At 50.4% G+C, this 70,767-nt stretch overlaps 1 protein-coding gene across 1 annotated transcript; it reads left to right on the top strand.

Moving 5' to 3' along the window:
- Window positions 1-21,165: 21,165 nt before the first annotated feature.
- Window positions 21,166-51,319, top strand: LOC311199515 (heparan sulfate glucosamine 3-O-sulfotransferase 3A1-like; the record flags this gene model as incomplete). Its single annotated transcript, XM_084273625.1, has 2 exons — window positions 21,166-21,752; window positions 50,701-51,319. The coding sequence occupies exons 1-2, from the start codon at window positions 21,175-21,177 to the stop codon at window positions 51,317-51,319; spliced, it is 1,197 nt and encodes a 398-aa protein (XP_084129751.1). The 5' UTR covers window positions 21,166-21,174.
- Between the last annotated feature and the right edge of the window lie 19,448 nt (window positions 51,320-70,767).

The following is a 70,767-nucleotide window of genomic DNA, read 5'->3' as shown; positions in this document are numbered from 1 at the left end:
TTATCTGGGGGGGCATTCCTCACACCTTTTCCCTGCTCCAGCATGGGGTCCCACCCATGGGAGACAATCCTCCACAGGCTTCTCCATGAGCCCTTTCTGTCAGGCTGTCAGCTCCTCACCACTTGCCTCAGTGTGGCTCCTTTCCATGGGGTGCTGACCTTTGGGCCTAGACTGCTCAGGCCTGGACCCCCACAGTCACAAGCCCGCCAGTAAACCTGCTCCAGCATCTTCTCACTCCCATCCCTGGTGGCAAAAAGTGTCTGCTTGAGGGTTTTTTTCTCCTGACTGTGATTCCCAGAGGTGCTGTGTCCATCACCGATTGGCTCAGCCTTGGTCATCAGTGACTCCAGCCTTGAATCATCTGGTGTTTGCTCTGTGGGGCCTGCAGAGAGCTTCTCACTGCTTCTTACTTCTTGCAGAAGCCACCCCTGCATCCCACCTTCCCCGCTCCTTCTCCACCAGAACCCAGCCACTCAAAACTTACAACAGAAAGCCCTGAATTAGCATCAGTCTTAGAGCCCACATGTCCTGGAAGGGTGATCCAGCAACTCTCAGCTCCAAACCCTTAAACCCCCTCTATCCTTAAAGTTAAGCCCCAAACCAAAGGGAGCCAGGTGCTGGTCAGTGAGATGCTGGGCATCCCTGGGAAGGAGGCAGCTCAGGGGTTAAGGCTCTGGGCAGCAGTTGGCTTGTACAATGCAATAAAATATTTTATGACATTTTTACAATCTTGTGCAATGGGATTTCAAGAACTCAAAAGAAAACACTATGTAAAAGTAAGATGCAGGGGAGTGGAGCAAGCCCAGCAGGTACAAGTTTATCTCTTTCCCTCCCCTCTCTTTCCTTCTCCCACTGCCCTCCCTGCAAGCAGGAGCACTTGCTCCTCGTGCCATGGGCTGGCCCAGCTTCCCTGGCCCTTCTCAGCACATCTGTGCTGTTTTTATGTGCGTGCCACATACTTGCAGAGTGAGCACACATTACATGTTGCTACAAACAGCCCCAATAAATATAGGAGCCAAGTGTGCCTAAATATTACGACATATTAAACACCTTTTAGCCTGATCCATAACCTTGTAATTGGTATAAAACCAACAAGATTCGTCTTTAAATAGGATTCCACAGTTGCCATTGTCCATTTGCTATGTGATGTTGTGGCTTGGGACACCAATGGCAGGGCCAGGAGAGGCAAGCTTGCAGTGATGAGCTAAAATCCTGCTGGTCACTACCACAGTTGCCCCCAAAACTAACTGAAGTGATTCTGAATGAAGTTAAAACACACTCATCTCCAAAGGGCAAGGGGTGTTTCTTTTTACAGGGAGACATGGAAAAAGAGCAGATGGCTGAAAGGAAGTGCTGAAGTGAGTTCATCAGAAATAAAGCTTATTCCAATGGTTCAGCATCTTCCTAACTATGTGGAGGTCACCCTCATTGGAGAAAAGCAACGTCACCTCTCAGCAGTCCTTACCCTCCCAGAACAGCCGGGGCAAAGACCCTTCTGCAGATGTGGGACTGTCACCCAGATGTGCTAAGCAGTGACAATTCTATCTGTCACTGCATTGTCAGTCCTTGTAGGAGATGGTCTAAGGTGGAAGAGCAGATTGTCTCCAAGCCAGAGATCACTGAGGCTACGAGAGGCAAACCTGAGCAGCAATGTTTGACTAGATGCTCAGAGATCAGAGATGACTACGTGAAACATGCAGGAGCTTTAAGGCAAATCCCCAGAGTTGGGTGGTGGAAGAGGACTCTCTAGCTCCCCCACCCACCCCAGCATTCCTCTTGCTTCCCCATTTCAACCCTTCTGGTAGCAACATGGGACTGGAATGCACTTTTATAACCAAGGCTGCAACGAGGTTCTTCTGTAATCACTTTATTCCAGGAACTGACGCTCGAAGAAAAATCCCAAATATCACAAGGCCTGGCATAGAATCATACAAATTGGCAACACAGCATTTGGAGTGAGGCAAGAGAAGAAGAACCTAATCCAATCTTACGCTTTAGAGCACCAGCATCACAACAGCAGATTGTCTGGGGTGGTCAGGAACAAAACACTTGTCCCCACATGGGGATGTGTCCAGGCTCTCAGCAGAGCAGGGAGGGGGTCTCAGAAGCCTCCCCAGCATTTGAACTTCTGCAGCCAGACACATCCAATGTCACGGCTTATTTGTCTAATCAAACAGAGCAAATCCCTCGCTCTGATCCTGCTGATGGCTCTAAGTTGCCTTAACCCTTGTTAAATGAACCACACAATGTATTTTCAATGTAAGCAATTTTATTTTTTGCTTTTTAACAGCTCTTTGGCCTGGCTTCAGTAGGTATTTCAGCTCCTTTGGAAGGTACTGCTGAGAAACTGGTGTCTGGGAAGCTCACCTGAACTGGTTTTGCTCTTTTGTTTCCTCCTGTTGACTATTAATGTGGTTTTTTTATGACATGGCTCCAGCCATGCCCAGAGCTCCCTTGCATCAGGTGCTGCACACACTCACATGAAGGCACCTCTGCTTGGAAGGGTGTAATTACAGCTTCATTAGGCAAGAAGAAGACTGACTTCATGGGGTGAGCCACCAAGCAAAGGCTGGACATGAGCCCTGCAGACAGGAAGCTGCTGACCCTTCCCAAAACAGGAGGTGAGGTGGGAAGTGCTTTAGGAAGAGTTGTCACCCATCCCATAAATCCCAGTCATGTCAGCTCCTGCCTCTCTGCAGCACCACTTCTCCTTGGTGGCAAAGAAATTCCAGGGCTAGAAGCAACGAGTAAAGGTGCATTAAAACTCCAGCACATCCTTTTCTTTATTACTCAGAGAGTTCTCTTCATCCCTTCCAGCTCCTCTGCCCCTCAGACTTCACATTTTTTTTGCAGTCCTTTTGGAACTGGGTCAAACCCAGTAAAAATTTAGGTATCAACAGTTTGAGCAGAACTCCCATGTGTCACTGTTTGTCAATCACAGCGAAGCTTTTGCTGCTGGGAAAGGTGTTTATCTGAAAGCCCCAAATTTTCTCAGAGTGTGAATTTTCCAGCCAAATGGTTCCAAATTCAAATTTGTCATGAAATGTCAAAAAAAAAAAAAAGGAAAAAAAAGTCCTAGTCATACCTAGCTTTTAAAATGCTAAATTATTCTGCTTTTCATGTCAAATTTGTAGCATGTATCTCTGATTATGAGGAGCTTGCCTGGGAGGTGGTAAGGAGGGGTTTTTTTGGTACTACAAACTTGCTCCTGGAGTCTGTCTGCAAAATCATGGGGGAATGTTCTTCTGGCAAACACCATCCTGCCTGGCAGAGGTGTTTCCCAAAGTGACACCTCAAACTGTGACTCCTCACAAGCCAAAGTGCCATTTTGTCTGTTGGAGCTTCTGTTGGAGTGATGTCTTACTGGGGAACCTGGGCATTATCCTGCTCACTTTTATTTATCCTGGATGCTTGTGGGTGTCATGGATCACCTAGTGACTGAAGTATCTCCTTGTGTAGGAGAGGGTCCTGGAATTCCAAAGAGCTTTGGATGGAGAGCAGGAGCCCTGTGAAGGGACAGGCTGTGTGCCAAAGCTCAGCTGAATCAGGCTGTGGGACACTGCTGGGCAGTGATGGGAGGTGGCAAATAACCTTATTGAGAAAGGAGCTCTTCCTTGTGCTGCTTCTCCTCTGCCTGCTAAGCCCTGTTAAGCCACAACCCCTTAAAAACCTTAAAGGAAACAAGAAGAAGCTTTCACTTGGAGGAAAGAAAAGGGTTTTGCCAGTGATGACAAGGGGGAAATCCCTATGTCCTCTGCAGCAGCTCTGACTCAGCCACTGGGCATGTCCAAGCTCTCAACAAGGGATGTCCACAACAGGTGTCCACTTCAGCTCATGTTTTTCCACCCCTGCAGATCATCCTGAATGCTTCTTCTTTCAGAGATCCTTGCAGAGCATCTCCTGGGAGAGCTGGGAGCGTGGTTAGACACCTCCCCAGGCGTCCTAGCTCCTGGGCCAGCTGCTATCGATGGCATCAGAACTTGGATTACATCAGTTCTTGTGATATTGCCCAACTGAAACCCTGCTCCCCAAGGGAGGCCCTGCTTAATTGACTGTGGTTATTAATATTGTATTATCAGCAGCCAGATGGTCTAGAGACAGGCAGTTTTCATACATTTTACTGATGTCCTTTAGTGGAAAATTATTTCCACTTATCTTTCATCTTCTTATAGTTCAGGTAGAACAAAGTCTTAATAGCATCACCCTTCAGCATGGGCAAAGTCACCATGAGGAAGTGCATGGCTGGAGAGCAGATATGTAAAGGTGTCAGAGTGGGTTTTACTTCAAATAGCTCTGTGGAATGGCTGGGAGTAGGAGGTAGCAGTGGGTTCCTTCCTGCCAAGCCTGGAAAATGCCCAGAGCAGCTTTGCTGGAAAGGCTCTCCCCTTTGCTCTTGCTTTTTTCCTTTGTTTCCCCCACTTTTCTTGCCTTTTTGACTGATACTCCAAGAGCTTGCAGTGGTGGGAGCTAAAACCACAAAAGCCCCCAGAGGCATTGCCAAAGACTTTCCAGGTAAAGCTTGCACATGCAGAAAGACAGGACCCACACAAGTCCCTCAGCCACTCAAAGCCTAAGACCCATATGTGGGTAAACAGACATCAAGAGCAAGGGGAAGGGCATCTTCAACAGCATGGTCCTGGGTAGAAAGGTGACCATGGAGAGGTGTTTCAGGAAGGTCTTTAACTGAGAAGTTTTCTGGCTCCCAGGGGAGATTCAATCCAAGGAATTAGCCAGATGGGCACCTCTTAACAGGGCATTTCACTTGGTCCCAGTTCCAGCATTGTCCATTTGCTCCTCCCACACTTGAGCCACAAGGGATGGTTGAAATAAACAGAAAGACCCTTGGCTTTACATTGCCAGAGGAAATCACCCTGTTTCACTCCACACACACTGCATGTGTGGGTCTGTCCCCTCCTGGGGTTCCCCAGGACAGAGCCCAGTGTTGGCTCTGACACCAACTCACCTCATGGCCCTTGGCATGTCACTGCAACACCTTGGTGCCCACCTTGATGCCCCAGCACCACCCCTACCTTGTATGCTTGCAGCATCACAGGGTTTGCCTGGGCTTGTCCTACAGGAAGGCATCTCTCCAAGGCATGGTGGTGACAGGGTTATCAGATGACAAGCTAAAACCTCCCTCAAAGTGTCACCACCATGTCAGACTGGGGATGAAGGCCTCTGTTGTTAACTCCTTCCTAATGAGTCTTGCTGCTGACAGCTCCAGCAGGACCTCAAAGAGTATTTTTCAAGGGGTCTGGAGGCTCCAGCAGTGTGGACGGGGCCTCAGCATAAAGTGCTGGTGGTACCAAGAACTCTGGGGAACAAGCTGCACTCAGACTCATGATACAATATAAATATAACAACCCTGCTATTCCTGCACAAATTACAGCTTTGGCCCAGCCTCTGTTTTCTCCTTGCAGCAGGAATGGTATAATTTGGGGGATTTGAAAGGCTTTTACCCAGCCCTGTGCCCAGTCTCCCTGCTGCACAGCCCTTTGGTCCTGTGAGCATGGCTCGTGGGACATAGTATGCATCCACCCTGCCCCCTGGCCAGAGCACCAGTCCTTCCTCACCACCCCCATCCCTTCCCTGCAGCACAGCCAAAGGCCAGAGCTTGCTCTGGTGGCTTGGCTAAAGCACATGGTCCTTGAGGGCTTTGTGGGAGGACAGGAACGGTGGAGTAGAAGGATGTTGGGAAGGCAGGAGCATGGGGGAGATCTTGACTGCACAGCTTGGCCCTCACTGGGCAGCTGCCAGTCACCTGGACAGGCCACCAAAGAGTAGGTAGGAAGACTCTGAACAGTCACAGGATGCCTGACACCAGTGATAGGCGAGCTGTGGAAACGCTGCAGGGTGTTGCTATACCTTAAAGGAGGTGTAGGGAGCACAGCTACCCAAAGGGAAACAGGCATTTCCAGGGTGTAATTCCCACCACAGGCAGAGATTGGGTGCAAGTTGCTCATTGCAGATGAGCAATAATTACCTATTTAAGGGTCTCAGTGAAGTGCTTACAATGAGGTGAGCTGATAGAGCTCAGACAGTCACAATGACATTTTGGGGGGTACTGGATGTTTTGGGATATTTTGTGATTTTCTAGAGACTTTTGTTACTGGGTCAAATGACCAAGCTCCCTGGGGGTACGACATCACCTCCATGGTCACTCCTTGCCCAACCCATGCTGTACCAGTCCCAGTGGCAGGTCCAGTTCCCACGGGTGCAGAGTCCCACCACACATTCCTCTCCCTCGGGCCACCATGGCCACAAATTTGAGGCTGGAAACCTGGTATCCCCAGTGCTGCCTGCAGAGCCTCAAACACATCATCTGGGTGATGCTTCTCCAGCCACACACAGCTGGAACAGCCTGGCATCGTGCTTCAACATGGCAGCAGGTAGCTGCTCCAGGATGCAGTGGCTGAACCCTGCTTTAGTTTATTTTCCCACTGATGACCACGCTTCCAGGACCGGTGTATGCTTCCCAAGCCAGTCTTTGCTGGGAACATCACCAGCAAAATAGCAAACAGATGTTATCCAAGATCATTCATAAATATTTCATAGTGGCCTGCAAGCCACCCGGTGAAAGACAGAGACCTCAGCACGGTCTCTGAGCTTATTACTGAGCACCAGCTAATGCTTCTAACTGGGTCGGTGGCAATGACATTATTGACAGCAACAGAGAGAACAGCCCATTATAGTTTATTTGCTTTGCTGTGGATACCCATGCTAATCATATGGTGATGGATAAGACTTTGTGGAGAGCTTCTTCTCCATCTTATTAGACTACCACAGAAACCTAAGCAAGGAGAGAGATGTTAGGGAACAAGGTGAAGCCTGGAGAGACAAGCACTGCTCTGAGGTGCAGGCAGACGTGCGAAGGCAGTCACTTGGCATTAAGGCAGCCTGTGTTTTCAGCCAGCTGTACCCAAATGGGAGCCATGGAGGGAGGAGGGGAGAGGAATATTTTCCAGACATCCAACACGATTGAACAGCAATCCTGCAAACCTACTGTGCTGCCTGTGGATGCTGTGAATGGACCATTTTCCCAAAGGCCTTCTACTGCAATCAGAACAAAAACCCCATTTTCTCCACTGTCTCCCAGTGGCAGAGACCTCAGAAAAGAGGAGAAATTATATTTACTGGGAGAGAGTGTGGGACTCTGAGACTTTCTGGCTTCTGTTCCCAGTTCTGCCATGCCACACACCACTTATTTCCCAGAGGCAGCAGCGCTGTCCCCGTGTCACCGGGGTTGACATGACACTTGATTTGTTGCTGTTTGCAGAGCATTTTGAGGTCTTTGCTTGAAAGGAGCTTTTATTAAAGTTCCCACATGCTAAGAACTGCCTAGCACTAATAAACACGGTTTAAGGAAAGTAATTTGGGGCCGTGACAGCAGCTTGGTTCTGTGTGCTCTGGGGCGCGTAATCGCGTGTGCGTGCGCGTGCGTGTGTGCGTGTAGTTCCCAAACTCTCCTGAGATCCCCCTTCCGTTGGAAGGCCAAAGACTCCCCTGTGAACGTTAAGTCTGAGTGTGGCAATATTTTTATATGCAAGTATTAATCCTCTTTTTAAAGCCGCCCATTTATTAAAACTCGGCAAGTTTCAATTTTTGAGGCTGGTTTCTCAAGATGTCATTATCCTCCTGCTGCAGCAGATTAGCGGATTGCTAGGAGGATGCAATTTGAGCTCAATTAATTCTGCTTCAAGTCCCAATTCAGCGTTGCTAAATAGCTCTCAAAACCTCTCATCAGCCTATCCAGCACTCTGCTGCCTGGTGAACGCAGCCTTGGGACTGGATTTCTGCTGGGGCGGTCCTGCCTGTCTCTGCCTCCACCAGCCCCCTCCCCATCTCCACATACCATAGGTCATGTTTGTACCATCACTCCCTGCTCTCCAGAGGACTTCTCCAAGCCTTGCTGTTCAGTTACTCTAAAGCATCACGCTGACATGGTCCTGCAAAATAACCACTCGATTTTTCTTCCCTTTTGTATCTCTTTTTTTAGATCAGTTAAACCATCAGCTCCATCATTTTCATGGCTGCTTATATATGGCAATGAGAGGGGATGGCAGAGCAAAGCAGCTCAAATATAAAGCAATGAAATAAAAATAGGCAGTTCATAAGCCAGGGTTGATTTTTTTAGGGTTTTTTTTTTTTCCTTGGGTAAGACTTGCCTTGACTCTCATAAGAGGGATTAAACCAGAGCCTTGACTTAACCTGCTGAGCCCAGAGCTTGCAAATCCTCACTCATGTGGTTAGGTTTATGCGAGGGGAAATTGGGCTCCTGACGTGTGTAAAGTGACGGCTGTGTAAATCACTGCCGGAGCGGAGCCATCGGCTGCTCCTTCCTCCAGGCAGGAATTGCCTTTTCTTTATGTATCTTTGCAAAACCTCTAAAATTGGGCCCAGATCCAAGACTTTTCTAATTTTTATTAATCTTGACCTAGTTTACAAACAGGTATCAAGTCCGTTTCCTTCGTTCCTGTCCTTCCCCTCTCTTCCTTCCTTGCTCTCCCTCTTGTGCTCACAAGTACATACTGCACGTCCTCTTTCCTGCTTCCAGCCAGCATCAATTACCATGAACCTACCTTATTTATTTTTTTAAACAGAAATACAAACCTTATCATGAACTTTGCTTTAGACTTCACTACAAAGACTCCCCCTCGGGGCTCCCGGACCATGGAAGAAATAAAGAGAGTTTGGAAAATGAAGAGCTTTCCTCTGGTTGAGGTGGGGGTGGTCCAGGAGTGTCTCAGAGGGATCAATGTACACAAATCCATGGGCCTGGATGGGATGCATCCACATGTGCTGAGGGAACTGGCAGAGGTGATTGCTGAGGTGCTCTCTTTCATCTTCAACAGGTCTTGGAGAACAGGAGAGGTGTTGAAGACTGGAGGATAGCCAATGCCACTCTGGTCAACGTGACAAAACCAATTCTCAGTTGCCAGGTAGGACCACAGAGTGCAAACAGCAAAAGTTTTTGACACGAGCTCTAAGGTACTAGTGGCAAGGCCTTTGTTTCTGTCTTCTTCATATTGGTCTTCTAGATGTCTCAGGGACCCGCTTTCATGCTGCCATACACCTGGTGATCCTTTCAGCATCACCCCAGGGCAGCTGCACTGAGAAGGTTCAGTCCTCTGTCATTGCTGTGAACACAAAGATGCACGACAGACCAGACACTGGCTGTCCCATGCCCTGAGCATGAGTGTGCACATGAGTCTTGGGAGCTGGAAACATTTTACAAATGAGCTGAGGACAGTCCAAGGCACTGTTGATGCAGATGAGCCTTTCTGAACACGTCTCCAAGCCACAGAAAACACGGCTTGCTGAGAAATGTTGGCTTCAAAGGGATTCCTCAGGTGCACTGCAGACCCTTGGCCCATCAGGTGGTAGCCTGAACAAACACCCTGTCCCTAAAGGTCATCCTGTGACCAGCTGCAGAGTGAAGGGCACAGCTGAGGGACATGCTGGGAAGGTCCTGCTGCTGGCTGCAAGGGCCACACACCAGCAATCCCCTGCCAAAATAGCTCTGCCACTTCTGGTGTACTCTGACTTCACACCCTTTGCAATAGGGTTGGGACAGCAAAGCCTTTCCCCAGACACAGTGCACACCTGCATCAGCCAGCAACATCCAGCCCATGGAACAGAGCAAGCTGCTGGTGCAGGAGTGGTGATGGCAGTGAGACCCTCCTCCCTGTGATGGATGGGGAAGCCTTGGGAGATGACACCCCCTCCTTGGCTGGTGTCTGAGTGCTGTGGATCTGCTCACCTGAACCCTGTGGCCTTCTCCAGAGAGCCATGGGGTGATTCCCATTCATGGGAACAACTGTGACCCACACAGGCAGGACTCTAATGCCAGCACATGGATCAGCTTCCTGTCCCAAGGCAGGACAGCCTTGTGGATGGACCCAAGACCCAGTGGGCTGTATCCAATAAATACCACTGGAATAACCTTCATTTTGGAGCATGATTCCCACCTTGAATCTTTTAGGATATACAAGTGTCCCAACAGAGCTCAAAGCACCAAACCACCCAGCATCCCCCATGCCAAGGCTGAGCTGCCCTTGCTGGAGCTGTCCTGAGCTGCTTGGAGGTCAGAACTACAGCCTTTAGCCCCAGAAGTCCTGCAGACTGCAATGCATATTACATATTAGTTTTCCTGGGAGAATCCCATGGCTTGAAAAGATAATAAAAGCATCAGCTAAACAGGAAGGGAGACTCAGGGCAGCTCATGCAGATGGTGTAGAGGGGCTTCAACAGCTATACATCCCTGCTACAAGTTCCAAGGCGGCTTTGTCAGCTTACATCAACACCAAGTCTTCCATCCACTGCTGCATCAGTCAACCAGCAGCTCATAATGCCTCACTCAGCTGGAAAGAGAGCAAGCAGCTTCCAAAAAATTGTAGCCCTAAGGCTCATGGGTAACCCTAATGCTCAGGGCAGGGGCAGGAGCCAAACTGGCCAGGAGAAGGGGCAGGGCAGGGAATGCAGGGGAGAGCAGGTGGGGAGGAAGATGCTTTTGGCAAGCAGAAAAAGAGCAGGTTAGTGGAGGTTTTGTTACTTCTTTTTCTTTTAAATGGGAACTCCTTGTGAAATATGGGCTGATTTTTCACAGACCTTTCCCAGTGGTGCCATCACACTGGTGATGATCACTAAAATGACCATTGATTAACCAAACACCACACCCACCTTATACCTAGCCAAAGCACCACCTTCCCTTGGTGAAGGTGATGCAGTAAAACAAGACTGGCATCACCAAACCCCTTAAAGGGAATGTTCCAAAGGGGCTGCCCCAAGGGTCAGCCCCACAACAGCATCCAGAAAGAAAAATCACTTGATGTATCTCTGGAGTGATTGGATCCTGGGAGAAGGTGATTTGTTTGGTTGGATCCTGGGAGAAGGTGATTTGTTTGGTTGGGTCCTGGGAGAAGGTGATTTGTTTGGTTGGATCCTGGGAGAAGGTGATTTGTTAACGCCGGCGGGTCCATCTCTTTTGTGCAGAGCCCGGACATCTGGCAGAAGTGTGAGGGGCTGGTGGTGGCCGGCTCCATCCCCATTGCTGGGCCAGTGAGCTGTGCTCATTGAAACACTGACCGTGATTCTCATGCAAATGGCTGGACGGGGGAGAACAGATGTGAAACATTTGGTTCTGTTCTCTTTGGCTTGTAAAGAAATAATGCAACTGGAAGAGGGGGGGAAAAAAGGGGCCAAGCAGGGTGCAGGGGGGGAGAAAGTTTATAACAATAGTTCTCCCTTGGTGGCCCGAAGAGATGGAGTTTATGTCAGGCTGTGCCAAATTCATATCTCTAAGTGAATGGGACTAGCCCTGTCAAGCTTTGAGGTAGGGGCAATACACAAATAATATAAATACAGGGAAGTGTAGAAGCTGTGTCATGTCCAGTGCAGAGCCATCAATCATCTCCTCCCCATCCTGAGTTTATAAAGTGGTTTCTGACGGTACTTAGACAGTTTATGCCGGCCGTGTGGACTGGCTGGAAAAGCTGACTGCATGCTCCAAGTATGTCGCGTTTGCTTGCAGGGAGCTCCGGTGATGAGGTGCCCTGGCAGGTTTTGTTGATATTAGCAGGCAGAAAGAAAGAAAAAAAAATAATCCACCAGCCCAAAGAAACAGGAGAGCTGAAAACATAACCCATGCTCAAGCTGACCCCGGGCTGGAAGGTGTCCGCCAGCTCCCTCCCCACAACCGTGGTCAGGGGATGGGATGGGGAAACAGGGCTGGTGGGAGAAGAAATCATAGAATCATAGAATCACAGAGGTTGGAAGGGACCTTGAGAGCTCATCAGGTCCAACCCCCCTGCCAAAGCAGCTCCCCAGCTCATATTGCACAGGTCGGTGTCCAGACGGGGCTGGAATATCCCCAGAGAAGGAGACTCCACACCCCCTGGGCAGCCTGTCCCAGGGCTCCCTCACCCTCACTGTCTGGTAGTGACACAGATGCATGGTTGCTGTTCTGTGTGACGTTTTCCATCGTGGCTCTGTAACTACCATCCAGACACAGGAGTTGTCTTCAAAAATGTGTTTGAGGCCCTTTCTCTGCGAACATCCGTGCAGAGCATCCTATGTAGACACGCAGCCCTCAGTGGAACATACACATGGCATGCAGATGCATGGAGCTTGCACATTGCAAACCTGCAGATGCCCCCACAGCCTCATGCGTGCCCACACCTCTGCTCTCCTGTGTGTCTGGCTATGCAGGTGCTTATGCACAGGCAAGAGCATCCCTTTTCACTCACACACACTAGATCTGGAGTGTGGCTTCTCTCTAATCTCCCTGGATACCTCTGTGGTAGGACACAAGCTCACAAAGTGAAGGGGAACTTGAAGGCCAAGCTTTCCCTGCCTTTGGTAGTGACTGAGCCCTCCCTGCATGTCGCTGCAGGTGCCTCTGGCAGCCCCCAGGAGGGAGGGAAGGGCCCATGGGTGAACAGAGAGGTCAGGAAGGGAGTAGAGATAGTGGGAACAGGGAGCCTAGGGACTTGGGGATGAGAAATGGCATGTCAGGTTAGTGCATGGCAGGTGTGGAAGCCAAGAAGAGCCACTGCTGGCTATCTATGTGCTCTTGCTAACCTGGCCTCATCTCAGCCACTGTCCCTGCACAGAGGAGGTGGACACATCTGCCTGGGCACATCCCACTGAGGCTGGTTGGGTGGACCTGGCTGACCTCCACCCAGCCCCTCCACTCCTCTTGACCAAGCCTCACATGCAGCTGCACCGAGGGAAAGGTGTCTGCTTATGTTTTGTGAAGCACTGGAGATGATGTTTTGCAACAGCCGAGCTGATGACTGCCTGTGCAGCTCGGTAATTACACACTCACACTGTGCTGCACATGCAAATGAGGCCTAAACCGGCACCAGGATATGTCTCCAGTTGTGAGAAGCGAAAAGCTCACTCCTGGGATTGCCTCCACATCCCTCCAGTGCCTGGAATGCCAACCTGGGGGGCTGGCTCTCTGGAGTCATGAGCCACACCCCACTCCAACCATGCCCAGACCCCATCCCTGCAGGGGGATGGGCATATCATGAGCTGGGTGTGAATCCCAGCAAACACCCAGCTTGCACCCGCTGCTCAAGGCACAAGAGGGCAGGTGCCCCCCACCCCTGGGGAATTTGCAGGTGGCTCTGGTTGGGCACCCATCACCCAGCCCTATCTCCAAGCCTCAGTGAGCTCTCCAGGCGTGACTTCCCTCACCAGTGAAGCAGGGCTGGCTCAGGGCTGGCAGCGCTTTTTGCATTGCCTAGCAGGAGCACAGGCTGTGTGAGGATGGGATGCTAAGAATACAGTATTTATCCCAAACTCCTGGGGTGATGCAAGCAGGCCAAATTTCCCATACAAGGCAGGAATGTGTGTCTCTCATTCCCCCTTCCAGCAGGAACTAAAGCTATGCTGCTGCTTTGCTTCCTTTTAAAGTGCTCTCCTCAGCCCAGCAAAGCCAGTAAGCGGAGCTGTCACCAGCTCCACTCAGCCGGGACGGAGCAGGAGCGGGAGCAGCAGCTCAGGGTATCCCGGGAAGGGGGGCAAAGCCCATCCCTTCCCTCAGCAGCCCCTGGGAGTTAGCTGGCTCTGAGCTGGTGTGCTGGGGGTCCATCATTGCCCGTCTCTGCAGGTGCTGCTGGTTACACCGCAGGACTTGGTGTTTTCTGGGTGTTACAAACACTCTGGGAGTGCTGTGGGGCTCTGGGCTCAGGTCCTGTCACTGGACCAGTTGTTTCCAGCTGTGGTTCCAGCCCCACTGGGGAGGTGATGGTATAATTCAGAGGGATTGCATGGAGAGAGCAAGCCATGAGGCTCAAACTGGGGCTTCTCCTTTCAACCCCCACATATACCACTGCTGTATGAAGGACAAGTTACCCCTTAAAACCTGCTGTGAAGCGGGAAGCTCATGGGCTTTACACCCAGTCTTTTTTGTCAGTGGGTCTCTGGCTCTCCTGTCCAGCACAACTGCCCTGTCCCAAACCTTCAGCAGCCAGATTCAGCCCTAGATGACCTCCAATCTTTCCTTAATACCCAATAAAGTCAATTAAAAGACTGCCTTTAAGCTCAGAGCTGCTCAGTTATACCTTTGCAGAGAGCCAAGGCTTGCACACTCTCATGAGGAGCGAACTGAACTGGGATGTGACCATGCCAGCTCTTATCTCCACTTAGGAGTGAATTTTGTCTCCAGTGTGATCCTTGGGGTCCTTTATTCCAACCATCAGGTCCATTCTGGAGCAGGAAAACCTTACCAAGTGTGTTTTCATTGTGAAACACACTGCTTGCCTCAAAAGCACATTTTTAACAGGGGAAAAAAAAAAGTTGTATCAACAATTTGAACCCATCCTTCCCCGTGTGTTTAATATAGAACCATAATGCAGATTTAGGGCTTAATTTTCCCTGTATTGTTTTCATTGTCTGTCTTGGCTTTTTTTTTTTTTTTGGCTTTTTTTTTTTTTAATGGAGAATAATATTAAAAAGCACAAGAGGCCAGGGAGGTATTTATTGTTGTTCCAACCCGTAGCCAGTCACAACTGTATCAAACCCAGCACAATGAAGCACCCAGCACACAAATAAAACGAGACACAAACAAAGGTAATAAAAGAGACAAGTATCTGTTTCAAAAGCACTGGAAGAGCAGCAGGAGTGTAACTACTTCATGTTCCAGCTAATATAGCTGTCTGGAGTGATCCTCAGAAAGCTATACCAGGGAGCACTTTATGGGTTTCCCTTGGAGAGCTCTTGTAAATATTTGCCTGCAGTGGCTGAGGACCATCGGGAGGGCTGGGGAGATTGTTCATCATCTCAGTTTGCCAGCCCAGCTCCTACACCCGCTGCGTGGGGTGTCTGTACAGCACGCCCTACACCGTGAAGCAGGGGGGGGTGTAGACGTGCGCGATGCTGGGTTACTCTGAGAGTGATGTTTTCATGGATGAGAGCTGCCGATGCGTGAGGGCACTTGGGTGTCACAGCTCACTGGGGTTGTGCAGCTCCCCTGTGTGTGGATTTGTGCTGAGCGTGGCTCATCCTCATCTCTGCTGCCTGCCCTGGCTCTCCCAGGTGGAAATTCATCACTTCCCACAGTCCCTTAGTACCCGGGGAGGAGGGGATGTCATTGAAGCCAACCCAGAATGACATCATGTCTTTCCTCATCTAATAAAAGCCAAGACAAGAGCTGGGCTCAGCACCCAGACCCCTCAGTGTAGCACCCAGATTCCTCAGTGTAGTTCTCAGACCCCTCAGTGTAGTTCTCAGACCCCTCAGTGTTGCTCTTGGAATATCCTTTGTGGCCAAGGAACTCCCACCGTGGCCCCACGGTACTGACCTGCCTGGGATAAAGGGGTCTTTGCCAGTTCTTGTGGTACACCAAGCAGTCTGCAGCCATCATCATGGTGCAAGCAGCCTCCCTTATGTGGACAGGATGGGTGGCTGCTGGTCCATGGCATACATTGCCCATGTTTTAGATGGATGAGGAGTGCCAGATGCAGTGCCAGTCCCCTGAGGTTGCTCACTGCATTAAGTGCCACTTGCTGAGGTCTGTGGGGCTGCTCCTGTACCTGCCCCTGGCTGAGCACTAGAGGTGGGTGCATCAAGAAAGCCCCCAGTCACTTTGTGGGCTGCAGAAGGACATGGGGTGAGGAGACACCCTGCTGAGCATCTTGGCAAAGCACCAAGGCAGCCAAATTTGCCCTGACTCCACTGCCTCCCAGCCTGTCCCCACCACCTTAGCAGCCCGAAGCAGTGGCCACCAAACCACAGCTGGGAGCCATGGCTTCAGTAAACAGAGGAGTGGTGTGATGGGTCCTGCCAGCCCTGGAGGGTCCATCACTCACTCCAGCCTTTGGGACACACTGATGCAGCTGCTTTCATGGGAGGCTGCTTTCACACAGAGGCCCCCCCAGATCCACCATCACCCCATAGATCTCAGAGAAGGACAAACAGGGGACATTTAAACATCAGCCCTTTTGCCTCTGGATTATACTGCTCATGACAAAGCACCCTGTTCCAGGCCATGCTCTCCCCTCCTTCACAGCAGAGGCATCACCCCAGCACAAGGGCTGTGTCAGGAGGGGCAGGACCAGCAATCAGGACCCTGCCAGCAGCAGCCTGGCAGCCGCAGCTGCCAGCCCGAGCTCCTGCCTGGGCTCCCAATCCCATTCAGTCTCCTCTTCTTACCAGTTCTTATTAATTCATGCTCCTGATCCGAGGCCTCCCAGATGTCCTCACATCGTGTGCCAGCTCTCTAATCAGTTTGGCCTGTTCTCCATCCCTGCTGGGCCGGAGGTATCAGATAGAAGGTGGACAGAGTGCCACGGCCAGACATCAGGCACCCACAGACATTGCCTCCTGTCTCAGCCAAAGCAGGACTAAGATTTCATCCTCTTTCTGCTCACAGGTCTGTTTGCTTTTTGGGTGCAGGCACTGAATATTCTGCAACAAGCAAGGTCATTTTGTCAGATAAAGTGAGCCTAGCCTGAAAATACTCCCTCCAAACCTCCCCCCCCCCCAAGCTTTATATTTGCTGTGGACACTCTTGTCCATCCAGGAAAATAGTTTTAAAAATAAAATAAAAAATCCCATCCCTACATTTTTAGTGCCCATGGGTCAATATTTCAGGATTCCTTTTCAACCCAACACCCAGCACTGGAGATGCCACTTGACTCTGGAGCACATCTCCAGCGCCTGCCCCTGCCTGCTCAGTCCCTGTGGCGATGCTTTGTGGGGATGCAGTTCCCAATCCCAGTGCTCACATGGCTCTGCCACTGCCCTGAACACCCTCAGCACATGCTGTGTCTAATGACAGCTCCACAGATCCTGTAAAAGAAAGCCCATGGTTCCTTTTTTGGCAGGAGCATTTGGCTGGGACCTCAGTGTGGCACACTCTGCATGTCCACACCTACTCTGACCCTAAAAGCTTGGTGAAGCTGGAACCTGGGAGCCAGAGAGCACCAGGATGAGACTACATCATGGGGCTGGGGACATACTGGGGCTGCCCAGGTGACAGCAACAGCTCATCCCTGGCACCTCAGCCCTCTGCAGAGCTCTTCCCACCAGCCTTCCCCAGCACACCTCACTGTCCCAGCAGCTCTCCAGGACAATACATGTCCTACAATCCAAAGGCACAAAGTCCTTGAACTTTCTGTGTGATTTCAAGGGGTGGAGGGGCAGAGGGGAAGCCCAGGAGATTATCGAGATCAGTAGAGGATTTGGGTAAAACAGGACCTGCCATTGACTCCTCCCTCTCCTCTGGGCTCTCAAACCCTGGCTGCTGCTGGCCTGTCCCATTAGCTATTGTTCCTATTCATCTGAGATGAAGGGGCTTTTGTTGTAGGAGCCCATGCAGGGTCACATCGCCCCTCCGTTATCAATCTGTTTCTCTCTCCTCTGTCCCATACTCCATCTCCCCGGTACAATGGGATGTTTTCTTCAGCAGCAGCTTCCTGACAGGCAGCGGTTCCCTTTGCCTTCAGACCTTATAATCACTTGTTAAGCTGCGCTAGCCTCGGGCTCCCCAGTCTCTTTTCCACCAATACTCCCAGTTTAACCCCTGATCCCATCTACGCTACGGGTCAGTGGGAAAGGGGAAAAAATATAGCTGTCCCAGTGGGGCTGGTGCAGGCTGTGCATGTATGAGGCATCCAAGCTGGAAGCTTTCCACTTTCCCAATTGTACAGGCGCTGCTGGAAATACCAGAAGTGAAATCTCTTTCTTGACAAAGCAACAAGGGGATTTGGGTTGCTGGGTTTAAGCCTTTGCAGACTCATTTGCCAAAGGGCTCTCCTGGGAAGCAGGTCTGTTTCATGGGTTTCCCATGAAGGGACCCCCAGGTGATGAATCAGACTGTTTGAGAAAGGGGGATTTTGGCACCAGCCACACTGGGAGAAGAGCCCTGCTCGCTCTCACAAGTGGCACCAGAAATGACTTGTGCAGCAGAGCGTTCCTCAGGGGGGAGGCAGGAGGCAAGGGGGGGCAAGCAATAAAAGAATAAATACCTAAAAGGAGAAAGGAACAACTGAGCAAGGTAAGGAACAAGTGCAAACAGGAGCATGGAGGAGAGCCTGCCAGGAACATCCCTGGGCCAAGCCCACACTGGGGCCTGTGCCAGGGAGCCATGAGTCATGGGCACAATGTGCAGCCCTGGAGCTGGGACGGCCGCACTCACTTCCAACCTGCCAACCCATCGGGGAGGGTGATCTCACACCCCTGTGCCCCTCACAGCATGCAGAGGTGCCCTGGACCCCTGGGACATGCTGGCACACCAAGGTACCCTGCTGCTGCCAGGCTGGGGGAGAGGCAAGGTGGTGTCTGTGATGGCCTGTGTGGTGACAGGCTTTGAAGCAGGTAGATTGATCCACACGGCAGAAATTGAAGGGGAAAAGAAAGAGGCTGGGCTGGAAATGTTAAGTCAGTTGTGTAAGAGGCTGAGTAAAATGGAAAGCACCTTTTGCTCCAAGCCTCTAAGTCACTTTTAAAAACCCCCACGTTATCCCTGAGAAGTGTGATTATTTGCATTAGGGCTGAAAGAGATAAGAGGTGTGAATTCTCAGAGCTGGGTGTCATGACATCAGCCACCCAATGCTTCTGGTTTTATTGAACCATACCCACCAAACGGGCTTTGCACCAAGAGGAACACATCCAAAATAAGGGTAACACGAATCTGCTAACAAACCTCCAAGGAATCACGTATTTGCAGGTGCACTAGCAGAATCCTCAGCAATACAGGGTACAGAGGGGTGAAACTATTCACTATTTTATTTCCCTGTATTGCCCTTTGGAGCCCAGTTGTTGGCTGTCGGAGCTGCCAGCCCCAGCAGGCAGAAACAATGAGTCAGGGTCTGAAAAATATTCACAGGGTTGCCTTAAATATCATAAGGCTTTTTAAAAATACAGATATATCTGGCTTATTGCTTTCTAGACACCAAAACTTTTAAAATAGACTCTGGTCATATTTTCCCTAGGCAACTAGCGACTTTTTAAAGGAAAACTGAGATTCTCACCAGCATTTCCAGGAAAAAAAAGCAGCAAATGTGAGCTCTGTGATACGGTGGCAGCAGCCAGGCTCACACACATCCCTCTGCACTCCCTCACACCGATGATTTCCCTTCTCTGTTCCTGTTTTCTCTGCTTGAAACGACCACTTACTCAAACTGAGAATGTAGCATTGTTCTAAGTATCTAAGGAAAAAAAAGCATCGTAATAACCAGCATAAAGAAGTCAAACCACTTTGCATTGATCGGCTCCTTCTGCAGGACCCACTCCAAAGCCCATTGATGTCAGCAAAGTCTTTTCATTGACTTCAATGAGCTTCGGATCACAGCGCAGATTTATAAAGGCATTTAGGTTCCTAATGATGTAAGTAGTTGCCTAGAGGTGTCAGGGGCCTAACCTGCTTACAGCCTTTTGTAAATCACACCAGGCATCTACTTACATGTTGAAGCATTCAAATACCTGAAACGCTACAGTATCTTGAAGTCACCAAACACAGTGAGATGGGATCGGGCTCTATCTACAGATAAAGTGATCTGCCTGCATTGCAGCTGGGGTGGATTTGGAAAATCCAGGTAGTCAACATAAGTTTCTTTGTTTGGAGAGGAAAAATGTCATAAAGTTGGGAGAAGACCTAATTCATGGCAAATATAACTTGTTATTAATTTTATCCTGTGGATTATTTGAAAACACATTTTTATTAGCCAGCCAGCTCTGCAGAGGGCTGATTACTATTCATTGCAATTTTTTTCCTTCCTCTTCATTGAATAATTTGGGGATACACCAGCTTTATTTCCAAGTAGCTGAAGTTTATAATTCCTCAGCTAGGTCCACGCCAAACAGAGGAAGGGGGGGAAGAAAGAACTAAGTCAAGTGTTTCATGTGCAAGTTTGTTTAAAAATTCTATAATCTATGACAAACATTTCAAATTAAAAGGACATTCCCACAGGCAATGAAATAATGAAGCCCTTAGAATCAAGCAGCAGAGGCATGAAGCTGAGAGCTGTTTCCACATTTTATGTACTCTCAGAGGAGAAGAGCAAATTCTGAGGGCAATATCGTGTTGTGTTTGTAGATATTTCTTACCAACTGCGGGACAGATTCTGCAGCCAGCCTCAGGGTTAATTTGTTCAAGGGAGGAGGGAGCAGTCTGATTTCAGTTCGGTGCTGTGCTTAGGGTAACTGCTGGCTGGAATCTTGCAGAGGTATTTTACGCCCGTGCCAGTGGTTTCACTGGTTTTAAGGGGGACTCTTGTTCTTCCATGCAAAGGTATTTATAGATGTTAAGGGGTGGATATGATGGGCAGGCAAATCACAAGAGTTTGTGCTCAGGTACCAGAGGGATGGGGATGTGTCTGTGTGGGTGGTTCAGAAATCTGAGTGCACGAACGGAAGGGTGGACAGTGCGGACGGGTGGACATCAGGGTCTCATCACACTGCACAGGCTTTAAGGAAAAGTCCTGCGGAGTTGGGCTGACAAACGAGCCTGTCCGGCGGCAGCGGGATGGATTTCCTGCGGCAGCTCCAGCGGGCGGCTGGACACGAAGTCAGGACTTAGGGAAAAGCTGTAGGCAACTGAGAGCTCCTTCTTCCTGCCCTGCGGGACAGCCCCGCACGCTGAGGGACAACCTCGGGGCAACAGCCCCCGGGGCATCTCTGCACCGCCACCCCCAAGCACCTCCTCACCCCCCGGGACAACCCCGCACCCCCCGGGACAGCCTCCCGCCGCACCCCGCTCCACCCGACGGTGCTCGGAAGCGGCTCCCCCGCCACCCACACCCCTCGGCTCTGGCGGGGCCGGTCCGAGGCGGCTCTGCCCCCCGCCCCCGCCGCGCCATTGGCCGCCCGGCCCGCCCCGCTCCGCCCCGCCATGTCTCCGCCGAAGTTTGCCGCGGCGGGCGCCGCACGTGGGGAGCCCCTCGCCGAGCCCCAGCGCCGGCGGGCTGCCGGCCCCGCTTCCCGGCGCGGCAGCGGGGGCGGCGGATTCCCCCCCCCCTCCCCGACCACGTTTCCCTTCCGCCCCCCCTCCCCCCCGTGCCCCGCCCGCGGGGAATGCCCCCCTGAAGCGCCGCCGCGGCGTGGTCCCCGCGCTGGGGATGCGGCAGCGCGCAGCCCCCCGCTACCGCTGAGCGCTGCGCGGAGGGGCCGCGCCGGGGGGCGGCCGCGGAGCATGGCCAAGGCGCCCGGCCGCCGCCTCCGGGTAGTATGGCCGTGAGCGCGGCGGCCGCCCCCGCCGCCGAGCCGCTGCCCCGCAGCATCTTCAAGAAGTTCCTGGTGATGCTCTGCTCCCTCCTCATGTCCCTCTACGTCTTCTACTGCCTGGCCGACCGCTGCCAGACCCTGCCCGGACCCATCATCGCCGCCGGCGCCGCCTCGGAGGAGGAGGAGGGCGGCGGCGGCGGGTACCTGGGGGGCTCGGCCGAGCTGCCCCCCTGGCAGGCGGCGGCGGCGCGGCGGAAGCGGCTATTGCAGCGGCTCAAGCAGCAGCAGCGGCGGCGGCGGCAGGAGGCGGCGCCGGGCGAGGAGGTGCCGGCCGAGGGCGGTGGGAGCCGGGCCGGCGGCTCGGGCGGCGGTGGGGGCAGCGCGGCGGGCACGCCCGGCACCCTGACGCTGCTGCTGGGCGAGGGCATGAAGCGGCTGCCGCAGGCCATCATCATCGGCGTGAAGAAGGGCGGGACGCGGGCGCTGCTGGAGTTCCTGCGGGTGCACCCCGACGTCCGCGCCGTCGGCGCCGAGCCCCACTTCTTCGACCGCAACTACGAGCGGGGACTCGCCTGGTACAGGTACGGGACGGGCTGGGCTGGGAGGGCGGCGGCAGCGCGGCGGGGCCGGGGCCATGGCCGAGCCGGCAGTGCCCCCCGCTGGCCGCGGAGCCCGTCCGCCACCCACCCGCGTCTCCCGGACCCGCGTCTCCCCGAAGCCCCAGCCCTGCTCCCCCAACCCCTCCTTCCCTCCCGAGCTTCTTCGCTGCTCCCCGAGCCCCGTCCCCGCTCCCCACGCCCACCCGCCGGTCCTTCTCTCATTCCCCAAAGCTCCCAGCCTTGGTCTCTGTTTCCCAAGTGCCCGGACGCTCTTCCCAATCCTCCCTCCACCCGTTCTCCCTGCTCACAAATCCCACAGCAGCCCCTCTCTTTTCCCACGTCCTCCTCCCGGCTCCCCGCCACCCTAGTCCCTAATCTCCTCCGACGCCCAGCCCCGCTGCCCAGCGCATCCCCCAGCCCTCCTGCCCTAGCGAATGGCCGGGGGGACCTCCCCTCAGCCCGGGGTGCTGCTTGCAAGGGGGTGAGGGGGTGCAATGGGAAGAGCGGAGGGTGCCCCGTGAGACTGCGCGGGGATGCAGAAGCAGAGCTAACCGCCCCCACACCGCCCCGAGTAGCAGAGGGGGCCCCCCAACACCTTGGTGCTCCCCGGCGTTTCTGGCTTTGCAGAACCCGTGGCTCATCTAGCTGCTCCGCATCCCCTTGCAGAGCATCAGATCGACACCTAACTACTCCCGGCCCGGAGACACGACCCTAAAGAGTGTCTTTCCTGTGCTCCGTGTGGGGAAAAAGAAACACCTTTCCCAGGCAAATGCTTCCCCAGCCTGGTAATGAGTAACCCGGAATGTCAGTTCCAGGCGTGCAACCCCGGCACAAACGAGCAAAAATATAGATGGGCTTCGTCTTTCAATTAATTAGTGTTTCATTAAACCAAATGAAAAGGTATCTTTTTGAAAACCAGGCAGTAAACGTTAAAGCCAAGGGGGGAGGGTTCTCATTAGCGTTGTTTAGATGTTTTCCTCGTGTGTTTTAAAGTGAACAGAGAAGCGTCTTCTGGCAGATTCCTATGGAAAGGGGTGGTTAGGGTGGGGGGTGAAGCTGCTCTTTCACAGAGCGTGCTTGTGGCTTTCTTGAATGAACAGGCAAGGAGGAGAGGATTTCGGATACCCCCGGAGCTTGTTCCGCTCTCATGTTAAGCTCAGCTATTAGCAGAGGGGGAGGACGGCTTTGGCTCAGCTTGTGGTGACAGTATTGAAACGTGGAGTAGGATAGTACTGACAGTCCGAGTGTTTATGTAAAAGGCTTAACACGTGGAAGTGATGAGCTTCCTTGTGTACCCACTGGTGTCAGAAACACGCCGGGTTTTTGCAGGCAGCAGAGTGTGGGTTCTCTGAGAAGGAAGATTTCCTTTTGTGTGGGCTGAAGCTGTCTCCAGAATGATATTTTTAGTGCGTGCTTATCCCATCTCCACATGCTGACCCCGTATTAGAAAGGAAACATTAAAAACGGATCGGAAAAAACCTCAAGAACTTTAATCAAGCCTTGACTTTGAAAAATAAACACATGGCTTTGGGGTGGCATCTACTGAAATTTATGGTGGCTATGCAGAAAAGCTCATTTATCAAAGATGCTCTCCAAGCCTTGAGGAGCAGATGGCAATGGGATAGACCCACCTCTGGAAACAGTGCTGGAGCGGGGAGTGCAGACCTAGACAGAGGAGGAGCCACAGGCACTTAGGAACACACAGTCCTCCGTGTAAGGGATTTAATTTTCCAGGGGTTTGGTCTTGATGTTGCAGCTCTTGCTCATTTGAGGTGCTGCCCTGCGGGCTGTTTGTGCAATCGTTATGTTTTAGCATTTGGTACATGAACTCTCCTATTAATTGCTGCAGTTTGTTTGTCCTGGTATTTGATGTACTGAATTTCACCTTTTTTTTTTCCCTGTTGTTTTTATTAGCCCTGTGGAGGCTGAGGTACAGTGAATTCTTTGTATGGGATTATTCCTTTGAGACCTAATCTTGCTGGCTTTGCTTGTATGAGTAATCTTTACTCGCACACAGAGTCCCGGCGCGATGGCAGAGCTGTGGTGTCAGTCGCTGGTAACCAGTTACCAGCCTGATATAAATACTCATTTAAAAACACCCCCCCTGTCTCTCTCCACGGGTTTGTTATAATCTTTGATGAGGGTTCAGTGCCGGGGAAATCGCCAGATGTTTGCCAGGGGTCCTGATTTCTTATCTTTGGCATCGGGGGCTTAGGTTTCACGTGCATTTCTGTTTCCCAGCAGTCAGACTAAACAGCATCATTACAAGGTATAAACAGTTGGGTTTGCTTTCAGCGCCCGCAGGAAGCCGGCGCGGGCAGCGAGCGCCCGGTCCAAGGGAACAAAAAGCTCTTGGCTGTTCGCAGAGATGCAGCCTTAGAGCCAGGCAGCCGTTATGGGATGTCACCTCAGGACCATGGCAGAGTGGCTGCGGGGTCTCAGGCATGAGGGGGACCCCAGTTCATCCTGGAAACAGGAAAGCAGCTCCTCTAAGAGCTGCTTGTTACCCGACGTGAGCGTGGATGAAGTGGGGGCTGAGCTGTGGCTGCAGCAGCAGGATGATGCTCCCACAGTGGCCGGTGGTACCTGTAGGGCTGGTGAGGCATGGGCTTGGCACGTCAGAGTCCTGTCACCTGCTGAGGTGTGGCACAGCATGCCAAAGCACTGTCTGCTAAATCAGGTGGGAGATTGCTCGCCTCTCACATCCTGAGCTGTGCCCGGGTAAGGAGGCAGCTGCCGCACTGAGAGGCTGATGTCATAAAAAACAATCCAAGTGATTTAATTTGCTAAGTGTGACACCTCCCTGTGTCCTCATGTGTGAGTCCCCTATCAAGGGGAGCTGTGTGCCGAAAGCAGCTTGCTCCAGTTTGGGTTTACAAGCCCCTCTCTTCGTCCAGGGACAAAAGGAGGGAGGGGGCAGCCCACAATGCTCTCATTGACTTCCCAGCACAGAAACCTCCTCACCAACCCTGAACAAGGCTATTGAGCTAACAGAGTTCAATAGCAGGTGAGCGGGGTTTTTAATAGAGTTCAATTGCCATCCCCCACCCTGAACATGGCTGTACACAGCCTGGGGAAAACTCCTAAGAACAGGGGCTAAGCCAGGCAAGTAAAAAGAAATGTCTGGATTAAAAAAATATCTCAGTGTTTGCGGGTGATGCCGTGAGTCTGGCTGGTTCCCTCTGATCCTTTGTTAGTCTCGCACTGATTGAGCTGCCTGTTGGAATGTCATTATGCTGTCAGTCACTCCAGGAACATTTAGTTCGTGTGTTTTAATCTCCCTGCCTCTGGAGCCCCAATGCCAGTTTTACTAGAGCGAAGCCAAGCGAATGTCGTTAGATTACACCCCATCCAGGGAAGATGAAAGATGATTCAAAGTTACTCCGTCAGGTTGGGAGTTTAAGTATTACTCCTCCCTGATGCTTCCCCAGCCAGAGAGTTCTGTCTCCTAATTAATGTTCTCGTGGGATTTTTCTACAAGGCTTTTTTATTTTTTTCCCCTCTTTCTAATCTAGGAAACCACTGAGGTTTCTGAGTCAAAGGGAACAGGGAGCATCTAAGTTGCTGAAGAGGTCTGGGATGGAGGAAGAGGATGTTTGCTGGGGGGGGGTGGTGGTGGTGGAGATTTACAGCAGCTGTGAGCAGCTGCATCCCACCTTGTGCTGTTTCCCATCCTCTGTGCTTCAGATCACAGTGAATTCAGAGCCACGGTGATGGAGGAGTCAGGCTGCTCCTGCAGCAGTGGATGGCCTGGAGGTCCATGGAGTTTTGTGGTCACTGTAACTCAGCAGTCCATGAGTGCTTTTTAAGAGTGGAAGTGAGGATGGGAGCGCAGGTGTGGGGGCAGCAGTGCTGTTCATGAAAGGTGGAGCTGGACCAGATGGTCATCAGGAGGAAAGACCTTGTTGCAAACTCCCTGTGGAGGGAGATGCTGTAGCCGTAGTTGCCTAAAAGTGATCTTCTCCCCCACCTTTCTTGAGCCATCCTTGCAGCCTCTGGAAGAAGCACACTGTGCTCCGGGACAGGACTTGGTTTGTGCCATTGGACATGGATTTGGAGCTGGTTTGGGTGTTCCACTCCCTGCTGTGTGCGTGCCTGCTTGTAGGAGGGTCTGGTTTAGCAGCACCTGCTTCTGATCCTGGGAACATCTCGTCTCCCAATTACTAATAGCATCAAGCACAGCCTGCAGCAGTTTCTCTGGAAATGGCAGCCTTGGACAACCAGATGCTGAAGAGGATCAAGGTCCTTGTTTATTTATTAGCTGTGTAATCAGATACCTCCCTGTATGGAGCTCCTGGTGCCAGCTGCTGTGTAAAGAGGAACAAAAGATGGTCTTGGCCCCAAAGCACAGGTACTTCACTGTAAACAACAGGTGGGGTAGGCTGAGACAGGCGCAAAGACAGTGGAGGCTGGGTGCATTGATTGGCTGGGCAGCGTGGGGTGTCCTGGCCAAGGAGTCATTGGTGATGGAGGATGAGGTGTGTTTGTGAAGGGGAAGAGCAAGGGGCATCAGGGCTGGGGTCATTGAGTCTCTTACACAAAGAGTAACTGATTCTTGTGCTCGTGTGCTTTGCTGCTGCCTTTGTGTGTGGTCTGGACTTTGATACTCCGAGGTATTTTGCTAAAGATTTGAAGTAGTTTGAAGATTGGCACGCTACTGCTGGGGAGATATCTTGGTGTGCCTCAGTTTGCCTATCTGTAAAGTGGGGGGAAGTCACTGCCCTCTGCTGCAGGGGTGGGACAGCAGGGTTGTGACTCTGTGGTGCTTCCTCCAGTGCTGATGTGAGATGCTGTATGGAGTCTGAGCTGGTTGGGCTATGTTTTGGGTTAAATAACACCCAATGCAGGTGAACCCCATCAAAGCTGCTGTCAGAGGTCCTACAGCTTTGGCAGATCTTTGTCTTGCTGTCACCTCATGGTGAGGTGGAGTGTCATGATGGATGGCACTATCTGGAATGGCACTATCTGGAATGGCACTATCTGGGATGGAACTGTCCAGACAGAGATCTGACTGCAAACATATGGGGCTGGGCTCTTCCCCTCTTACTCCTTAAATAACCCCTAAAGCATTTTTATTTTTGGTGGTTCTTTTAAGCATTTTGCATCTGTATGTATCACTTCTGGTTTCAGTTAATGGAGAGGTTCATATCTAGGGCTCACATCCGTTCCTGATGATGGGGTGAACTCTGGAGTTGGCATATAAGGAGACATCAACCCCTTCCCATGGGAAAGCATCAAAATAAGGACTTAGGATTTTATTGGACCTCCTCCCTTTGGATCCTGTGGCCCATGTGGATATACGAGGAAGGCAATAGATCCCATCCTCCTCTCCAGTACTGCCTGGGCTGTTGCAAACCAGGGGTCCCCTGGCCCTGCCTGCTGGTGCTGAGCAATCTTGAAAATATTGCCTTGACTGTCCAAGATTTTGTCAGTTAAATTCGCAGAGTTGGGTCTTGTGGAGAGCAGTGCAAAGCTCCAGCTGGCTGGGGTGAGAGCCCATTTATGGCAAAAGTTGTGATACTCTTTGGAGAAGCAGCAGATTCACCCTGCTTAAGCCACTAGTCCTCCTTTGAGGTCAGACCTTGCAAATCCCCACCTATGTGCTTAGCCCATCCTCCTGCCATGGGCTCTGTCTGCGGCAGGGGAGAGGTGATGATGGGGGTGAGTGTCTGTGTATGTGTGTGTGTGTCTTTTCCTGGGGGTAACTGCATCAAGTCTGGGATCCAGGGCCATGCCCTGGCCACACCAGCACCACCAGTATGTCTGCTCACCGCAACAGAGCTAGGATTTCACCCCAACCTTTTGAAGTCTATAATAAGAGTGGTTAGGTCTGGGGAGGGGGAAGGGAGCTGGTGCCTCTCCAAAGAGTTCAGAGCAAACAAGTGATTGCAAAACCTGAGAATAACCCCTGTGAGCCCCTTCCCTGATGCAGGCATTAAAACTCCTGAGCTGCTAATTGTGTTTTTTTCCCTGGAGAATTATCAAGGTAACCCAAACTGCCTGTGCAGGGAAGTGGCAGAGGCTGGTGAGGGGAATCAGGGGCAGCCATAAATCTTTGCAAATTCTCATTACATGCAGGTATTAGGGAAGGGAAGTGGATCAGGTTGCAGTTAAAGTTACATTGCTGGGGTTGGATGCTGGGGGTCTTACCCCGTTCCAAAGCCCCTCGTGGGTGAGTGGGGATGTTCATGCCAGGTCTGTAGGACTGGGGCCATTCTGGGTGCAGTGACAGTGGCTGGTGTCTCTGCCTGTCTCCTGTATAACCAATCTCCTGGGAAATTCAGGTTTCCCAGGTTAGGGTTGAGCATATTAACCTCCAAACTGCACCTTCCCCAGCCCTTGCGACTCCCTGGGGAAGATGTGAGCAGGATGGTGCTGGCAGTGGGAATGTGGAGCTGCTCAAGGAAGTGAGTTATTCGTGGAGTTTCTTTCACCAAGTGATGTGATTCTGCTGGAGGAAATCTCTCAGCAAAAGAAATCAGCGGTTCCTGTCGTGCATAGCAAGACCATCCTTCTTGCTTCCTGGAAGTGAGGAGATTCATAATGTGCTCCTTCTCTTGAAACACCATCTGTTGCAGAGATACAAAGATCCCTGCTCAAACTCCCCCAGGCTCAAGGTTGCTGCTGGGTATGTCTCTGGTGGGAGATAGAGGAGAAACTCCCCATGGCTGCCCTGGGGGAGCCTTGGAAAGCTCCCGTGGTTGGTTCCCAACTGTTGAGCAGCTGTGCCTAAGCTGCTCCCACCTGGGAAATGCAGACACCAGCCTAGCACAAAGCCATGGAGGTCATGGGTGCCAGTGTGGTATTGTCAGCGGGAGCCTGCCTGGCTCCCAGCTCTGAGCAGGAGTGGAGATGGAGCAGCCTCCTCTGTCCTGGCCACACTGCTCAGCTCCAGTTCCTGAGAGCAGCCCAAGGCTGGAAACTGGGATGTGAATAGTCAGATTGCTTTGACCACAACCATCCTTCCCACAGCCACACCTTCCCCAGCATCCCAGGTTCAAGTGCAATGTCAGGATGGGAAGCTGGCTATTTATTTATCAATTATTTATTTCTATTTCTCACTACTGGGACCTTTTTTTCCCTGAAAATTTCAAAAAGGCTGATTTGTTCTGGCATCACTGGTTGGAACAGAGCTCCATCCCACAGCCTGTGCTCTCAGGATGCCTTTTATGGGAAAATATCAAATTCAGTTGTTTTGTCCTCTGTGTTTATCTGCTGGTTTGGGGGGTGTGTATGTTCACGTGTGGGTCTTTGGGCTCTCAAGTGTTGCATTAACATTTAACTTCTGCTTTCATGGTGTTGTATCGTGATGTCCAGTACCATCTACCAGCACCTTTTGACTTCATTTAAACACTTTTGTGCTGTCTGAATTGGACTGTTTGGGAAGCCCTTTTGGGGGAGAAGTTCCCAAGTGATGGCACGTTCCAGCTCAGAGGAAACATCTGGGTTTCCCACCTGGAGGGAATCACAGAATCACAGAATCACAGAATCTTAGGGGTTGGAAGGGACCTCAAGAGATCATCGGGTCCAACCCCCCTGCCAAAGCAGGCTCCCTATCTCATATTACACAGATAGGCATCCAGACGAGACTTGAATATCTCCAGAGAAGGAGACTCAACCACCTCCCTGGGCAGCCTATTCCACTGCTCCGTCACCCTCACTGTGAAAAAGTTCTTCCGCATGTTGGTGCGGAACTTCCTATGCTCCAGCTTACAGCCATTGCCCCTAGTCCTGTCCCCACAGACCACTGAAAAGGGGCTGGCCAAATCCCCCTGCATCCCAAGTCTAAGATATTTATAAACACTAATTAGGTCTCCCCTAAGCCTTCTTTTCTCCAGGCTGAACAGACCCAGCTTACTCAGCCTTTCCTCATATGGGAGATGTTCCAGGCCCTTAATCATCTTCGTGGCCCTTCTCTGGACTCTCTCCAGGAGATCCCTGTCTTTTTTATACCATGGAGCCCAGAACTGGACACAGTACTCCAGGTGGGGCCTGACCAACGCAGAGTAGAGGGGGAGGATCACTTCCTTCGACCTGCTGGACATACTCTTCCTGATGCATCCCAGGACCCCATTGGCTCTCTTCGCCACCAGTGCGCACTGCTGGCTCATAGCCAACCTGTCATCAACAGGGGAACCTGTGTGTCCTGAGCCCTCCAGCACAGGGTTAGCGACTGGAAGGAAGGAGATGCAATGGCCTGGGAGTGCTGTGTGGCTAGCAGAGGAGGTGCCTGGCTCAGCTGAGACCCCCAAAACCACACTCCTGGATCAGCAACCCCACAGTGCTGCTGTGCTCCCAGCCCCCATAGCTGGTGATGCCCCTCTCCCCATTTTGCATCTGTACTTTGCTGGCTCCAGACTTCTTCACCTGGCTGAAAATTTGCTCCTAAAATCCCTTTGGCCTCGAACATTGCTGGACTCCAGGCTGCAACTTGCCCAGTTTTGGCTGTTTGGGAGGTCCCTGGCTGAGCCAGTGCAGCAAGGCATGGCTTTGCTGTGCTCCTGCGCCCAAGGGGGGGTCTCTGGGCCCAGATGGGGGGAGCAGTGGGTTACCCTGGTTAATTGTGCCATTATCCCTGTTAATTGTGCCATTAACACCCTGTGATTTGCATGGGTGTAACTGGTGATGGCAGGAGGCAGGCTGTGTGATGTGCCAAGGCCAGAGGTAGGGAAGATCTCCCTGGGTCAGTGCCCTCATCTGGGGTGTTCCTCACTTTCCAAGCCTGTGCTGTCAGGAGGTGCTGGCAGAGCCATGGCACGCTGTCCCCTAGGTCTGGCAGCTGGTTCCTGGGTCAGCACAGTGCCACAGCCATCAGCAGTGGTGCTGGAATTGAGGATGCTCCACTCTACCAGGGGGGAAACGGGCAGAAAGGCACCCAGTGCTTCTGGCAGAACAAGGTGTAACACGTGGGACCTCTTGGCGTTCAGCTCCACGCTACTGTTGGTCTCCAACCACAGCAGGAAGGGAGCAGGTCAAATACAGGCGTTGGCAATGGGTGTTCAGGGCATCAGCCGTGCTGCACCGCTCCTCAACCTGTTCCTTGTGCTGAAGGTCACATAAAGTTCCCCTGACTCCTCTTACAAGGGCTGAAGGTGCTAATCCCCAGGTCCGGGCTAACATCCAGCTCAGGTAATTCTAGTCTCTGCCCCTAAAAAATTAACTCTGCAGTTTTAACTGGCTCCACTTGTCTTTGTTCCCCATCCACAGACCTGCCAGGCACTGTGCTGCTGGCAGAGACCCATGGGGCTCGGGGTTGTTGGCTTTTGATGGCTGGGAAGTGGTGGTTGTTCTGGTCGTGCATAAGCTGCGTGTCATGGCAAGAGATAGAGCTCACATGCAGTGTTCCTGTCCTCTTGCCCTGCTGAACTGTGCTGGGTGAATATTACTCTTTGCCCAGACATGTGCACATGGTGCCTCAGTGCTCGCTCTTCCCCAGCCCAGATGCATTAAGAGGCAGCAGGGACAGCAACTGGCTCTCCCTGCAGCCTTAGCTCACAGGTTTGCTGGGCTTCTCACTGGTGATGGGTTAGACATGACATGATGTTACTGTGTGTTGGAAAAGTCCTTTCCAGCTGCTTCTGGGCTGGGGACCATCACTCCTCCAGCTCCCCTGCCATCGCAGGGTTGGCTACATCTGCAAGTCCACTTCGTTGTGTCTTTATCTCCTTAGGTGCTCATCCATCTTGCATCTCCTCCTTGCCCACACTGGTGTGCTGTGTTATCAAGTGGCCATGAACTGTGAAAATCTCCCAGGATGGATGCTAAAGACTCTCCCCACAGCCTGGGTCCAGAGCTGCAGGGTCTGGCTAAAGCCCCTCCTCGGGGCAGGAGGTGGGATTTTGTTGTGTGCCAGCAGTGACAGGAGTGCTGAGCTCCCTGGGATGGTGTGGGCATGGCTTATCTCCTGTGGCATGTCCAGGACATGGAGGAGGCTTTGGGACACACTCAGACAGACTGGGTGGTGGTGAGCAAGGGCCTGTTCTGTCCCATGCCTCAGTTTCCCCACCTGTTATGCTGCTGAAATGCTGCAGTTGTTAGTGCAGGTGCTCACAGGGCAGTGGGGATGTGGCTGTCCAGCTGGTGAGCAGCAGGATCCGTCCCTCCAGCACTGACGTCTCTGTATTGGGTTTGCTCCAACCACAGGCAGATGCAGAGGATGCACAGAGGGTGGGATGCAGAGTCACATTGGGTTTACATGTTGTTTCCACATGCAGAGGGTGCAGTTCCCCACTGAGCCCAGCATGGGACCTGGCCTCAGGGCAGAAGAGCTCAAGGCTTCAAACTGAAGCCTCTCTACCTGCTTGCTCCTGGCTCTGCCAGCCTTGCTACCAGCACCAGTAAATCCACTGGAAAAGCCTCAGGAAGAATTTAGTGGGAAATGTGAGCAGCTAGCCTGGGAGCTTCCGAAGGGGCTGGAACAGGGAGGACTTCCCAGCCTGACCCAGATGCAGTGCACAGCCTGTAATTGAGTTTGACTGTCCCCAGTGTGGCAGGTCGGGGTCAGCCCCAGAGACAAAGCACGCTGAGGCACCAGAGCCACTGGGTTTGGCACTTGGACAGGTTGAGCTCTGCCCTGCCTGCGTGGGGGGTAGCAACCCTCTGGCACATCGTGGGGACCCACCACCCCTGTGGCACGATGTGGCAGGGCTACTGAGCCCAGCCATGAGCTGTGGGTTCCAAGGGAGCTCTGCCTTGGAGTTTTACAGGCTTCATCTGCTTGTTGCTTCCTAATTGCAGTTGAGCTTTGTGGCCAAGTGACAGGGAACTGCTGGGTTGCAGCTAATGCCTGGCTGTGCCCCCATTTCTGACACGCTGCAGCCAGTTATTCAAGGGCCTTTAGGACAGTAAAATCCAGCATTCCTTGCCCTCCCCTCCAGCCTGCCACTAAACAAGACATAGGGGGAAGAAATTGGTCCTCCCCTATCGCCACCTGCCTCAGGCAGTACAGCAGCTCACCTCTCTGCTCCTGAAGCTGGGCACCAGCATCATGGGCAGTTTCCTGCAGCAGCTAAGAGAAGCCATGGGCTTGATTTATCCATTGGGACCCACCAGCCTTCCCAGGCTGGATACACAATGGCTGGTTTCCTCATGTATTCCTAGACTCCTTGGTAGGTGAGAAATATGCTATTGCAGCACTGGATTTTTAAATTATTCTTTAGTTTTGGACAGTATAAGCATGTCCCCAGCATGTGCTTCTGCTGCTTTCTCAGCTTGCACCCTGGAGCAATGCCCAACAGCCCCGCTCTCACTTGGAAGCTGCCTGGGCTTGGTCACAGTACAGCTCTGGAAGGTAGATGGGAACAGCATCAGGGTGGTGAGCTCAGAGGCAAGGATGGAATTTGGGTGTGTTTGTGTGTTTTCTCTGGAGTAAATCTGGCTTAAAATGATGAGGGACTCTGGATTTTATTAGAGCCCTGAAAACAGCGCTTGGTTTTGTTAGCCAAATCCATCAGTGTTGTGTGGGCTTACACCAAGCCTGGGTGACCCACAGAGCCATGCTCAGCCCTGGTCACTCCTGGGCTTTCCTGGCCACAGCCCCCCTGGGGACATCCAGGGATAGGTTGAGTGGAGGAATCAGAACTGGAGTCCACTGGGTGTTTCAGCATAAGCAGGGCATGCTTCCTTCTCTTCCTCTGCATCCCTGGGAGCATTTGCCAAATACCCTGTGGTAGCCCAGGGCTGGTGCTCTGGTGGGTCTGACCTCTGGTCATGGGCACCCTCGTGGTCACATCAGTTCCTGGGAGCCAGCTTTCCCTGGAGCCTCCCCTTTTCCTCACCCATGCCCAGTATAAAGATTCACCAGACTAGTGAGTTTTGCAGAAGCAGCTGAGGCTTGTCTGTCTGAGTGGGCGGTGATCTTGCCTATCTGCAGCTGCTGGGGTTGTCCAGCATCTCTGGATCTGCAAGAGGCTCTGCCCAGTGTGGGGAAAGCATTTCAGAATTGCTCAACCCCTTGGCTTGTAAAGACACACCAGCAAAGCGATTCCAAGGAAGCCTGTTTGGGCTGATCCCCTAAGCCAGACGGTAAATGTCTGGCACAGCCCTCGGAAAGGGCTTGGAAGGAAACTGCACCATGCATTGAAAACCATCCCCTCCATCCTTGGGGAGGGGGCATGCTCTGCACCCCAGTGATGAGGAGTGGAGCCCTGAGCTGGTCCCACTCCTGCCCTGCCAAACCTTTCCCAGCTCACTCCCAGCCCTCGGCTCCCCAGAGCCGTGAAACAGACTCCTGGGTGTTCTCCCTCCCTCCTCTTCCTGCCACCCCCCAGAGCAGCAGCCAAGAGGCACATCTGTTGCTGGGAGCTACAGGACTTGGGGCTATGGGGGAATAAAGGTTGGGAGGGAGCTTTAGGGAGTGATTAACGGCCTCAGCCATGGCAGGGCCAAGGGTCAAAGAGGCCCAATTATTTCCTGGTGACATTCCTGCTGGAGGGGCCGATAAGTCGACATGGCAGATACGGGTCCACCTGACCCCCTGGCTTTGGAGGAAGGGGAGGGCAGGGATGATGGGGAGACCTCTGGAGCCCCATTCACACTCTCTGCAAGATGGGCTTTTGGGCAGGAGCCTGTGGGTCACCCCAACCTTGCTGACTCGGGCATGGTTTTCCCCCATCAGCATGGATTTCCAGGAATGCTGTCCTTAACGTCTCCTGCTAGGCACATCATAGCCATCGTGTGTAGGGAAAAATTGGATTTGCCTTGTAATCTAATCAATGTTAAATAACAGTAATTCTAACTCCAAGGCTCTATGTTTTAAGTGCTGTTGGTCTCTGGGGATCATCAGAGTTATTTAATCTAATGAAATCACCATTACTGTCTAATGAGGGTGCACCACAGGGATGTCTTTCTTGGGAAGGAAAGCAATGGTTAGGTAACTGGCAGTCAGGGCCAAGTATTCGGAGAGGGTAAGCGGGCAGAGCACATGGTTAAGGTGGATTTTCACCTGATTGGGACCCAGAGCTCTGGCTACCTCTCCCTGGCATCCATCTAATGGCAGCTGCCATTGCTAAAGATGTATTGGTGATAAGGATGGGCTGGGTCCCTCCTGTCACCTCCCCATGATGCCTGGGCAGGCTGGGCCACACCACTGCCACATTTCCCCTTTTTCTGTCCTGAACAGGAGCTGTTGTTGCACTTGACAATGTTAAAGGCCTTTTCCAACCTGATTCTGTGGTGTTTTTCACCTGTCTCAACACTTCATCCCACATCATGACTTGCTGTGCCACCCCAGCCGGTTACTCCCTGCGTTGGCTCTCCTGTGGTGGCCCAGGCTGTGCTGTCTGATGTTTTTTAGGATGTTTTCCCCCAAAACATCCATACCTTTTCCTTAGATCATTCTTAGAGGCAGCTAGGACCTGTTCCAGTTCATGTTTCCCGTGCTGGCTTCACGGCAATTTCTGAGCCACCAGTAGATTGAGTCGTTACAGAGCATACTGAGCTGTATTGAGCCAGTCACTCTCCTACAGGCTGAACTCATTGTATTCACATCTACTGGAGTTAGAGCAGCAGCAGGCAGGGACTCTGCTGCTGTCAAATGCCAGCACAGCTCTAGCCTGCGTAACCGGGGGAGCATTCCTTCCCTGTAGCGTGTGCTCTAATTTCCCATTATTATTTCTTTAATAAGACTGATACTTACTGTACATCGCTCATTTGCTGCTAAAATTGGAGCCATTAGAGCAATGAGTGGCAATTACCTTCTGAGCGGTGCGGCGTGTGAACCCAGTGCGGTGCCTTCCTGAAGGAGGAGGCTGAAACCTGCCTTTCCACAGCAAACGCCAGAGCAGCTTCGTTGGGATGGCTGGGACAGCTGTCAGAGGCACCCAGCAGCCCCCAGAGGGAGGATTGCACCCGTGGGTGTTGGGGGAAGGATGCAGCTGGCTCAGTGCCTGAGGGTGATGGGGATGAGGCAGGGTTGTGGCTCTGCATAGGATGTGTTAGCTGTGCGGTGGCAGGGCTCCTCTGGGCAGCCTGTCCCCAGGGAGCAGCTTGGCCCCTGGAAAACAATCTCTGTGCTGAAAAAATAAATAAAAAAGGAACATGTCTGGTAATTTCATCACATTAAGGGATCCTAAAATCCCATCCACCACGCGCAGCAGCATGCCAGAGGTCTCTGGAGGAGCAGATGCAGCAGGACCGATAAGGATTAGGTGCAAGGAGATGGGGCGGAGGGATTTCTGGGGAAGGGTGAGTTGTGCAGCAGGCAGGTCTGAGAGCCCCATCCTCCGTGACAACAGCCTGGCCAGTGCTGCAGGACCCCAGCCTTTGCCCCCACAGGGCTCAGTCCTCAGCGCTGGTGGGGATGAGCCATGGCATGGGTCCCTTCGGTGCACCGTGGGAGCGCAGGCGATGCCCCACATGCTAACAAGGAGGTCCAGGAGCTGCCGTTGGTGAGGATGGTCCCCACAGGCAGCTCCTCAGCGACAGCCGGGATGTCTGTGTTCATTATGCACATCCCTTTCATGCTGCCTTCATTATTCGCGTGCTATCTAGTGTCATTAAGATATCAAGTTCATTTAGGTACATCCACTTTGGCAGTTTAATTATGTCTGGGTACTACTCTGTATTTTATTCATGGACTATCTGGGGGCGGTTGTCAAACACAAGCCCAGGAGATAAAGGTTCAGTGGCTGCAGAATGCTAATGTCCTGCTGGTTCCCTTTTGACAAATACACATGCCGGTTATTACCAAACTGATTATTTCATTCATTAACACCACATACATCAGCTCCCTTCACCCAGTATTATTGTATACATTCATCTTTTCATAAACAATTACCTGACAAGGTTGGGAAAGGCAAGTACTGGTGAATTAATGCTCCGATGGGAAGTTGCTGGTGTGGGTTAGTAACAAGGTGCTGGGGGGTTGTGGAATGTCCCGTTAGCGTGAGCGCTTCATTAATCAAATTAGGGACAATAGCACGTCACATGTGCGCCGTGTTTCCCAACAATACCAACCCCGTTTGCATTGTGCTGGGGGCTCAGCAGACAGGGATCCCCCATCCAGTTCTGCAGTGATGGGGGAGATGAAATGAAAGCACAGGGACCAGTGGGAAGGCTTGGGGAGAATTCACCGCAGGCAGACCATGGTGTGCATTTCTCATCAGCCCTTTGCTGGTGTATTATTACTATTACTGTTGTGAAGAACATTTACATGAGAACAGGTTCTTTTGTTTATTGTTTGTGCTTTTTTCCCCCTGTCTTCCTCCTAAGGCTTTCCTGGAGCTGTAGCCCTCCATGATAACATTAGCAGTGGTGGTGGGAATGATTAAGATACTGGATCTTCTTTCTACATTTTGTAACTGTAAAAGGCTGGTGATGAAGGGAAAAAAGTACAGGGAGGCATGAACAGGGAAAAATGAACCATGAAGTACACAGTTCCTGCAGCTTTCTTAGTGTTCATGGTGAAACCCACTGGAGAGGACTCCTGATAGGGCTAACACACAGCCCGTGAGGCTTCGTTGTGTTGTTGGTCCCCTATTTATTTCCTTCAAGACATCGTAGGCTTGATGGTTTCCACAGACAAGCTCACACAGCCTCCGATCCAGAGGAGGAGCAGCTGCAGGCAGCCACCAACACAGCCAGAATCAATCCCGCCTTTCACTCAAGCAGACGCGCTCAGAAAGTGACGCTTCAGGGGTCGCGCTTCTGCTCCTCTCCTGCAGAGACTCTGCAAACTAAATAAAGGAGCCAAGTGAGAGGTAAGTGCCTAACTCCCTTAGGCCCCTTTGAGAGAAGCCCTGCTGGAATCAGTAAGCAGCTTTTGCTGTGCCTTTGCAAAAGCATTAATCCTCCTCCCTATCTCCACCAGTCTCTTTGATCACACTTCAACATCTTCATCTCTGGGGGTCCTCTCTGGGCTTTCCAGAGTGACTTAAGAGCAGTTGTCTCGCTGCTTCTTGGGGAGACCTGGGCTCCCAAGACACAGAGTCACCTTTCAGAGCTCCACCATGGCTCTCTGTACTGGAATGGAAAGATAGAGGGTCCCACTGGTGCTGCTGCCCTGCCACAGCGTGGTTCTGAAGACCCTGGTGCTGAGTGTCACCATGGGCTTAGCCTGTTCTTCCTGCCTTTTCCCAGGGGAACACAGTGAAAGGGGGCACGACCAGGCTGTGTTTGTGAGTGCTGAGAAAAGAAGGGAGGAGGGTTGGTCTTGCTAAGCTGGGCAGCCCTGGAGAACACAAAGCTGGGGGTCATCTTCAGGAGCTGATCTTCAGCCCTCAGCCCATGCCAGTTTGGTGCTGAGTGAGGAAGATGAGGCTTTATTGGTGTGGATCTGAATGATTCAAGTTGACTCCTGAAGCTGAAGTGACTAATCCCTTTGGGTTTTTTTTTTTTTTCATCCATCCATTCATGTTCCAGAGAGCACTTTGCTTGCTTTTCTCTCTTTTCTGTCCTGTTCTGTTTTATGTTACTGAGCTGGATTCACTCTTAGAAACTTTGGTGTCACAGTCTCTGTGCCCTCCCATCCTCCCCAGTGCAGGGACATGATGGGGAGCATGGAGCGAACCCACAGACCAGCCAGACCAGGATGCTGAGTCTTCTTCCTTCACCTGCTGTACAATCCCCTCCTGAAGTCTAGATCTGCCACCAAGTGAAACTTCCCAAAATACATCAGATGACTCTGTCTGATGCTGGGTTAGGCGCTGATGCATTCCCTGGGAGGAGGTGGAATAGCTGAGCAGAGAAAAAAGCTCTTAATGCCCAACCTTGTGAGCTGTGGCTAAAATCCCTTAACAGATGGTGGGGCTGGAAGAGGCTGGGCTGCAATTGCTCAGCACAGTTTTTTCATGGATTTATTATTTTTTACTAGCCCCTGCCTTGGCCAAAACTTGCAAATTAGGCTAGAAGGAATCTTTTTCAGCTTCCTATTTTTCTGGAGACTTTTTGCCCTCTTTGCACTTGACTGCTTTGCTCTGGGAATGAAAGTAGGGAGGCCTTTCCCAGCCATTAAAGTTTCATTTAGCAAAAGGACAAAGAATTGGCATGGGAAGGATGAAGAATGGCTGCAAGGGTAAACTTGTGTGACTCCATATATTTTAGATCACAGCCTGAGGTCAGGCTCTCTTTTTTTATAATACAGACAGAGGATTTTTTTTGGCCTTGCAGCAGGAGGAAATGTGTAGTGATATATAAGAAGTCACTTCTTGACATAATTTAAGAAACAGCCTCTGTTCTCCAAGGAAGGGGGTGTCCTTTGAGGTGCCTGGCTCTTCCATAAAGCAGTGCACAAACACAAATACACATGAAGCATCTCCAGCAGTATTGGGCATATCACAGCATTTTCCAGACCTTTATGGCCTCTGCTGCTTATTGTTTAGGACTCTACAACAGTGTCTCAGAGGATGGATCCTTCTACCTCTGGAGAGAAAGCCCAGTTGCCAGACCATTTCCTTCCAGGGACACAGGGGTATCCAACACTCCCAAGAGTGGCCAAATGAGTCTCAGCCCCTGAACTCACTGCCCATTTCCAGTATTATTTCTCTGCCTCTGGATTTGGCTGCTTTAATTTAGTGACTTTAATTCCTGCACTCACTGAGGACTTTTGGTCTCTCAGGTCTGGTGGGATTTCTCCTCCACCTCCAGAGGATGGAGAAACACCTTCTTCTCCCATATCACGTCCATTCAGTGGTTTTCCATGTACTGCCAACTTCCAGGCAATGTTCCCCTTCACATTGCCTGCAGCTTCTCAACCACTGCCCCAGTGCCCATCCTAGCTCCTCTTCCATCCTCTTCTTCCATGGGAAGAACTCATGCATTGCTCTGTGTCTGCGTGGCTGAAGGTGAGCGTGTGTTTGTGCCAAAGAAAAATGAGGCAGACATGGAAAACAAGCAAATCACATTATATACTGCAGCAAAATGTAGCTCCCAGGGGAGAGAGATAATACAGTGAGAGACAAAGGAACAATAGACTTTGCTGGCCTGAGCACTCACTTGATTGTGGCTTTTCTGGAATTACTCTTGACTTCTTCTGCGTGAGTGGAGAATCAGCCTGGGAGCTGATAAGAGACCTGGATGTGGTCTGGGGGCTGTGGTGGGGATGTGCATCGTTTCATATGGAGCCCTTGCTGTAGGTATTGCTCTTAGGGGGAGATTCTTGCTCTGCACACAGCATAAAGGATGGGAAGTGTTTTAGAGCTGGCTGTGATTTTTGTGGTTTGGAGGGACTTTGTTGATTTACATTCCCATGTAGGGGTGAGTGCCATCAGCAGTGGGAAGGAGGCAGTGGAGATTCCCTGCATTTCAGATGCAGAAAGAGGCATCAGGATGAAACCCCTGGCATTAACCATGCATAGTGCTCCCCCCTGGACACATCTGGGGCTTGGGTGCTTGCAAGACACGACAGGGCTGTTGCTCCCTGGGTTTGCAGAGAGCTGAGCGGGGGCTCAGGGCCAGGGTAAGGCAAAGGCCATCTGAGTGCAGCAGGGAACCAAAACACCCAGCCAGGATGCTCTGCTGGGGACTCCCCCAGATTCCCTCTGCAGAGGCAGCCAGTACTTTGAGATATGTTTCAGACTTCCCTTCTGTCCTCCTCCTTTCCTCTCTTTCTTAATGTCTTCTTTTTCCTTCTTTCCTTCCTTGCCCAGGGAGGGGGTTGAGTCACCTTCCCTGGATGTGTTTAAAAAAAGGGTGGATGAGGTACTTAGGGATCTGGTTTAGCTTAGGATGGGAATGGTTGGACTTGATGATCTTAAAGGTCTTTTCCAACCTTGTGATTCTCTGATGCCTTTTTTCCTTTCCATATCTTACTTCTTTTTTTTTTCTTTCAATCTCTCTTTTCCTTTCTCTTGCTTGCTTTCCCTTTCTGTCTGTCTTTCCACCTTTCAGCAAATTCCAGGAAGGCATCAGTTGTCTTTAACACCCAAAGGAGAAATCGAAGGGAAGGGTTCAATTACTGGCATGAAAAATGAGTCTCCTAACCCAGGTCTATCCATTCGCTAGTTGTGCTTGTTTTAAAACTGAATTATAGAGACTGCACATTTTTTTCTGCAGACAAATGCATTAATTTTTCTCAAAACAGACAAGAGGGAAGCAGAGGGAAAAATAAGATAATAAGAGTTTCCCCAGTGATTTATATGCCTTTGTGAAAAATAATGGGGGCAGGCGGCAGCGCGCCCCGGCAGCCCGTGGGGGAAGGGGCAGGGGGGGTGGCAGGAACGACTGCAAGGAAAACTGCCAGAAGTCCAAGTAGGATTGTTGGTTTTAGATGATATAAGATCACTTTATGTCTCTAGCTGGCTTGAAAAATCTCTCTTTCCCTCTCTCTATATACACACATAAAATATATGCCATATGATGCACTTAAAATCAGCCCAGGCTACACTGTTTATACAGGAAAGGATTGTGTTTCTTGCCGACCTCTCCCCAGCCCTCCTTCTTCTGCTGAAGGATAAACTGGGACCTTTAGAAAACAAAGTGGTGGCTACAATTTTTAACAGATTTGCTCTTGCATATATTTACATAGGGCAGGCCAGCCCTTCCCCAGGGCTGGCTGCCTGCACTCCTGGGCAAGAAACCACAGGGGTTGAGTTTATTTTTTTTTTTATCTGTTCACTTTAGTGTGATTTATATACTAAAAGAGATATTTTTATTGTAGTGCATAGTAAATTGGGTTTCTTTATTGCTCATGAGAGCTGTTTTCCAAAATTGGACTATTTATATAGTACACTGATTGCAATGTATTTCCCATCTTCATGTCTAAGTGTAGGGAATAAAAAAAATTAGACTGACTTGTATTTTATTTTAAAACTACAACCTCTTTTGAAGTAAGATGGAATGGGTAACGTTTTCTTAAGGAGATGCTGTGGCACTCAGCAGTTCCCAGGAAATCTTCTCTTTTTAGCAAGTAAAAGGCTTTGGGGGGGGGGAACTGGAAGGGTTTGAGGAAGTTTTGGGGTTTGCCCTTTGGTGTCATCCATGGGAAACGAGTCCAGGACGCCAAAGGCTGCTGGGGCTGTGGCACCTGTGCTGATATTTCTCTCCAGTTAATTATAGAAATGATTCAGTGAAATTATTCCCCATTGGTTTCTGACTAGAAAGTCATAGAATCACAGACTGGTCTGGGTTGGAAGGGACCCCAAGGATCACAGAGCTCCAACCCCCCTGCCACAGGCAGGGACACCAACCTCCAGGCCTGGAGCTACACAAGGTTGCCCAGGGCATCCACCCCCTCTCTAGGCAGCCTATTCCAGCCCTTCACCACTCTCTCTGTAAAGAACTTCCCCCTAATATCTAATTTAAACCTTCCATCCTTCAGCTTCACTCCACCCTTCTTGTCCTGCCATTATCTGCCCTTTTAACAAGCTGATTCCCCTCCTGTTCCTCTGCTCCCTTCAGGGACTGGGAGGCTGCAATGAGGTCCCCCCACAGCCTTCTCTTCTCCAGGCTGAACCAGCACAGCTCCCTCAGCCTCTCTCCATAGGGGAGCTGCTCCAGCCCTCTGATCCATCTTTGTGGTTCCTCTGACCCCTCTCCAGTTCCACATCTTTCTTGTACTGGGGGCCCCAGCACTGGACACAGGACTGCAGCTGGGATGGGAATCCCATGGTGTTCAGACGGATACAAGAGCGGAAGGAGGCTGGAAGTGATGCTTTAAAGCAAAACCTGAAGCTGTTCCAGGGCAGATGGTTAATTGTGTGGACTGGTTTATTTGTCTAATGCAAATCACATCCCCTTTTCCCATGGCACCAGGGGAACGGGGTTCCTGTTTGTTTTGCTAAAAGCTGGGCTGAGATTTCACCACATCTTCTGCAGCTCCCATGTGGAGGTCCCCTGCAGCCAGAATCACTGCATCTCCAGGGCTGGTGGTGAGGAGAAACATCAACTCCCATGGAGAAGAGCTGGGATGGGGATAAGCTGCCAACATCGTGTTGGTTTGCAGGATTCAGCCTCCCATCTTCATGGCTCCAAGTCTGTGCAGGTGCTTTAGTGGATGGCAGCCTTCATTCACAAGGACAGTAGAACCTAAATTCATAGAGCAAAACTAAGATTTGAAGTGAAAACCCAGGCCCTGGAACAGCTGTATGCAAACAGCATGCATTCAGCAATCATAAGGCAGTTCAGAAAGCATAGTATAAGACATGTATTTCAGCATAACACTGCTATTTCATGTCTCTTGAAGAAGAGTCTTCCACCACCCACCCTTAAGACTCTATCTGTAGCCCAACCATAACAGTAAGATGTTAAATTCTAATTAGGGAGCAAAACCTAATGTTATTTTAGAGTACAGCAGGTTTTGGAACTGCTAAATTAAAATCCCAACTGATTAATTTCCCTATGTGGAATACACCAGTTATACAGAAATAATAAACCATATTAGCAGCTCCCAGACTGTGGAACATCCCAGGGTCTCCTCTCAGCTGTCGTCTGCACATCTTCTCCATGGCACCCATTTTCAGCAAAGCTGCTTCTGCAGTACTAAGATAAAAAGTTGATGTAAGAGCAAGGATAGGCAAGTACAAACCAAATTATTTCAAACAGAACAAGAAAATCAACATTTTAACATAGCACACACAAGCCAAGAGTCATTGGCAGAACGAGAGAAACACCAAGACCACTCTGGCAGTAGCCTTCTGCCATCCCAAAGCCAGGCACTGGTGTGCTATGGGTCTGGACCAGGAGGGCGTTTCAGGGGGTTCCCAACTTTCCCAAATGAGTCTAATTGAAGCCTAAAGAGATTTTGCACAGATTCATGGCTTTTCAAAGGAGAAATTTGCATATTAATAAGAAGCTGTTCAGACTGATTGGCTTAATGTGTTTGGGGTAAGTATAATTAAATGTCAAGGGAAATATATCATGAAGTAATGAAGCTGAAGCTAATTTATCAAAAAATGAGTCCTAGAGAGCGAGACATTTCCAATAATAAACAGTTCTTTAACCTTCCTCTTTAAAATGATTTGCTTAGTCAGGGCTGAAATGTGTCGTCTCGAAGATGCTCGTGTGAGAGAGACGTGAGGTGGGTACTGGTTTTGGGGTGGAGGTTTTTGCCATGTTCTCCCCAGTACAGACCACTCTGCCCTAGGACCCCATGGCTGAGCACATCAAGAGGGTTCACCCAGGTCTGGGGGCAGCCCTGGTCCCCCTCCAAGGCCACCAGTAGCACCTGGGAGGGTGTTTTTTTGGGGGGGATGTGCACGTGTAACACTTCAGGGGTGCTCTTAGGGAAGAAGGAGAAGTTGGACTGCCATTGGCTGCTGCTGTGGGTCTGAGGGGGGACAGGGCAGATGTCCAAGGGTCCCTCTGATTTAGGGAGAGGTCAGCAGCACCAGTGCTGGCTGCATCCTGTGCCAGGCTGTCAGTTGTCTCCTAAACCTCAGAGGGAGCTTAACTGGAAGGAGAGGAGACAGCTCTACTGATAAGATGCTGCCTGACAGATACAGCGTGGAAACAGATGCTGGTGGCTGCAGATGTAATGAGATACATAAATACTGAGACTTGCTCAAATAAACGCTGGCATCCGCCGTAGGGGCGAGACCAGCAGCTCCCAACGGTGTGCTGGCAGCAAGCACAGAGCAGTCAGATTTGGGGGTGGGGGGTGAGAGGCCTTGCCTTGCAAGAGCGTTTTATTGGGGAAGGTGGCATGTTAATCATAGAATCACAGAATCACAGGGCTTGGAAGGGACCTTGACAGACCATCGGGTCCAACTCCTCCTGCCAAAGCAGCTCCCCAGCTCATATTGCACAGGTCGGGGTCTGGATGGGGCTGGAATCTCTCCAGAGAAGGAGACTCCACACCCCCTGGGCAGCCTGTCCCAGGCCTCCCTCACCCTCACAGGGGAAAACTTCTTCCCCATGTTGGTGTGGAACTTTCTGTGCTCCAACTTGCAGCCATTGCCCCTTGTCCTGTCCCCACAGACACTGAAAAGGGGCTGCCCATTCCCCCTGCATCCCATACTGCAGAAGGCTCCTGGGACTGCCCACTGTGTAACTCTACACTCATACCCCATCCTGCAGGCAGAAATTCTGGCTGTGTTTCTACAGAGAAGACAACAGTCTTCCCTCTCTGTTCTTCTAGTCCACAGCATCCACTGCCATGCCAGCCACTTGGTCCTTCACGTGTGGAAGGCAGCGCACAAGGAAGAGAGGAAAAAAACCCATCAGGTGGCACTGAAGGGCACCAGCGTGCCAGCACCCATCTCCCTTGCTGCTTGGGGTTTCAGGTGGTTGATGGAGGGGGTTTTCCCTGAAGCCTGGGACACTGCTGGCTCCCAGAGATGAAGGGAATGTCTTTTTTCTCCTCCTCCTCCTCTTCTTCCCATACACAAAGACATGATAATTTTGCACGAGGAAGCCAACTTCATTTTTAACCACACTGCTGCTCCGTGGTGCAAAGGCAGGATTTGGGATGGGTGTCTGATCCTCCCCGTGACCCCGTGTTACATTTCTGGGAGCAGATTTGGTCCTTCCTTGCCGGAAAGGCTCTTCCGTGGGATTCAAGGTCCTGCAGCTGATAGCAGAGCTGTTGGGCTTTTCCAGAAAGAGCATTTCTTTGATAGAGTTTTTCCTGTGATGACCTCTTTGGTGGCACTTCCTTAAAAACAACGCTTGCCACCACAAAGACTTCCTTTCCCAGCACTGCTGTGGGCTGGGATGTCCCAAACCCCAGCCTGACCCTGGCTATTGAATCCAGAGCAAAGCCAAACTGTAGCTGGTTTAAGCTGAGCAGGGCAGAAAAGAACAGAGGGCAGGTTTCTTCTCTGAAACTCTAAGGTTATTAATTACTGCAATTCATGGGCAACTCAACTCGAGCCACAGAAATGGGGAGGGTCCTTGGATGCTCTGATATCTGCCTGGGTGGGTTTTTCTTCCTCACCATTTCTTTTGCATGTGTCCCACTGCTTGGACCAGTAGCTGAGGATAATGGCAAAGATGGAAAAAGCATCTGGAGGCTGGAGCAAGGTGCCCCCAGCACAGGCTGCCCAGGGATGGTGTCTTGGGGTGCAGCGTAGGGGTAAGCGATGCCCTTCTGCTGTGTCTCATAACCCTGCTGCAGCTTCCAGGCTGCACAAGGAAAAGATCCTGATGGCTGAAGTCTTTGGGAAAGCCCAGCACCACGTGAAACTCCAGCTCCACATTCCTGCTTCGTTCCCATCCTTTATCCAGCGCTAGTTCCTGGGCTGTGTGCCCTTCTGGGGCTGTGAGCAGGTCAGTGGGAGCGTGGCCAGAGATAAGGGTGAACATCCGCATGCTGGGGAAGGGGGGGTGTCTGCAGCCACAGCTCCTCCTCTGCTCCCTCTCTCTGTGGCTGCAGATGGGTGCAGAGAGCACTGAGCCAGCCCAGCAGCGTGCTGGGGGGACATGAGTGATGTCTCCTTGCTGCTGCTGCCACCCAGAGATGCAGGAAACTGTCTCAGGTGGTCATTTGACCCTGGCTCAGGGCCAGATGCCCACCAGATTTTCTTTCTCACTCCCCTTTTCAGCTGGACAGGGGAGAAAATATATATTGAGAGGCTCAGGAGCGGAGATAAGAACAGGGAGAGATCACTCCACAGTCAGCATTATGGGCAAAACAGACTCAACAGGGTCAAACCACCACAGTCCTTTCTGGTGGTGGGTGTGTGCCCCTCTGGCTATGCCTTTGCTGTGCTTGCAGACCCACTCTGCTTGACCCACCTGTGCTGGGTGAAGCTGCAGCTACCCAGCTCTCCTGGGATCAGGACATCAGCGTTTGGGGAGCAGGAGCTGGTCTTTCTCCATCACCACTCATTCACCCTGGGTCATTCCCTGATCTGACACCGAGCTGCTGTGTGCTGCAAGCTGCCAACCCTGTGCTGGGCCAAAGCCATTCCCTGCATCCTCCTCCCCCCCAGTTATAGTGCAGAGCCATGTCAGGCAGTGCACAGACTCACTTCTCTGGGGCAGAAGAGCTTGAGGCAGACCTGGCCATGCACTTGGGTGGAGAAGGATGTGCAGGGCCGTGCAGCTGAGGCTCTATCTTGATGCAGGGCAGCACGAGGAGGGTGATGACAGCATCAGTCCTCTTTAAAGCATGGGGCTGGCACACCTCGTTCCGGATGATCCTTGCAATCCAGCCTGGGTCCTGCATAGCTGGGCTCTGACAGGCTGGTTATTTAGAAGAGATCTCACTAGGACTTCCAGAGAGAAGGCAGTCACCTCCTGGGGTTCAGAGGAGCTGAGTTCTGCCCTTAGCATATGGTTAGGGTGGGTTTTACTAGAGGTCAGAGAGCACGTGGGTTAAATCACTGTAATCACAGCAGCTTTATTTATTGCTTTGGGTTGTGATGGCGTGAGGCCTGGTGAAGAGCTGCCCTTATCTGCCCATGTCAGCCTCCCTCCAGAAGAGATCTGGAGTAGATTTATGTGGGAAAGCCCTGCAGCCAGTCCCTCTGTGGCTGCTTTTAACACCTTGTGTGCTGCACAGGATGTCTGGACATGGCTTGTTCAGCTGGGAGCAAAGCAGCAGTGGGCTTCAAACAGAAAACTCACCTCAGGTTTTCTAGTTCTGATGACCAACAGCTGTTGCCACCTCTGTGGGAGCTCCACAGGGCTGTTCCTCCTCCTTCATGAAACAGGCTGTCACCTCCCCAGCTCTCACTTCTGGACCAGCCAGCGCTTGTTTTCTTCCTAATCACCAGGTTCTCTTGCTGCTTTGAGTTGGTGGGACAGCAGCAGAGGACATCTGAGGCAAATTGGCTCTTTTAACCCATTTCCTCACTCCTGATGGAAGTCCAGATTTTTAAAGGAATCATTATATAGTCCATAGAGAGACCTAAAAGCCACAATAGACATGACACCAAAGATCAGTTCCTGCACTGGAGTGTCAGAGGGTTGGGAGACTGTTACTGGGCTGTCCTAATGTGACACCAGCACCAAAGTGCCAGTGTCAAGGACTGGCACACCAGGGTGAACCATTAAGTCCCAGAGCAGCCCCACACACACTGCTGGGATCCACAGCTGCCTAGTGCTCAGCCCTGGCATCACCCCAACCCTCTGAGGCAGCTGATGTAGCTCCTCTCCCTCAGCCTGGGTACTGGAGGTTTTGCTGCAGCAGCTCCCAGGGAAGGCAAATCCAAACTTGCATTACCAGAGGGAAGTCCTGCAGAGCCCATTGGGGTGGGGAAGGGCCCACTGCCCCCCCCCCAACCAGCAGCCCCACGAGCTCCAGTGGCTTTGGCTGGACACGGGAGCAGCCATCCTGGACGCCTCTGGGGAGAAAGTGTGGACCTGGAAAGGCCAGAGATGAATATGCATGCGTAGCCGAAATCTTCCCTTTGAGGAAAGTCTTCCTCCCCTATTAAGTAATTAAATAAAGCCCCGAGCTCTACTAAAATTAAAATAACAGAATCCATTTATTCTGGCAGGGCCCACTGGTGGCTGCTTTTGCCAAAAACATTTTTGTGGTTCTCGTCTTTTCAAGTGGCTCTTTTGCAATAAAACCCAGATGTCATTAGTCCAGGGAGGCCCCCAGGCAACTGTTTACGTCCATGAAAGATGCCCTTTGTAATTAATTAATCTCCCAAAAGCTGTGGTAGCACATTCCCTGTGGCTCCTGGCATGTCCCTGCCAGCCAGCCCTGGCAGTGGAGGTGTGTGCTCATTCCTGGGAGCTGAAGAAAGCTTTTTGTACTGCAGCCTGGCCGTGGAAGGGGTTAATCTGCTCCTTGGGAAGACACAGCAGAGATTTCAACACTTACCAAACACAAACAGAAGTCAACACGCCTTCCTCTGCCCTCTCCCCATGGTCAGTTCAGCAGCTCCGGCTCCCAGTCAACAGCAACTTCCAGTTGCAGGAGGCTGCGGTACGGGGCAGGGACCAGCTGGGGACCAGGGGCAGGAACAGGGGCACAGCCTGGCTCCTTCGCCCTTTTAGGGCTTGGGTGCTTCCAGGTGACTCTGTCCAAAGCACAGGGCAACAGCACAACAGCTGAGAAATGTGGATGTGGTGCAGATGTGGGGAGGGAGAAGGTGCCTCATGAGACTGCCCTGAGCAAAGAACCAGTGCAAAGAGCCATCCAGCCCAGTACCTCACTGGTATAAGTTAGCATACACTGAAGTGTGCAGGAAGGCTGGTTTGTAGGGCTTCTTCTCCAGTGCTCTCCTCCCAGCTGAGGGGCTGGGGGGCTCCTCAGGGCTGAAGGGGCATTTCATTGCCACCAACTCATTTTATCCACCGTGAACCTGGCCAGTCTGTTTCAGAACCATTCACACTTTAGGCATTTGCAGCATCAGGTGATGGCAAATCCCACTGTGGAATTCACATGTCTGTTGAGCAAGGACCATGCTCATGCTCGTTTCCAACCTGTCTCCACCCTTAGGGTCAGCACCAGTGTTGGACATACTCTGTCATGCACAAGAGCTGTTTCATACCCTTCAGCTTGTTTCTTCTGCATGTCTCAATTGCATGGAGAATCCCCTGAACAAAATCCTCAGCAGCCAGCAACAAAGGTTCGGCTTCTCTAGGACCATGTCTTTGCTCAGCCCCTCTGTAATGTGCTTGCAAAGGGAAAGAATTACTTCAGGAAGGGTCGGTCCTCGCTGCCTCATTTGTAACGTAGCGACTCAGCCTGGGGTTTGGTTGTTATTGGTGTTTTCAGCTGTTGTTGGCTTTTCATTGTTGCTTTTTTGATAGATGAGTTTAATTTTGCTGGCATATTGCACAGGTTTGCAAACCAGATGTTGCTGCTGCAAGACAGTAACAATAAAGCAGGCGGGGAGCAGTTCATCACGGCACACGGGAGGCGCAACCGCAGCGAGGTCAAAGACGGGGGGTCGGGGCTGAGGGGGGGGATGTGGGTCCCTGCTCCTCAGGACCCAGGGGCCACAGTTGCCATGAGAACTACTGGTGGCATGGTGGTGAACCTCGCCGGCACTGCAGCCACCAGCCATCCATCTCCAACCCACCTCCCCCAACCCCGGGGAAAGACTGGACCATTGGAAGGAGACCAAGCTGTGGGGACTGTGGGGGCTGGGGAAACAAGCTCTGGAAGAAGGGATGGGTTTGTGTAATGAAATGGGGATGGTGTGAACACTTGGCATTTGCAGATGCTGGTTCCTGCCTAGGGTGATACACAGGGCAGTGGGAGCGGGAGGGGATGGGATTGGTGTGACAGGCAAGGGGAGCGAGGAGAGGTGCTGGGAGCACCGTGGAGGAGCAGACAAATGGCCCCTTATATGGCTCCTGCACTCTCCTGGCTTTCCCACCTTTAACACAGAGGAGCCCAGGTTATCCTGTAGCCAAATCCATTGGTCCTTTAGCAAATCACACCCAATGCCTGGCCCAGGAGGGCTCTGCACCCACGAGGGGACCATGGAGCAGGATCGACCCTGGCTGAGCTTCAAGCCCCCTCCCACTCCTGCCTGGGAGAGCTTCCCAAAGCAGCCTCCGCGTAGGATTTCTTTGGATGGAGGGAAATCACTGAGATTGGGGGCTGATACTGCACATTTTTATGTGACATCAGCTTGCTGCCACCTTGAAAATACCAAAAAGATAGAGTCCTACACCTTGCTGAAAGTGAGTGTTATTACTCCAGAAAGTTGCTGTTACTTGGGGAATTGAAGCCAATGTGCAGGAAGCCCCAGTGTGGGCAGGAAGGAATTTAAAGGGGTAGGGCACCGGGATTGTAGAGATGTGCTGCATTCTCACAGTCCCATTGCAAGAAGGGAGGTGGGATCCCCCTCAAGAGGCCCCTTAGAGGTCTCGAGTAGGTAAAATGGATTTCAGATTTTGGGCTAACTAAATAGGCAGCCCAAGGAGGTGGGGAATCAGGAGTGTGTTCAGATGCTTTGCTGAATCAGCATTATGGGCCTCTTGACAGTCCACACTAGGAGGAAAGCATGCTGGTTCTGGAGGCATGAGGCTTGGGAACATCTGCCCTCTGTACCCAGGACATTCCTGGAGCACTGCCTGCCCTTGGTTCCCCCCACACTGCCAGAGGTATCTGGCACTAACGTGTCCCTCTCTGCCTCTCTTGCAGGGACCTCATGCCCAGGACCCTGGAGGGACAGATCACCATGGAGAAGACCCCCAGCTACTTCGTCACCAAGGAGGCCCCAGCCCGCATCTCCTCCATGTCCAAGGGCACGAAGCTCATCGTGGTGGTGCGGGACCCGGTGACCAGAGCCATCTCGGACTACACCCAGACGCTCTCCAAGAAGCCCGATATCCCCACCTTTGAGAGCCTGACCTTCAAAAACAGGACTACGGGCCTAATCGACACCTCGTGGAGCGCCATCCAGATTGGCATCTATGCCAAGCACCTGGAGAACTGGCTCCTCTACTTCCCCATCGGGCAGATCCTCTTCGTCAGCGGGGAGAGGCTGATCAGCGACCCCGCGGGGGAGCTGGGCAGGGTCCAGGACTTTCTGGGCCTCAAGAGGATCATCACCGACAAACACTTCTACTTCAACAAAACCAAGGGCTTCCCGTGCCTGAAGAAAGCGGAAGGCAGCAGCAAACCCCACTGCCTGGGGAAGACCAAAGGCAGGACCCACCCCGACATAGACCAGGAGGTGGTGCAGAGACTGCGGGACTTCTACCGGCCCTTCAACATGAAGTTCTACCAGATGACGGGGCAGGACTTCGGCTGGGACTGAGGCTGAGAAAAATAATTTAAGAAAAGGAAAATATAATATATATTTTTTTTACATATCAGTAGAGAGGGGGAAAATACAGAAAAAAAAAATAGTTGTGCTAAAACATGAGGTTTTTTTTTTCTTTTGACATACTGCTTTGTTTTCTTTCTTCTCTCGGAGATGAGGTGATGTGTCTGTCCAGGAAAGGAGGCTGTTGAGAGCACTGGTCCTGTTGACATCACATGTGGCTCAGCTGCTTCCTTAGATGGGCCCAAGGTTTAGCACTGTAAAAAAATAAAAGCAAGTCCAAAGTTCTTAGATGTCCTCAGGTCCATCTCCAGAAGTGACAGGGGTGCTTGGGGGAAGCTTGGCGCCTTACTAGGTCAGGCAGATTTTGGCTTGCAAAGGCCATTTTAGACCAGACCTCATCACTTTGGACAGTGAAACAAAGGGGCTTAATATTGAATTTGGCTTTTCAAACCTTACCTTAGGGGATTTTTTAATGGCATTAAATCTTCAGTGAAATCTTTATCGTTTATCCAATTTTTTGTTTGACTTTTGCCCACCCTCCCTTCCCCCCCCCAATCAAGCTCTTTTCATCAACCCAACTTATTTTTCATCTTACAGAAGCCAAAATCAACAATCCTTTGTTTTGTTTTGAGACAAAACAATTTTGGTAGCCAAAAAAATGAAAGAAAACAAATTACTCTTTTGACTCTGATGAAAATTGCCAGGTAGTCAAAAGGCTTCATTCATGGGACTTGGCTCTAACCCCATTGCCAGCAGCGTGCACCCCTTTTGCTATGTTGGCAGCTGAGCACTTTTCTGGGGGGGGGGAATTGGGGGAGGTGGGGGTGTGGAATATGAAGGGATTTGGGTGATGGGCAAGGAAGATCCATACCAAGATGTTGGCTTGTGATGTACCTGTCTTGAAGGTGATGGGGGACCCAGTATCCCACCACTCATACGCAGCAGGAAACAAGTTCAGTGTCTGGTGGATAATATTTAAGCCATAATGGGGAATGTTTTAGGTTACACCAGTCTTAAAAAACAGTGAAGAAAGGGTTGTTTGGGGGAAAAATGAACAAAAATCACATCCAGAAAGGGGAGAGAATGCAGAGGGGGCAATGGGAGTTTTCTTGTCCTTTCCTAAAGGAGAACTGAGGGGAAAACAGGAACAAGGGCACTGGTTGTGCAGGGCTTTAAAAATCGTTAGGCAAAGCCAATCTCCTGTTCTCAGTAACCAGGAGTTTTAAATTCTTTGCTTTGATCCTTATCACCTTTTTTTTTTTGATTGGTAGAAGTGTCTCAGCAACAGAAATCTATTCCCAAAATGCAATCTTGTATAACTGTGGGCTCATTTATCTGCTGGCTCTTTATCTGCAGCATTAGGAGCACCTAATTATTGCTTGGTGCTGCATAAACACAACACAATGACGCTCCTTCTCCTGAATCTAACTTGGAAAATCCCCTAATGGGGTAAAACAAACTGAGGGATCACCTGGTAATCTGGTTAGAAGGAGCCTGGGGACCAAGCTCACCACCCACCTGCAAACCAGCCAAGATCTTAATGAAATCACAGCAGAGCAGAGATTTCAAGGAGTCCCATGAGAATTGTGAAACTAGACAATTGAGAAACTGAAACTATAATTTAATGCAAGAGGAAGTCATTTCCACCTTGGGCTGTCCTGCTTGACAGGCTAGGACAAGGGCTTGGTACCCACTCAACTGCATGGCACCAGGTGTTGAGCTACATCCCCTCTGGGCTGCCCTGCACCCATCCATACCTGGACACTCAGGTGCTCAGCTACTTAGCCATAGTTTCCCAAAAAATGCTTGAATGTTTTGCTTCCCCTGATTTCTGAGGGTTTGAATCCCTTGCTGCACCCCTAGGAAAACAATTTAGGGACCTGAACCTGTAACTGATTTTTTTTTGATCTGGACCACAAATATTTTTGACAATCCCTCCACATATCAACAATGGCTGTTAAAAAAGAGGTCATGCAATCAAATTGCTTTGAACTCTTCAAAACATTAAAGTCTGTAAACTCTTCAGGCTTATTTTAAAATCCAACCATGAAGTTTAGATTTTTTTTAACCTAAAAAGAATTGGGAGTAAACTTTTGGAACCTGCACCCCTCCTAGGCCTGCAGTGTTGAGCATGTACATGGGGAAAGCAAAAGTAGTTATAAATAAAAAAGCGACCTATAAAGTTTGATTATTTCCTCTTAAAGCAGAAAAATCAATAGTGTAACAATGAGAAACTAATTAAGTGTATTAAAAATCTTCTGGTTTCAATAATCAGATGTGCCATCAGGCACTGATGAAGCTTAGGTTTACATGCCATGCAATATTTAGATTTTATAGCATTTAAGGATTAAAAAACCAGAGAAATCTTTATAAAACATCCTACCAATGGCAAGTGGTGAATTCATCATAAGACATCATAAGGTACATGCCCCATCCCTGGAGACAGTCAAGGCCAGGTTGCATGGGGCTTTGGGCAACTTGGTCTGGTTGAAGACATCCTTGCTCCTTGCAGGGGGTTGGACTAGATGAACATTAAAAGTCCCTTCCAATGTAGACTGTGCTGTGGAGTTTGAGCAGACAGACACATCTCCTTCACACCCTGGTCACAGCACAGCACCTTGCCTAGCTCCAGCCCCAGCCCCACGAACAGGGCATTGAAACCACCAGCAGCATTGGCATGGGGATGCTGAGCATAAGTGTTGCCCCAAAGCTTTCAAAAATCAGTTTGCTTTTTCCCCACCCATGGCAATGTGCTGGGGCACAGGTCTGCAGAGCCCACTTCGAAAGGGAGTTGACTGTCAGAGCCCTGTCAGCTCACAGCAGCAGCAGCTTTCAGCCAAACCTGCACTGAGTTTCAACCAGCCACACCTGGAAAATGTTAGAGAAATGGGTTTTTCTTAACCAGTGCAGTTTGGCAAGACAAAAAGTGGGCCCTCTGCTGCTGTGATTCACACTGCTGCGATTTCTGGAAGGGCAAGAGCTGGGCTGCTGCATCCACGCTGTAGCTGGCACTGATTTCAGGTCGTGGGGATTTAATCAGCTCCTAAGGAAATGCTGCCACCCAATAATTTACACAGCTAAAAAGAATATAAACACCATGAAGATCAGCATATAAGACTCAGGCAGGGTGGCAGTCAGGGTGGTCTTTGGGGTGCAGCACTAAGAAGTGAAATTTCCAGCACTGATTTGGCCACAACTACCTACCCTGCTCTGAGTGATTTTGACTAACACTGATCCTCAGCCTCCTCAGTTCTCCCATAGAACACAAGGTTACATCTCCAAATTGGGGGGGCAGGTGAGGGGAGGGGGGTGGATTGCCCATTTTCTTAACCTTTACAAAAACTTCTTGTTCGTGTAGAATGGTTTGTGGGGTTTCTCCCCTCCCTCCCCTTTGCTCGGTGATCCTGTCATCCTTCTCCCCTTGGTGCTATTTCAGTATGAAAGAGACTGATTTTAATTTAATTTAAGAATGAAAAAGCACACATTTAATAAAGTTTACGGGTACTGAGAGGCTGTGCTCTCTTTATGCTGGCGGCAGCAACCTGGAAAGAGCGGGCAGGTTTCTGTAAAAGGGGAAAAGACAGAATTACCCATTTCCATCTGATTTTAACCTCCTAAACCTCTCCATGGCAGCTGGCGGGGGGAAGGGTCTGTCTGCTGTCAACTTCCCAGTAGCCTTTGGACTCTTTGGCATCACCTCCATGACCTCTTATCGTCCACTTCACATGTCTCCAAGCGATCTCAATGTCATCCTCCTTTCTTTAGGTTGTAAAAAACCCCCTTGAGAAGTCAGGTCTTCATGACTCCCCCAACCACTCCCCCCTTAGCTGTTGCTGGCCCTGCCACATCCCCAGTGTTTTGCCATCCAGTTTGATGAATTCCTGCTTTCCTTGACCTGGTAGGAAAGGAACAGACCCAACTCAGGATCGTCACATGAAACCTGAGGAAGCCATTCACCAAGAAACATCCACAGCCGCGCAGCCCCCGTGTATCAGGTTTTCTGTGTGGTCAAGTAAAGCGATATTCTATTTACTTTTTTAGATGTATAAACAGATTAAGTCCCAGGGAAAATACGCTCCCAAACTTCATAATATTTTATTAAACTGCTGAAGTTTAATATAATCTTTTGGCTTCCATGGAAAAATGTTCCATTTCTTTTCTCAGCACCTTTGATTTTATTTTCTTTTAATTACCGTTATCCGGAGTTAACAATGTGGGTTTTGCACTCCACCCAGTGAGGACTATCCAGATTAGAAGTGGGGAATTTTGCTGAAATACAGAAATATCTATGTGGTGGTAAGGAGTCAACGCCGCCTGGGTGGAAAACTGCAGAGAAGCCAACGTGTAGAATGAATTCCCCTCCGCCAGGCAATAACAAGGCTGCATTCCTCAACTTGTAGCATTTATTACCTAAGACATTGGCCAGCCATGGATTTTGAAAAAAATTATACCTCCTTCATCTTAGGCCTGTCCACAGGGCTGGTGGGCTGCTCCTGCTCGCTCCATTCCGGAGGCTGCACAGCGCATGGCTCTGCAGGGAAAGCTCTCTTAATTCAGGGTCGACGCTGCCCCCAGGCTCAGCTCCCTCACAGTGTGAACACAGCTTTGGATGCATCACCTCTCTGGGCAGGAAGTTGGTAGTGAAGGGCAGCGCTGTGCTGAACCTTGGGCACTCTATGTCTTGCCTGGCATCTTCCAAATTGAGACCAGGAAATGCCCTACGGCGAGGCCTGCTGATGGTGAAAGCTGCCATGAGCCAAGGAGAGCTCTTCAAGACTCAGCATCTGCATTTCAGCATCATTAAATAGCAATGATAATGTTAATAATCATCTCGTGCTTCTTAAGACAACTGTGTACCTCTTAGAGGCCAAATTCGCTGGTGTGAGTGTTGCCCCAGGACCTTGGTGCAGCAGAGGAACTTCAAACACAGCTTTATCAGGAATTCTCTCCCCTGCCAAAACTCTGTGCTGTTTCCTCTGTTGCAATTCGGAACAGTCCTGGCAATGGAGGGTCCTTCTTCACAGGCACACCAGCACCTGCCCTTTGCAAGCTCCTCTGGTAGTGCCAAGGCAATGGTGATGCTGTGGATGGGATGAAGCCTGCTCAGTTTTAGTTTCTCCATGTCATTTCTTTTGTGGTTTTTTTTTCACCAGCAGCTGTGATTTAGGGCATGTGAGCAACATCTAAAGGAAATGACTGAGAGGTATTGGCTAGGGAGCACTTACCTTCCTGTGTACGGGGCTTATGAAACAGAATCAATAGGTTTTCTATACTGCTCATTGCTGGAGACTTGCCAGGGCTGGACACAGAAGAGATGGCTTCAGAGTGAAAAAAATTCTCCTGAGAAGGACAAGTCTATGAGCACAGAGGAAAGCAGCTGAATACATCACATCGACAGGGCAAACGGAGTCACAAATCTACTTACCTGCCTCTCCACACGCCTGCAGCTGCGCGCTGCCTGGTCGGCCCCTCAGCCAGGATCCATGGCTTGAGGGGTGTGGAAGGGTATGTGCTTTGACCCCCTGCAATGGGGCAGGCTCCAGCAAGGGGCTGGGCAGGGCAGGACTGAGGGAGGCAGAGTGGAGCATCCAGCCTGCACCCTCCAAGCACATCATCACTTCAGCAGCATCACAGGATTTGTTGGATTGATGGGAGCTGTTCCCTGCTTTTTTCATCAGCTCTTCTGACAAAAAGAGCACATCTGCAAAGGCCAGGTTGGGTCTGGTGTCCAGCGTGAAGCCACAGTCCAAGGACACATCCTATCCCACAGACACTCCTCTAGCCCCCAGCCATGGGAATTACAAAGATGAAACCAACGGCATCACCACACCATGGTTCAAGAAAACCACCTGGCTGTGGTCCCCTGTACCTCAGAACCAGACCAAACTCTTCCATTTTCCACAAGTCAAGGTTAAATAAAGAAATTCTTTGTATGGCTTGCACGTGTGAGTTGCTGGCAGGGCTAGGGCTCAGGACATGGCCAGCTCCACCTGTATAAACTGGATATTGCCCGTGTGTGCCTTGGTGAGCAAGAGGTGCCACACAAGCTCTCCCTGGCCCCTGCCATCTGGAGATGACTCTTGTGTAAGAGGACGATGCTGCTGGCATAGTAATGGGCTGCCCATATACAACATATTCATCAACAGACTGCCCCTATACATCCTACACATCAACCGACTGCCCATATGCATCCCAGCAGGATCTGGGGCACAGATCCTGCCCCTGTCCAACAGAAGCTGTGGCTCGTTTTCCAGGCAGCACAGGAACATCCATCTGAAATCGAAGTCTTGTGTAGCCACCACTTACACCCCTCTCCAAGATAACACACCCTGGGGCCAGGGAGTCCATGAGGGAGCACGGGGCTCATGCTACACGTTGGACCCTCGGCACTGGGGCTCCAGAGGGAAATGCTGCCCAGACACAACCTCTGCCCAGCCACAGCTACTGCCCAGCTGGCCAAGCCAGCCAGGGGAATTCATCCTGGCTTGACTCTCCCATATTTTACCAGCTTTACTAAAGGGAAGGTTGTCTTATGCTTCTACATTTGAGGAGCTGAGCTGTCCTTTAGATAGCAGCTGCCAGCACAAATACACACAGAGAACAGGTTTTTAGTCCCAGAAAAATGTCTAAAATTGTAAACAATTCTCAAGTCAAATGGGGATAAGCAGGCAGCCTTTCAATATTGTTTATAGCTTTAAAAAAAAAAAACCAAACCCACAGTTGTTTGAGTTCAGTCAAGCCAAGCATTTTGAATAGATAATTTTTAAACATTTGGTTTCAATTCTCCCAAACCTTCAGCAAAGAAGCCACACTCATGCTATACTTAGCTTACAATTCCAAATTAAAAGTATTATTGACTGGAGAACCGGATGTTTCTATTTCAACACCAGAAACAGTCTCAGATACTGGACCATCTTGGAAGATTCTTTCAGAAACAGAAGAAAACAAACACAAGAAGTCAAGAAGCACACCCAGGCTCATCTTCTCCTGCTTACAGTTTCAGTTTGGTTGAGTTAGTTCTTTGCTTAACAAGCAAGAACACTGTGTCAAAACCAAAATTCTCCTGACTACTACCATTTGTCAGCCTGAGAGCAGAAAACGTCCATCCTCAGGCCTGCTGCATCCCACCCCAGCACCGGCCCCACTCCCCGTGCAGACGCTTCGCAACCAGGCAGAGTGGAAAACAGAGTTCTTTCATTTCCTCTCTGCATTAGAGTCCATCAGGGAAAATCCAGAGGCCCCTCATAGAGCAGCCATCTGAATTTGCATCTCTTCAGTGTGTGGTTAAATTGTATTTTCCTGTAGGTTCTTTTTTCCCCCTCCCCTTTTCTTGTGTCTCTCTTGCACCACTGACATTGGACTCCTCCTCTGTTCACAATTAATTCCTGAAATAATCTTTTCATTTCTCTCACTCTCAGCTGGGTGGCTCACTTAATTTGACAGTTCTGTTGGTAGGAAATGATCTATTTAAGCTATTTGTTGGTATTTGTGATTATTCAGTCAAGTTACATGGCAGTACTCACATTCCCAGGCTGGGTAGGACACCTCTTGGGAAGAAAGGAGGAGAAGTTTCCCAGTACTTTACTGGGTGCATTCTGGATGCATCAGATCTGATGGTTTCTTGAACTAGTATTTATTGTTAGCAGTTTGAAATCACCAAATTCTACTTTGTGGTTGCATTCATGAGAATATCTGCAGATCTGGACTTTTAAAAATTTCTGAAGTCACCTCTGTAACCAGCCCTAAGTACAGGCACCAAGGGCCAGGGTAAGTAATGCAAAGGAAGACCAGGAAGAGGAACAGCACAGGTAAGAAATGCAAACCCCAAGCCACACAGCATCCAGGCAGACGTCTGCAACTGCTACCCTCAGATCCACCCCTGACATCCTTGGCTGTGTTTGCCTGGTGCTGGTTACCAGTGGTTTCATGAGAGTAGAACTCAGAGACCATGACCAAATTTGATGCTGAGTTTTGTGGGAGCCTGTCCTTGGCATCAAATCCTTCCCTTCTGAATGCATGAAGAAGGAATTCTGTACTTTCCTTCCTGGATGTCCTGAAAGACCACAAAGCTGGGCACTCACAGCACTGCAACCCTCCCTGCGGGCAGCAAGGGAGCCCCATGCATGGCAGCCCATCCCTGCCAGGCTAAGGGAAGCTCAGCCAACACTTGTATCACCTGAACAGCCATTGGACAAGAAAATATGAGTTAAACCCATTCTCCAAGCTTGTGATTCCTATTTCCAGCACAGGACAAGTGGGAATTAAATATTTTTTCCCTGCTATGTCAGGGGTAAATATGGCCCAAAACGCCTGGGGATAAGGATGTCTGCTCAGGAAGACATCCTGCCCACCCTCACCCCACTCTATTGCCTTAAACATGCTCCAGACCTGGAGCCTCCCTTAGCTCTGTCCTTCCCCCCAGTCTCTGGTTTCCCATTTGCTGCTTTCCTTGCCTGGGCACTGCCTCTCAGGATGGTTTCTGCTTGTCTCCAGGGCTACAAGGCCCTTGGTAGCTGTACACACACCAGGAACATGCACCACCACCAAGCTGTGAGACTGCAGCATTGTAGGGATGTGGTTTACAGACCAGAGCCACGCAGCTCACAGGGAGAGATGAACTGCAGATTCCCACTCCTTGCAAAGCTGTCCACTGCCTGAGACCATCCAGGATGCAGATGGGAAAGCAAATTCATTTGCCATCTGTGAGGCATCAGTGGTGGATTGCAAGGGAGGCCAGTTCACCCCTCTGCCTGGATCTGCTGCCTTCCCTCAGGAGTATTTTGGCTCTTCTTCCTTTAACAGAAGACAATTAGGGAAGGATGCAGGAGAAGGGAGAGGACAAGTTCCCCAAGTAGGTAGTCCCCATCCCGTCCTGCCCTGAGGCAGCGGCACTAAGCTGAATAAAGAACCAAGCAGAACAGCCCATGGCTTGTTCTCCTACAGAGGACCTCAGAGTCTCACAGGCAAAGTATTACTCCAGAATATAGTTGTTGTCCCCTGCTCCAGATTTCTTAGACACAGGCAAGTGTTTGAGCACACACAGGGTGTTCGTGTGGGAGACTGGAATGGTTTGAGCTTTGGCAAGCCCTCCATGCACATCAGAGAGTTACTGCTCTGAAACACAGGCAAGGCAACAGGAAAAAGAAAAAAGACTCCCAGATGTTGCACTTGACTTTCTATCAGGCTCTTTACTACCTGTGTGGCCCTGGCAGAGCAGTGGGGTTTCTTGGATGCGAGCTCCCGTGCTCCTGCTGGATCCATCCCGAGATAGGGAGCTGGCTGGTGGTCAGAGAGGAGAAGCCAAGCTGCAGCTATTCCCTCCTTCCACTCCCAACCCGTGGGCTGTGCTCCAGTATCTCTGCTGAGAGAGGGAAAGTTGTTTTTTATTAATCAAATGAAATAAAGATTGAAGGGATGAAAGGGGAGGTTCAAGGGAGCTGCAGGTGGGGAGACACAAGGAACTGGAGTGCAGTAGCTGCTTCTGTACAGCTCGCTCCTGCAGAAGTGTTATTTGTCCTTCACACCCTCCTGGGCTCCATCCCCACCTTGGCCTTGGAGCAAGGCAGCATTTCCACCCCTGCTTCCTACCCCCAAACACACCCACAGTGCCTGGGGGCTGGCAGGCACCAGCCATCCCTCTTGGCATGTTGCTTGCTCAGAGCTGCCTGCACACAATGCTCAGTAAGAAAAGTGAATAATTCTGTCAGATTTGTATTTTTGGCCATTGTCCTTTTCTGTACCAACCACTCAAACCCAGAATTAAACAAATGAATGAGCTTCTGAGCATAAGAATTACTCTCTGCCTCTGTAATCCCAGTTCCAATTCATCAGCGTAAAAACTATCAGTTTCCTTTGGCTACTCCCTGTTGGGAACTCCTTCTCCAAGCTCGCCTTCCTTTCCAGCACCACCACACCCATCTCCAGCCAGAAATGGCACCAGGAACTCCCCCAACCATCCACATACACAGGGTGCAGCTCCATCCTCAGGATTACATTTAGGCACTCCACACCGTGACCAACTGGAAACAGATACACTTGATCATCCTCCTTTTCCTTTTCCACCACATCCCACAAGGTCTGAAATGCAGCCAAGTTTGGGAGGTATTATGGGTAGCTTGGTGGATAGCTGATCTTTGTGAAGCAGTATGCAAGCCAGCTCAGGAGGATATTGTATTCCAAGGCATATTGCTGGTTGTATATCAAATTCTCTGCTACCTTTTGGCAGAAGGCTCTCTGTACAGTCTTGCTTGGAGATCCACACACTTGGCATGCTTGCACTCAGGTTAGGTGCTGCAAAACTCCTTCAGGTCTGCAAGGGTTTGTATTTGTGCCTTATCCACATCAATTTACAAGCACTGGAAGGTCCTGGTCACTTCCAAACCCCTCTCCACACTGTCAGGTGAGGGGTGAGCTAGCATCTTGCAGCTGGTGGGTCTAGCCAGCCCAAAGAGCCCAAGAAGACTGTGCATGGAGCTGGCTGGTACTCAGAAGGCAGGGCCACCTCTCCTCTCAGGGCCCTGCACTTCCATGTTGAGCCAGTAGTAATAGGAGATGACAGCTGATGAAAGCTGCTACTCATGGCTCTCTAAACACGTTGCTACCCCCCCTTCCTCATCCCAGACCCTCAAGGAGATCTGCTCTGGCTTGAGTCCAAGCCCAGAGAACTCAGCAAGCCCAGTGGCCGGTGCTGCGTCCTGCCCCACCACAGAGCCCAGGTCCAGCCCCAGCTCTCCTTCCCTTTAGCTAATATTCTGTTTCAGTTGAGACACTGATAGTCACCAAGGCCCCACGGGTTCATCTTGGCAGGTTTCTCTGGTAGTTGAGTACTGGATCATCTAAGTCTGGATTTAGTTGTCCTCTGTTGGTCAGCTGTACTATGGAAAGTGAATTAATTCTTCTATTTCTACCTTAGTGGATATAAATGATTTTGCCCTGCAAAACCAAATTATGGGGGTACCAGGAAAACAGTCCCTACCCATGGGCCCTCAGACTGCAGGACAGGCAGTCGAACAAAAGGGTATATACAGCTTTTTAAAAGACAGCTCAAAAAATCAGGTCTCACCTCTAAAAGTCTGACTGTGGCATCATTTTACAAAGGAGGGATTCCTGCACAGGTCAAGGAAAGATAGACATGTCAGAAATGATAACTTGATGGATAATGAGATGGTGGCAGCAAGCCAGGGCCAACCATGGGTGCTTCTCCTCCTGGAGTCTCATGACAGTGACACAGCTGTGATCAGTGGGGATGGAGTGAATTGCTTTGTCATAATCTAACCCTTCTGGGCTCATCCATCAGCTGGAACAAGCCCTTACTGCTTTGAAAATGCTGTCCAGGATTCTACTCACCAAAGTTTTGGAGCTGAAGTCTAATCCACATCATGGATCACTCTGGAGTCATGGTCTGCAGAAGCACTTGCACTTCAAATGTTCATCAGGCCAAGGGAATGACCTGAGAAAGAAGTATGAAATGAGTTTCATTAGCTTCCTAAAGCCATTATCATACCAACCTGATAATATCATACTAACCTGAGAAGAACCAGGAGTACTGAAAGACACCTTGTCACAGGGAACACAGATTCACCCTCTGGCTTTCCAGGAACAAAACAAAGCATCTTTCTATGTCTGGCTGTGGAACAAGACAAATCCAACACTTCTGGCACACAGTAACACTATCTCCTATGATGGCAGGAGAGGGAGGAGGTCCTAAGCAGCCATCACTAATTAGGTCAAATACCATCTCCCTGTTTTCATGCCTTCCTGTATCAATTCCTACCACTTTTCCTTTAGCTTTTTGATACTAAGGACCTACAGCAATAGGGTTTTACCCATCACTCTTTGGCATTATCTCAGTAGTATCTTCATGCCCAGAGAAGCTCAGTGTTCAACTGCTCCATGGGAGTGGGATATGGTGTAACTGGAATTGTCAGAGGGGCTGGTGGGATCGTGAGCTGCTGCTATTGGCTCTGAAGAGGAAGGACCAGGGGATGTGTGTCTCCCTGTAAGGATTTCTGTGTCCACAGCAGGCTTTCAAAAACATCAGCAGCCACAGTCCAAGAAGAAAAATGTCTCTTTGTGGGTAATAAACCTAGACAGATGCCTCCTGCACGCAGACAGTGCCTCTGAGACAAGAGACTCTAAATAAATAATCAGCAAATCCTAGAGCTGAATGCACAGTTGCTATTTGCATCATAAATAAATGAGGAGGCTTTTATTTACTCATTCTGGGGCCAGAGGAGCAGCTCAGAGCTCCTATGCTAGAGACTATCATTACTTCAGCACAACCATTCAGTTCCCACCAGCTGGTTGCTCCTGTGCTGCTCCTCAGGTGATGCACAGCTCACTGGTGAGAATGGAAAACAGGGCTGAAGTCTCTATAATTATGGAGCACTCGGCTCCCTGCTGACCTCTCTTCACTGGCAAGGTGGGGAGGACACAGAGCCAGCACCCAGGGATGTGGCTGACTTGCCACAGCCTTGCTAGCCAGTGAGGTGAAAGTTGGAGGCTTCATTACACCAGGAAGGTCTCTAGATCCACAGCCATGTTTGCCAAGATTAGAGGTGTTGGCTGTAACCATTCTCTCCAATGGCTCCATGGGAGCAGTTGCACAGAAAACAGGTAAGTCCTTCTGACTGCTGAAGCTGGAGGACAGAATTTTGCACCAGGAAGCCACTGCAGAGGTTGAGAAGAATGTGCTGGGCAGCACTTTGAGAAGGAGCAGCCCAAAGGAAAATCAGGGGGTTTTCATCAAGAAAAGTAGTCCCACAGTGGCAGAAAAGGCCAGTCAGTGACCCAAAACTCCACAGTCCATGTCAAGAAATACAAAAACCCACCAAAAAATATCAAACTGGGAATGTGCAGTGCCTTCCACAGAAGAAACCTACTCAATACCTCCTTTCTCCCCAGAAGTGTCATTTGGGAATGCAGAGAGCCACCTGCCATTCTTGCCAACAGCAAATCCTCCCTCCACCTCTTGTGATCATTCCTAAGGATCAAACCTGCTCTTGGACAAACTCCAGCCCTGCAACAGGGGCAAGTGCTGAGCCCAGCGCTCAGGCTCAAACCACAGAGGAACAGGAAAGTTCCCTTTTCTTTCCCTCAGCACCCACAAAACAAGGAAAACAGTGCCATTTCCAAGGAGAAAACCCACCTTTTCAGCCACAAAATACGTCCCCAGCAAGCTGGGGTCTGGCTTGGTTTTATTTAGTTATGTATCAAGTGTTATTGATCTGTTTGCTTGAAGCAAAGCAGAGAGCAGTGAAACCTTTTCTGCTCTTTATATCTTGAAAATTGCATTCTTTCCCTCCTTGGGTGTGGGAATGACAAATGGCCACAGCTCAGAAAGGCTCAGGGCACATACATGCATCCTGATCCCATCCATCCACTGCAGCGGCATCCGCAGCCCCTGGACACCACAGTGGCTCCATACCTTGCTGGGGGCACACAGAGGCCAACATTTGGGCAAGATAAACTGTAGTGGAGTGTCAGGAACTGAATTCAGGCCTCACATCCAGAAGGCAAGGTTGCTCTTCCCTGTAAGTCGCTGTCCCACAACTCTATGTGGAGATGGCCAGTCCTGAGCAGATGCAATCCAACCTCACATGGAAGCCCAAAACAGACCCTTTAGGAACAATTTCTCTCCAAATTATATTTCATCTAATCCCATGACTAACTCTGCTGTCAATTCACACAATTATTTTATCAGCTGTCTGATAGCCAAAATGCTTTTCTCTGCTTGAACAGTTCATTGCAGGGTTTGTATTTCTAGTAGACCTGTGAGAAGACCATGGCTTTGTGCAGTGAACCCACCAAGATGGTCTTTTCTGCCTCTGCATGGGGGGGGGGTACCTTCATCCACAGGATCCCAGCGAGAAACACCCATCACCAGTCTCAGCTTTGGTGCTGGGATTCATACCTTATTCCTACAGGAATGTGAGCTGCTCCAGCACTCATCGGGCTGGCACCAAACTGCTAATACTGTTCAAAATTAGAGCTGCTAGAAAAATGTGTCATAAACTTTATTTTGCAAAGGAAAAGTCATTTTTAGGATTTTTTTTTTTTTTTTAAAGGAAGTTATTTCCTCTTCCAGCACCACCACCACTCAGTCCCCTCCCTGCCCCACTGAAATCATGTCTCATCTTGCAGAGGAAATTTTGATTTTTCATTGGAAAAAAAAAAAAAAAAGCCAAACAACCTGAAGTGAATTATTTTGGCATGAAGCCTACACATTTCAGCTGCAATACATTGCCACGACACCTCCAGCATTAGTACCCCAACCAGGGAACGGCACAGGAGTCCAGCTGCCATAAGGACAGGTGGCAGCACAGCCAAAGCAAACTGATTGGGTTTTCCAGTAAAACACACCACTTTCCAGCTCAAAAAGGGGTTGGTTTACCTTCTTGTACATGCACTTTAGCGTACAGCCTCTTGCTGCAGAAGCAGGGTGGGTTTTCTGTAGGACTTGGTGGGTTGTTCATTGCCAGGGATGACAAGATGGTTCCACATTGGGTGGTGAGGACAGGATGCTGCTGACCCCAGGGGATGGTGTCCTGCCTTTGCATCTCCTAGACCTGCCTTCACCCTGGCATCCCTCAGCACAGGTCCTGCTGACTGAGAGGGGCCGTGGGGTCCCATCAGCAAAGCAGATGTAACCATGTACCCATATGGGCAGCATGGCACCAGGGAGGGTTGCTCAGTCAGGGGCAATGGTGGCTTGAACTCCTCCATGGTGCAAGGCTTTGCAGCTTTATCATTTCCTGTTGTTGGGTTTGTGCAGCATCCCAGAGCCTAAGAAAACCAGGAAAAAGCAAGATTTCACCCAGTGGCGCTACCTGTGTCATGGATGGCACATGGGTGATGCATTTCAACCTAAAAGATTAAAGTTTTACAGTCCTATAAAGAACTGTAAAGAAGCTCTGATAATGGGAAATGTCAGGAAACTTAATAACAACAGAGATTAGTGCCCTGCCTATAGCACACTGTTGCTGTCTTCAGCCAGCTTTTTATATAATGTCGACAGCTACATACAAGCTGTGAATACTTTCCTATCTCCTCTAGCCTTGAGCCTCCAGTAACTTGACTGACTTCCCTAGAGCTGTTTTGGATTTACTCTGGCTCTGCTGAAATCAGAATTGAACAGGCAGAGCAGAGTGGGGTGAGCCAGCCCTGCTGCTCTGAAACCAGAAGAGCTGTGTTGCTTTATGCAACGGGAGGATGGAAGAAATGTGCTTTGGAGCTCTCTCTTTCCTTGGCAGAAATCTGCATCCCTCGTCCAGCTCCAGTAGAGCTGTGCTGATTTACAGTGGTGGGGGAATCAGTTCCTCTGCGTAGCTCTGTGGGATGATGGAGACAGTGCTGAGAGCAGAGACCTGTCCCATTTCTAATCCCAGTAAGAATTAATTTCCCAGTTTCAGCAAGATCAACACGTGGGTTTTTCCACATTGGATGGAAGGTGAGTATGGGCTGTGGGTCAGACCACGAGCATCTTCTGCTAACAGACACCTTCACCACCCACCCAAGTCCCCACTAACATGCTCTGCATGCAGGGCTAGGAAAGTAGAAGTGGCTAGCACATCACCAGCTGCATCAATGCCTCCTCCACTCACTGTCCCACCTCCACTCCATATCCTGCCCTTGGCTCCAGAGCCAAGCTTTCCCCATCAGGCATGGCGTTCCTGAGAGCTCCACAGAGCATTTCTTAAACCTCTGCTAACAGATGGGATTTTCACAGGAACGTCCCCTTAAAGTCTTCCCCAGTCTCCAGATAGCCACCTAGCGTGTTCAGAGCTCCTCTTTGCCTCTGATTTCTCTAAAAACACACAAAGAAATGAAAGAAATTCCCTCCTTAAAGTTTTCAAACTGAAAAATAAATGATGTGATTAATTATTCTGGAAAAGGCTGTTTATAGTTTGGACTCCATAAACCAGAATGCCTGATTTAATACCCGATCCGAGAATGGGCTGTTTTTCATTTCAGCACAATCAAGACCTAAATCTGTGTCTCCCTCTCCCTCATCTGAGCTGGAAATGGTTTTATATTCCATCTTGCTTTAAATTATACACATCAAGTTTATAATGGGACACGGTCTATTTTGTTGCCAAAACCTGCTCTGTAAGATCATCTATTAAACTGTATTTATTTTTTATGACAAACAAGAAAAATGACAAAACAGCTACTGAGCTTCTGCTAATGAGGACCAAATGCCTCCCCAGGCACCGTTCCTATTACAGGCATCCACACAGGAGCTGAGTTAACATCCTCCCACCCGCCAGCAACGGCCAGGGGAAGACACGAGGCTCTATAAACCCCACTATCAGAACCCAGGGGATCAGGGCCCTTGCTATCTGCACTTGGGTATGAGATCTGGGGTCAGGAGTTGTGAGCCCAGTGGGATGCAAGCAAGGAAATGGAACTCTGGTAAGAGGGGGAGAAATACTGTTTGAAGTAAGTTGATGGGAGAGGCGCCAACTGGTGTTCAGCTTCTTGCCTGGGATCAGGGTGCAGGAAAACAAAAGTGGTGGGACACTAAAACCCAAGGCTTTGGAGCTGGCAAGTGTGAGCTACAAGAGGTGCAGGCTTCCCAGCCGGTCCCATTCTCCCCCCAGCCCTTCCTGTGGCAGGCCTGAGGCCATCCCCAGGAGGACATTTGTTACCCCTTTCCCATCCTCAGATTTTGCATGGCAAAGGAGGGAGCTGCAGGCAAAGGCAAAGCTCCATCACTGTGCTCCTCTGCCAGCTGCTGAGGATGTTTCTCTGACCCAACCATCCTTGACTGTGGGCCTGAAACCAGCCTGGACATCAGGATAAGCAAATGCAGATACATTTCTAATGTGCATGTCCTGGAGATGACAGCAACAAGAAGGCTCTTCAGCAACAAGTATAACCAGACGTCCAGCAGCGTGGGGGCATTATATATTTGCCAAACTTTTCAGCTTTGAAGGAGGAAAGCAACCACTGTATGGGGAGTGGAAGACCTATTGGAGAAACCCCTGCGAGCTGGTGTTTCACCTGCTCTGCCAAACACCAAAAAAGGTCCCAGGATTTTCCTTATGAGCACTGATTTTGGAGGTTTCCCTTAGCTAAATGATTGCTTATTACAGCACTAAGAGAATGTTCTATATGGCTCTTTGCCATCACCATGGCGGTGGCCACCGTCTGCAATGCTTCAGGAACCCCCACCAGAGGACAGCAAGCCTGCCCACATTTCCTTGGCAGGAGAGCAGGCTATGACATGAGATCTGTGGCTGAAAGTCACCATGAACCTAATGCTATTTCAGTGTAGACAACAGCTACATTTTTACTAGTGTTAATCTTCCCCTGCCATCCTGTTTACTTTTGTCATGGAGTTGCTAGTGAGCACAACAGCAAGTTCTTCATACCTGACATGGCAACTCAGCCCATAACAAGAATTCCTTATGTAGCATATGAATAGCTAGACACATAATAATTTAACCATGGTTTAATCAAGAATAAACTAATGGTTTAATCAAGACCAACTATGTCATCTTTCCCTAAAAGAATTATAGACTGAGGCTCTGGCTCTGCTGTTGCAGCCACATCACGCATCTCTCCATGACACCAGTGAGGGGAGAGCTGGAGCACATTAGCCATTCCTTCTCCTGCACCACACAAAAGGCTTCTACGTCCTTTCTGCTGGAATGTGATGGAAAGGAGGTTGTGGAAGCAAAGTTTGTGACAGCCTGCCAGACCCATGCTGTGCCCAGTCTGCACACCCTGGATCTGGGAACATCACCCAGCCACAGCGGGCAGAGCAAGAGAAGAGCTGGGCAGGCTGCAAAGATGGAAAGAGCATGGAAAAGGCAGGAAAAGGGACAGAGTAGCTCAGCCAGCAGCTGAAAAGAATGTAACTGGTTGGGCTAAGCATGAGTGACCACACAAAGGAGGCAGGAAAATCACAGCCCTGGTGCAATCCCCCAGGCAGCAGGAGAGACCCCATGAGCTGAACATGGAAAGGATCATCCGCAAACAAATGCAGGTGGGTTCATCCATGAACATCTGATGGCTGGAGAGGACCAGAGAGCCACAGTCCTCTTTCACCTTGGGAGCCTTCAGAGACTGGCAGAGCCCCAGCTGCTGTTTGGTGCTGAGCCTGTGGGAGCAGACACAGGTTTCAGGTCTAGGTCAGCAGATCAGAAGATGCAGGGCTGCAGTGGTGGGTCATGGGAAGGACTGCTTGGGTGCATGGTCCCCAGACCCTAGAAATGCTGTCTGGGATGCACAAGGGCCCTTTCACTAACAGGGGTTGATGGTGCTGCCCAGGGGACATTTCTGACCCATGACAGGACACCTAACCCAGGACAACACCCACAGAGCTGCAATATTTCAGGTTTCCATTTTCAGAAGAGAACGAAAGCTGATCACAGAAAATACTGATGGCAGCAACATCTTTCACCATTGGACCTCCACCATCTGCAGTGCAAAACACACTGCACTTTTCCAGTGCTGTCAATAACAGGCAAAACAGGTTCTGAGGTCCCGCTCCCCCAACAAACATCAGCCTCCTCAGGATTTGCATTTCTCAAGCACCAATGAGATTTTCTTGAAGGAGAAAAATCACCAGTTACAAGCTCAAACTCAATGGCAGCCAGTCAAATCCTCCCTCTCTAGACCTTTCAAGATGCTTTCTAAAGCCCCTGTGAAGCCCAGATCTCACCCTGCCCATGTCCTCTGATTTATTAACTGCTTTAAAAAAGTTTATGGCTGTTACTGCAGATCACTACGAACTCTCAGCCCGCAATGCTGGCTCGGAGCTGCACGCTTGTTCCTCTCCAAAATTCACAGCCATGCTGATTTGATTCCAAGCAGCTAGGGCATCCTCCAAGTCCAAACGGTTCATTATCTCTGGCTTTCTTTAAAAGGTCAAGAAATGCTCTCTGCTTGGCAGATGGGCTAGTGCAGGAGTCGTGAAGTCTCAGGATTTGTGAAGTAACAAGGTTATTAAATTGTGAGCTCTATCCGCAGCAGAGGGGTTTTTTCTCAAGTTTTTAAAGAAAAAAAAAAGGGATATTTTGAGAATTTTCCCCCCATTTAATTAAATAAAATAAAAGAAGAAACAACCAACAACAACAAAAAAGAGATAAAAAAAAAAGAAGTTGGATCTCAAAGGCAATAACTCTGCTCTCCAAATAACTCCATTTCTCATTCTTCCGGTATTTGTTTTCTAACCTGTTGCCCCCAGGCTCTTCCTCCCTTTCTTTAAACTTTTCCTTTTCTTTTCTTTTCTTTTTTTTTTTCCCACTGCAGCTACTAGGGGAAAGAAGGAAAAGACAAGAAAAGAGGAAATCCCTCCCCAAATAAACTCCCAGTTCAGCAGCTCTGGTTTGCATTGCCTTTATCTTACAGGGAGAAATTCAAAGCTCCCAAGCATCAGATGCAGCCAACAGCTGTGAGGGCAGGCAGCAGCTCCCAGGGTACTGAGTGAG

This window comes from Gallinula chloropus (assembly GCF_964237585.1).
Source record: "Gallinula chloropus genome assembly, chromosome: 20".
Taxonomy (NCBI): Eukaryota; Metazoa; Chordata; class Aves; order Gruiformes; family Rallidae; genus Gallinula; species Gallinula chloropus.
This window is presented reverse-complemented; position numbering and strand designations above follow the sequence as displayed.